Below are 72,089 nucleotides of genomic sequence, written 5' to 3'. Positions count from 1 at the left end.
AGGACAATTAAGATCTAGTCTCTTAGCAACTTTGAAGTTTATAATACAGTATTATTGACTGTAACTGCTATGATGTGCATTAGGACTCCAGGACTTACCTACTAGTGTCAAGTTTGTGCCCTTAAACAACATCTCCCCAAATTTTTAATGTAGTATCAGCAAAAGGGATGGAATAGATGGTGCCTATTTATGAGAGTAGCATCATAATAATTCAAGTTGTAAAAAGAAACAACGGCATAAGAAATACCTCTGTGGCTGTTTATAGTAAATATTTATTCTCAAAGGTGATAGGATAGAGACTTTACTTTCATGTTTTAAATATTTTATTATAAATTAAGCTTTTAGAATCAGGAAGTTTGTAAATTGTCCTTGAGCTTTTCTGTCTTTTTATTATCCTATATAATAAAACCTTAATATGTAAATCAACAGAACAGTGGAACAACCGGTAGCTATGATACACACTGACCACCAGGGGGCAGATGCTCAATGTAGGAGCTGCCCCCTGGTGGTCAGTGCACTCCCACAGGGGGAGCGCCACTCAGCCAGAAGCCGGACTCACGGCTGGAGAGTGCAGCAGCAGTGGCAGGAGCCTCTCCAACCTCCGCAGCAGCACTAAGGACTCCTTGGGTGATGGCCGACTGCGGCTTAGGCCCACTCCCAGAGAGGGGTCTTGGACATCCCTTAAGGGGTCCCAGACTGCAAGAGGGCACAGGCCGGGCTGAGGGACCCCCCCTCCAGTGCACAAATGTTGTGCACCAGGCCTCTAGTATGATACATATAATTTTAAAATATAAGAAAAGTAATCTAAGTCATTTTCCATATACTTTGTAGCCCCCTTTACAAGCCAAAGAATTATTGATCACAATTCCATTATTCAGCCCTTTTGTTATACAGTGGCTATTTATGGCTACTGGGTCTTGAAGTTTTGAATTGGGACACTGCTTTACTTGATATTTTGATCATGCCTAACTACACAAGGGGCCATAGTCAAGTTAGCTTCATAGTAGCCAGAAGAAATTCATCTAGTCTAATTGGTCATAAGGCAGCTATCACCAAAACCAATTTCTTTATAGTTTATAATTAAAAGGTGCTCTCAGGCACTATAAAATCTTGGAAGTTGCCCATGGGTTTTAGGGAAGATGGGGATTATTTTTTTCATAGCAACCACATGGAAGCAATTTCTGAAACAAACTAATGAACTTTGCTTTTGAATTTACATTGAAGAGCTCAATAGTTGCTACCTGTGAGAACAGCTCACACTTCTAAACGGACTCGTGTCTTGTAGAGCTTCAGGACAGAGGGCTCTAGAAGATTAGCATGTCACTTGGTCTAAGTGACACACAGTCCATTTTATTGACATGGACTCCATCCTGCAAAACAAGCACTTTCTGATGGAAACATAATGAAAATTTGGTGTGCCTATATAGACCCCATACTATATAGGTTTTTGCACATTAGTGTTAGCTAATGTAGGCAGTGTCTGTAAAGGAAACCAGCCGTCCTCATTATGGATGGTATGCAGGCACATGCCTCAGAATACCAATTTAGTGGAACATATCCAAGGAACTTTACATTTCTTTTTAATTTTACCCAAGTCTTGCTATGGTCCAAAGTTATTAAACCGTATTCATTGAATTCGGCAGGCTATTACTTTGCATTGTTACTATTCCTGTTGCATCGCAGCATTCAATTGTGAAGCCAAATAGGCTTTGATTTGATTTCTAGTTGTTTGTTTTCAGCAGCCTGAACCTGGGTTTGTTGCTGCTGTGTAGAGTACAAAGAACATCAGTAGATAGGTGAAGAGTGCTCTCATTTACTTTTAATGCCATTGTAACACAAAATGTGATATGGATTCCACTTTTGTTAGTATAGAGCTGCATTGCATAACAGAGATGTGAAACATAACTGAATTTAAACTGTGCAACTACATTGGGAGCTGACATTTTATTACGTTTCTGCTAGCTACCTGGACTCCATTATTATGAGGAAATAAGCCTGAGCTAATGTCTTGGAAAATATTCTACCATGCTTTCATTTTTGTTTCTGATCTGTACCATAAAAACACTGCATGTCTGAGGCTGAAACAGACCAGAAGGCTGGCCTGCCATGGCATTATGGGAAGATTTCATTAGGAAAAACATACACAGCCTATAAACCATCATTTCCACAAATTATATCAACTATTTTTAGAAGTTTGGAAATGTATTTATAGAGACAGAGGGTAAGAAAATAAATAAGTTGTACTAAAGAGTTAATCATTTTAAGTTAAATTACTGTAAGTTAAAATTTTAATTACAATAATGCATTATTAAAACTTAGTCATGCATCTGAATTGTGTTAGAAAGAGTTTTGAAGTACCCATTATTTTAATAATACAAAAATTATTTTCTTTTGGTATTTCCCATAATGAAACATAGGTTTTGTTAGTTGTTCAATTAAAATAAGCCCTTTATAGTTGACTAGAGGCCTGGTGCATGAATTCGTGCACAGGTGGGATCCCTCTGGGTGGCCTGCAGGCATTTGGCCGAAACCCACAGTCCAATGCTGCCTGCAGCTCCTACCTGCCGCTCCCGCTCATCCCGGCCCCTCTCTGCCTGCCATGGGCTTACACCCAATCAGTCCTGATTGGGAGAGGCTCTGCTGCTGCAGCAGCGTACACCAGCCATGAGCCCTTCACCTGGCACTCTCCCAAGGGGAGTGGCCTGTGGGATCTGGCTGAAACTGGCTCTCCGACATCTCTGAGGGGTTCCAGATTGCAAGAGGGCACAGACCAGGCTGAGGGATGCCACCAGTGCACGATCAGGCCGGGGAAGGACTGCAAGAGGGCTCCAGGGTGTGTCCGGCCCATCTCGCTCAGTCCCGATCAGCCAGACCCCAACAACAAGCTGACCTACCAGTCAGAGCATCTGCCCCCTGGTGGTCAGTGCATGTCATAGCGGTTGAGCAGCCTTAGCATATCATTAGCATATTACGCTTTGATTGGTAGTTCGGTTATTCTGCCCTTCTATTTGCATATTACCCTTTTATTTTATAGGATAAGCCTTTCAGTTTAATACCTGGGCAAAAATTTGTAGAGATCATGGATGGCTACCCTTCTTGGTCTTCTTAGTATTTATCCAGATTAAGCTCTATCATTGACTGTTGTTTAATACATCACACCATTTTATGGAATTTATCCCATGAGACACCTGGTCATTTGTGGATGCTCTAGTTCATTAGCACAATGAAGTCAGAAGAATCTGAGTGTTGCCATAAATTATATCTGTTATAGGACAAATGCTGCTTAACACATCTGAGACTCTTCCCCTGTATAGAAAATTAACAGACTTCATTATATGCCTACTTTCTTGTTAAAAAAAAAAAAATCCCATCATTAACCTTCACTTCCTGTCTCAAATGAAATCAGAGGTATCCTTGAATAAGTTAATATAGGTCAGTTTCCTGGCTGTCTGAAGATGAGAACCCTTTAAAGGTATTTATTTAGTTCACTCCAATAAGCTCATCGACCATGAATCAGTCATTTAGTAGGATGGGAGACCGCACAATGGAACAACCTCAGGCGTGTTTAGGTCTGAATTTTAGGGGATGTTTTATCTTGTCTTTTGGGGAAAGAAGGTATACTGTAGCAGAAGGAGCTCAAAGAGAGACTCTGGAGAAATTGCTTAAACTCTCTAAGCCTCAATCCCCCACCTGCAGTAATTAGTTGCACATATTTTTAGCTATACCATAGGGTATTGTAATGATTTAATAACATAATGTGTTCAAAATTTGGTAAACGCAGAACTCAATTTGTTCCTTCATCTTTTTTTTCCCCCCTCTTACTATCCAAATATTTTCTTTTCAATTAGCGGGGAATTGGGGGATATACTAGTAGTCTGGGATTCAAAAGTTGTATTGCTGGCCTTTCTGGAGAGGTGAGAGTAGGTTGTTCTGAGGAAAGGTAAGATTTTCAAAAAAAATTATCAGAACTTGCAATATTTCTCTCTTCATGGTCAGCAGTTACACCTGTAGATACTGTTTGTTGTTGTATTTGGAAAAAAAATCATTCTGATCCGGCGGCGATATCTTCCTCATACGGTCATCCCTTAATTGTCTCCACCACACACCCCAGAAAAAATCTCTCCAGGTGTTTATAGGATTTAGCCAAATGAGACACTAAAATGGAGAGAGCAGGGGTGGGGAAATAGTCTGGATGATGACAAACTTTTATTTCATTAAATGATGTAGTATTCTGTACCTGTTAAAAACAGATTATAAATGTTGATACAAATACATGTTCCAGGCAAATATTTGAAGAAAAACTTTGCGAAATGCTTTTTATATGCACTAAAAATGTATACAACAATCTTAAATAAGAAATTGTTACAGAACTAAACTCTGTTTAATAATAATGTGGTAGAGATAAAGAGGCTGAAGAGGAAAGCATTGAATTTTCACTTTGTATCCCTATAGATATATGTTAGAAGCTTAAGAGTAGCATTTTTATAATTGCTGCCAAGTAGAGAAATTTTTAACAAGAAAGAGAATTTCTCTTTACCTTTTCTTCATTGGGGCGGTGGGAGGGGGGTGTGGTAGGGGTGCTCTTGAAGTGATTGCAGGTAGAATGCAAACTTGGCTCCAGATAACTTCTCCATCCAAAACCTGGGCATGAGCAATTGGGGGATGTTGCTGTATGTGGCAAGAGGAGCAATTTTGTTCTTCACTCTTTCTACAGAGCGTAAACTCAAGGAAGAGAAATAGTAGCAGAATCTGTGAAGACCCAGTTAGATAGAAAAAGGCTTTGGGAATTTAGAGTAATGATGAAACCTGACAAACTAGAATAACCAACAGATATTTGAGAAAAATAAGTTTGAGTTGCTACAATACAAACCCTTTTCTGTCATCTCTAAATTTTTATTTAAAATTAAGTTGCTCAATCTCTCTATGTAGCAGTTCACACCAGTGAAAGGCATGATTTTTTCCCTCTGGGATGACAAAAGATAAAACAACATATATGATTAAGAGGCCTGAGGGCAGAGTGTACCATGGGAACATAATTTCCTATAAATCCAAAGAAATTTAGGCAATTCATAGAAATTCTCCAAAAGAGGCTTTTTAAGTCAGATCTATATAGGTTTCACAGGGTAGTGAGGACAACTATTATATTAGTCACATTAAACAGCTACTAAAATTTAAGTTTACTTTTTTTAAAAATAGAAATCTTGGGTATAATCACCATGAAAATGAAAAACAAATTGAACAATGATAAAATATATAAATATATTAAAAAAGAGGAGACCAGCCACTCTGGGATCAAAAGGTGGGAAAAAAAAGTCCTCTTCTTCTACCCTTTCTCCTGAGTAAAGGGAAAAAAAGTGTGGGGATCAGAGAGCATGGTAAGGAGAATGGAATAAAAGTACAAACTCTTCATTATGGATTTGGGTATTGGGGAAAACTGAACTTATGTTGGCTTTTTGGCTCCAAAAGGTTTAGTTAGTCATTTGATTATCTCCCAAGTTTTAGGGAGTAACTTGATTTCCTCTGGTAGAACAAATTTCTATTTTGCTTGAGAGGCGACATTAGTTCTTGAAAATGCAGATATGGAGAGGTATGGGCTCTGCCTATAAAAATTCTAATCTGAAATCATGGAAGAGAAGAAAATAGCGCTTTAAGTTTCCTTAAATGTGTATTAACTCACAATGTGCTTTCTTCAGGAAAGAAATGAGTAAACTCATTCAGATATCTAAGGATAATTTTTATATTAAAAAATATATATACTAGAGGTCCAGTGCACGAAATTCGTGCATGGGTATGGTCCCTAGGCCTGGCCGGTGATCAGGGCTTATCAGGGTCTTTTGGCTTCCTGCTGGAGCCTTCTTTCCCTGCTGGCCAGGGCCTTCCTTCGTTCCATGCTGTCCCCTGGTGGTCAGTGCACATCATAGGGAGCGTTCAAACTCCTGGTGGGTCGAACTCCCGAGGGGATAATTTGCATATTAGCCTTTTATTATATAGGATATTTAATAAATTTAACACTCTTTTTTAATTCTTAGTTCAAATACAACTGGAATATAGACTAAGGAGTTGAGTAATGGAGATAAAAATGTGACCTTTATTGCTGACAGTTAATTCTTTCAATGTGGACTTAGCATCCAATGAGTCCTGAGTTTTTACTAAAGTCGTATGACAATTAAAAAAACAGAATAGAAAATTTAAAATGAATAGTTTCTCTTGTGGAAAGTGTGTATTCCATTTCTATACTTTATTCTACTGCTCCTGGCATTGCTGTAATTCTTGAGTAACACTCATTTTTAAATCCACTTAGCTAATATTTATTAGGATTTAGAATGCTCATGTGGTGACCTAAGTGCTGTACTAATATATATTTATTAAATTTATATAAGAAGGCTATGATTTAGGTGCTACTATTATCTATAGCACTTTATAGAAGAAGAGACAAAGTCACAGGAAGGATATACCTTGGTCAAGTCATCCAGCTGCTACATGGCAGAGCTGGGATTTGCTCAAAGATGTCTAGCTTCAACCTCTGGATATTTAATTATGAAGCTATTTTTTCATTACTAGTGGCCCAGTGCACGAAATTCGTGCAGGGGGGGTGTCCCTCAGCCCAGCCTGCACCCTCTCCAATCTGGGACCCCTCAGGGGATGTCCGACTGCTGGTTTAGGCCTGATCCCATAAGACTGCTGGCTCCTAACCGCTCACCTGCCTGCCTGCCTGATTGCCCCCAACTACCCCCCCTGCCAGCCTGCTCACCCCCAAATTCTCCCCCCTCTGGCCTGCTCACCCCAACTGCCCCAGCCCGCCAGTTTGATCACCCCCAACTGCCCTCTCTTCCTGGCCAGATCACGGCAACCACCTCTGCCTCAGCCCCACCACCATGGCTTTGTCCGGAAGGTGTCCTGGTCTAATTAGCTTATTACCCTTTTATTAATATAATTATAAACCTAGAGTACATTTTATATATATTATCATTGGTGACAACTTTTTTTTGAGGATGCTTTTCTACTTGGAAAGAGCCAAATGTAATTTAAAATTACATCTGGTGAAAAACATGGGTATTCATGCTTGGCAGTAACTTAGCCATTTAAAAACTCAATTTTGAGGCATGAGATGAATTTTTATATAGCCTGTAAATGGCTCTTAAACAATTCTAAAAGAAGCAAACTCCAAAATAGTATTTAAGTATGGCCATTATACAAAAAATATGTTATAATATCACAAAGAAACTATTACTAAAGTTAAAACTCTCATATAGATTTGTAGTTGAAGTTCATTCTTTGTATACTTCTAACTAGCACAGTGCCTACAACATTTTTAGTTTTGAATGCTAAATTGTTTAATAAATTACTTGTATATGTCTTGCTAAGAACATTTCCTTGGCAAATTGTATTGTGAGAAAATATATAACTTGAAAATCTTTACATAATTTCAGCATAAAAAGTAATGTGAATTAATTTTCCGTATTTGAATATTATGGTAATAAAACATGTTTAGATAGCTAACCAAGTTATTATTTGTAAAAATTATCTTTGAATAAGAATAAGGAATAGTGAAATTATTTCAGTTAAGGTTCCCCCTGTAATAAAAAAATGACACAATCAAATAAAGCAGTTTAGGATATTTTAATATCCTAAGGAGAAGACCATTTTGCAAGAGATACAACCTTAGTTATGAATACAGACCCTTATAATTTAAAGCCTAGAAGGAGATGCTGAGCTGGTGAAATAACTTAATTCCTCTTCCTCCTCTCACCCTTATTTCCTGTTAGTGTTTTCCATTGACTAAACTCAATTTCATGAGGTCAGAGAGTAGCAGTGGTCGGCAAACTGCGGCTCATGAGCCACATGCGGCTCTTTGGCCCTTTGAGTGTGGCTCTTCCACAAAATACCATGTGCGGGCGCGCACCTACCATGCGATTGAAACTTCGTGGCCCATGCGCAGAAGTCGGTATTTTGTGGAAGAGCCACACTCAAGGGGCCAAAGAGCCGCATGTGGCTCGCGAGCCACAGTTTGCCGACCACTGGTAGGGGATACAGTACATAGAGATTTACATCCTAGGATACAGACCAAGTTGGACAAGGGTCGAAACTGGCAAGACAGGTCCCTGAAGTTGGGTTAAATGTAAACTCTGTGATATAAATGGGTTGCCTTAGAGTTTCAGTCAATCCGTGTTTTATCTTGGGCTACTATAAATATAATGCCATACTCATTCCTATAAAACAGGATTATTTCAATGTTACCTTATAGGAGAATAACTTGAAAAACAAACAACAGTTTATGTTTTTCATCTCTGATATAAAGGCAAAACAGGAAACTTTTTGTTGTTGTTGTTAATCCTCATCCAAGGAAATTTTTTTCCCATTGATTTTTAGAGAGAGTGGAAGGAAAGGGGAGAGCCAGAGAGAGGATAAACTGCACATGCCCTGACCTGGGCCAGGGATTGAGCCTGCAACTGAGGTGCAGCCCTTGATCGGAATGGAACCTGCAACCTTTAATCTGCAGGCTGATGCTATATGCAAAACCTGCCAGGGCAATACATGAAACATTTTATAAATAATATCACAGTCTAACTTTTCAGTTCTTTACAATTGAATAACTGAGAAAAATGAATAACAAAATGTACATATAAAGGGAGTTTCTAGCTCTCACTGGTAGACTTATTACATATAACTACTCCACTCTTAAATGGTCACATTGAAGTAATAGATAATGCATAAAGAAGTAAGTACATAAATTAATAAAACTGGGAAGCATAGAAAAATAAGAAAATAAAAAAGTTTGGAGAAATTCCCTGAAGAAAGCAGATGGTAGTTGATCCAATTACATTAATTAGTTTTTATAATGAATAATGTTTAGATAATCATGAAATTATAAATGCTGTTTATCTTAATTTAATTTTTAGAGGAAAGATGTAGAAAAATCCTGGGAGCTCCCTATGCTATTCTTTAGGGACATGTTTGCCAGTTCCTACCTTTTTCCAACTTGGTCTGTATCCTAGTATGTGAATCTCTGCATACTGCATCCCTTAGTCTCTGACTTCATGAGATGGAGTTTAGCCAATGGGAAACACCACAGGAAACGTAATAGCTAGGAAGAAAAATGTAAATGTTGTAACCTAAATTTAAAAGGTAAAGAAATAATAACTAACACATGTAAAGGGAAAAAAAGAATATTAATTATCCAAATGCCCTCCTATTATATATTTGAAGATCAATATACTCTTTAACATTTATATAAATAAAAAAATTGATGTAAACGTATTTAAACTATTTAAAAAACATTTAAAAAATGAGAATAAAAAAAGTGTGCAAAAGTAAAAATTTTAGTAGAAGTAATAATACGCTGAAAAATAAAATGAAGAAGTAAAGTATCATAAGAATTGTCATTTAAGTAAGAGGATGTGTGTAACCTGGAACAATTTGTCATCTCTTCTTTGACGTCTTGACCTTGATGTGTTTGAAGGATACAGCAGATTATTAAGAAAAAGGCCTCTCATTTGGTTTTGTTTGCTGTATCCTCATATTTATATTTAGGTTGCTTCTTTGGCAGGATTTTTGAGAAATGGTATTATCATCATTTCAGGGAGCACACAAATCAAATTTGTGCACAATTTATTGCAATATTAGTGATGTTAATTTTAATTACTTATTTAGGGTGGTTCACGTCAGGTTTCTCCACTGTTAAGTCATTCATTCCCCATTATAATTAATTAGTAATTTGTGGGAGACACTTCGAGAATTATAGATTGTAGATTAGATAATAATACTAGAGGCCCGGTGCACGAAATTCATGCACAGGTAGCATCCCTAGGCCTTGCCTTCGATCAGGGCCGATCGGGGCCTCCTGGCTACCAGGTGGGGGCTTCCTTCTGGCTACTGGCTGGGGACTTCCTTCCCCTGGCTGTCAGCTGGCGGCTGGGGCCTTCCTTTGTTCCGCACCACCCTCTGGTGGTCAGCACATGTCACAGCAGTCGAACTCACAGTAGGTCGAATTCCCGAGGGGACAATTTGCATATTAGCTTTTTATTATATAGGATTGTATCAATGGTAAATTTAGGGATATCGATAATTGTGTATTATCTATATATGAGAATATGCTTGCTCTTAGAAATTACACATGAAGTATTGAGGAGTACAGTATACCAAACTTTGTCTCAAATCCTTCAGAAAAAATATATATGCTCAAATATATACACAGAGACAGGAACAAAAGTAATATTGCCCAGTTGAAAACTAGTGAATCTGGGTGAAGGGTATATATCTGGGAGCTCCTTTTGATATTCTTGTATTTTCTTTGAAATAAAACAGAATATTTTCTTTTAATAAAAGGAAATTGTTTACTTGGAGGCTTGGATTACACATCGAGGATGGGAACAGGAAATTTAACCTTTTACCTTAATATATGTGTTAATTCTTTTACATAAGCAAAATCAATCTAACAATAAAAATTAAGCACTTAGCACTGTGAAGACTTAATGAGTGGTCTGAGTAGGGTGGTCATCATTAACAGGGAAACAAGAGGGAACACTTGTTTTCCAGGTTTGCAAATGGAGGCTCTAGGTTGGGATTTTTTGCAGCAATGGTGGAGTTGTCTTGGATAGAGCTGTTGCAAACCTTGTAGCTGATGTCATGCTCCAGGGTTGCAAGGTAGGAACCTGAAGACTCGGACTTTATCATATTATAGTGACTTATGGAGAAGTTAAAAGAGGTGCCCAGAAAGGTCCAAATCATTTGTTAAAGTGATGATATAAAATCAACTCCTTGCCCTAGCTGGTTTGGCTCAGTGGATAGAGCGTCAGCCTGGGGACTGAAAGGTCCCAGGTTCGATTCTGGTCAAGGGCACATGCCTAGGTTGCAGGCTTGATCCCCAATAGGAGATGTGCAGGAGGCAGCCAATCAATGATTCTCTCTCATCATTGATGTTTCTATCTCTCTTTCCCTCTCCCTTCCTCTCTGAAATCAATAAAGATTAAAAATAATAATAAAATCAACTCCTCTAGGTTTCCTTCAGGTAATTGAAAATGACATGCCAAAGAATTTTTGCACTCATTTATTCTTTGATGTGTGCTTAATGGATAAAGTTTGGGAAACATTTTACTTTTTAAATATAAAAAATGTTTATTTTTCTTATATCAATCACAGGTTGTTGGGAGTTCATATTTAATAAGGGTAACTATATAAAGGGGGTTCAATTAAGGTGATTGTAAAATTGTCCAGACAGTGTGGCTCAGTGGTTGAGCAAGGACCTCTGAACCAGGAGGTCACGGTTTGATTCCTGGTCAGGACACATACCCGGGCTGCGGGCTCGATCCCCAGGGTGGGGATGTGCAGGAGGCAGCTGATCAGTGATTTTCTCTCATCATTTATGTTTCTGTCTTTCTCGCTCTCCCTTCCTCTCTGAATTCAATACAGATATTTTTTAAATGTTTGTAAAATTATTTAAAAGGCAATATTTAATGATGCTTTTTTCAAAATGTTTATATTATGGAGATTTTTTCAAACATTAATTTTTCAGTGACAATATTTAATTGACAGTATTATCTAAATATTTTGAGAGAAAGTTGGCTTCAAATAAGATATTAATCAGTTTAAAGACTTTAAAACCAGTTACTAAAATTTCCATTGAAGAGGGCATAGATACAAATATTTCAGTCTTGGAAAAAAAACCCGTCAAATATCAAATTGAATTGTTAATTTTTTAAGTGAGATTGACAACACATTCTACTTTGAACTTCATTTTGTAGTTAACCTTAAAGTTTCATAACAAACAGGTGGGAAATAGCTATGGTACAAAAAAAAAGAAACATGGGCATCCTGGGTCTATTTTTTTTTTTTTTATCCTAGTTCTACAAAAATCTTACTAAGTGATGTGATGTAAGCTATAAATATCTGTGGGTTCAATTTTTTTATAATTTTGTTTTGTTTTAAGTTAAATAAAAATAATAAGTTGAAGACAATCTCTAAGGCCCCTTCCAGGTCCAATACTTGTGTTGACACATGTATCTTGATCATTGTTATTATAAAAAAACAGTACTTGTTTATGTCTTAATATTTTCCCAAGAATTAAGAAATGTAAAAAATAAAACTGCGTTTTTTTTTCTACACCACCATTCTCAGAATTATATACATAGATTTATACCAACTCTCCCATACCTGGTATTACAGTAGAGATGTAGATCTGTAGTGCACTTAAAAGATCCATATTTTCTCTTTGCCTATTATAAGTATAATATAAAATACAGAGCATCATGCATTCAAACATCCTTTTATTTATAGACTAGAGGCCCAGTGCATGAAATTTGTGCACGGGGGAGCGGGGGGGAGGGGAGGTCCCTCAGCCTGTCAGCCTGGCCTGCACCCTCTTGCAACCCAGGACCCCTCAGGGGATGTCCGACTGCTGGTTTAGGCCTGATCCTGCAGGGATCCATGCGAGATCGGGCCTAAACTGGCAGTTGGACATCCCTCCCACAATCTGGGACCACTGGTGCCTAACTGCTCACCTGCCTGCCTGATCACCCCTAACCCCTCTGCCTTGGCTCCTGCTGCTGCGGCTTTGTCTGGAAGGACGTCCGGAATGATGTCTAGAAGGTCGTTTGGCTATCCAGCCTAATTAGCATATTATGCTTTTTTTATTATAGATATCTTAGTTATTTTCAATTTTTTAATATTATAAATTAAGTAAAAATGGACATTCTTATAGTTTTTGCTACATCTTGAGAAATTATTCTTCTAGGAAATTTATAATTCAGCCATTAATATACGTAACTACTCAGTTGTCATACTCTTAACCACTACTGGGAAAGATTGGATTTTTCAAAGCTGTGCATATCTTTTGAGGAGAAATAGTGTTATTGTGCAGTTATCAATGTACCCAAGGGGGATTTGTTCCAGGATACCTCATGGATACCAAAATCTGCAGATGGGCAAAACACATATAAAATGGCAGAATATTTGTATAGAGCCTATATGCACATTTCTGCATATTTTAAATCACCTATTGATTACTATATGGTAAATGTTATGTAAATATTTGTTATACTGTATTGTTTAAAGAATAATAATTTTAAAATGCTTGTACATGTTTAGTATAGACACAGCTATTGTGACCTACTACACAGAACATGTCATCAATGGCATAACATTAAAAAAATATCTTTGATAGATGGTTAACTGAATCTGTGAATTTGGAACCCATAGACACGGAGGGTCAACTGTAGCTTGTTCTCCACTTTTTATTGGGAAAAAGTTTAAGCATATATGAAAGTAATTAGATACTACAATGAACATCCATATAACCATCACCTACATTTAAGAGTTATTTTGACTGATTTTTTTCTAACCATTTGAAAGCTATTATTAAACATGAAACTTTGTCCACAAATACTTCAATATGTGCCTCTTTTAATAAATAGGGCATTTACCTACCTGATCAAAATATCATTATATAAAAATATGAATAATAAACCATAACATCATTAATATGAAATCTATATTCAAATTTCAGTTGTCTTCAAAATGATGTTTTGTAGCTATATAACTCTAATGATCTGATCAAGGTTCACATAACATATTCAGATGTCTATTTCCTTTCTTTTAATGTGGAAAGATCCTATTTCTTCTTCTTTTAATGGCAACTCTTTTAAAACACCAGGCCGCCACCAATTTTCTTATAAAATGCTCCACACAGAGGATTTATCTAAGTGTTCTCTTGTGGATATCATAAAATGTTCTTCTAAATCTTTATTACTGTAAACTAAAAGTTAAGTCTCAAGGCTTTATTGGATCAGGTTAAGCATTTTGCACATGAATATTTCATGGGTGATGATCTCTCTTCATTCTGCAGCACAACCTGAGAAACATAATGTCATCTGTTGTCCCCTATCAGTGTTGTGAGGATTAATCACGCTAACCTTCAGAACTCTCCAACATAAAGTGTTTCATTTGGAATTTAGTAAGGCATCGTGAGGTCATACTTTAACACTGAGTACATGTTACTTCCTAACAACTTGACCTAATCATTTTAGCATTAATTACTAATCTTTCTCTGAATTGGTTGTTTAAAAGCATGTATTTCTTCTATATTTAGTAACAATCTTTTTTCTGTAAAGGAGTTTTCCCTCATCAGTGAAGATAATTTAGTTTCTAAAAGAAAATGTCTTGATATCTTTTTTTACCAAACTTAAAAAATAATTAAATTTTCCACTTGTTGCAAGTGAATTACATTTTTTTTCTGATTTGTTTGTTTATATATTGTGGTGGATTTTATTTCTGTTAACTAAAGTTATTTCCTATCCCTGCCGGACGATTATTCCCAGCCTGTGGAACTCATATGGGGTTATATTACCTGCTTTGGTCAATGGAGTATGAGCAACATGCCATATTTTCCCTCAGCATAAGTAATTGGCAATTGTCCATGGAGAACCTACTCTATAAGCTTGGCCTGAGAACAAAGATAATGTGAGACAGATTATTTACAATGGATATTTTGGGTCATTTCTTACTGCAGAATAATATGGTTTATTCTAAATTATGTAAATATGGCATCATGGAATTTAATTGTTTTAGTTTCACTTTTAATTTTATTTAATATAGATTTATCATTTCATACTAAATAAATAAATATATTGAATGCTTTGTATATGCCAAGCATATTGTATAAGTTAGAAACTGCTGGTAACTCAACTTACTAATTTAAAAAAGTCTGAGTCTCACCCAGCAGGCATGGTTCAGTGGTTGAGTGTCAACCTATGAACCAGGAGGTCACAGTTCGATTCCTGGTCAGGGCTGGATCTACAGTGTGGGGTGTGCAGAGGCAGCCAATCAATGATTGATTCTCTCTAGTCATTGATGTTTCTGTCTCTCTCTTCGTCTGCCTTCCTCTCTGAAATAAATAAAAATATATTTTTTTTAAAAGTGAGTCTCAAAGAAGTAAAGTGGCCTGCTTGTGGTTACATAGCTACTAAGCTGAGTTCCAAACTAAGGTCTTATGGGGCTCTGAGGCCCTTGTCTTCTGAAATGAACTACAGAAATACCATGTGTAGCTTTTCTTATCCTACCAAAAAAATCTACTTATTATCACAAAAGCATGTTTCAAATCATGAATCGATTTTTTTTTCCTTTCTGATAAGAGATGAAAGTTAAATTAGTTGCTATATGGGAATCAGCAGTTGAGAAAAAATGGAATTAATCTACTCATTCCTGATGTTCCAGGGATATTTTCACGCCTGTCTTTTAGAACCAACACTTTGTCATTTAGGAAGAAAACATTTTAATTAAATTGTTTGGGAAGTCACAGATTTTAATTGCTACAGTTTTATCACCCCTCAAATAAATTATTTATAACTTTTTATATTTTAGTCAATCTTTGGGACCTTTAACCTTCTCACTAAATAAATATCAGATGGTGAAGAAAAGATCATTTCAGCAGCATGGATTGGGAAGGGTACTGGAGAATAATAAATTTCCATGGCAGTCAAAAAATGATTTTGACTTGGGATTTATTGTTTTTTTCTCAGCCAATGTTAAGGTCTATAAGTCTATAAGCCAAATGCATTTATATATCTTTGCTACAGGTAAGACACTTCCACTTCTTATTCTGTGTAAAACAAACTATTCATAATTCCTTTCAACAAATAAAATGCTGTGGCTTATGGGACTAATTTAGTATTTCAGAGCAAATATTCTTACATGGGAAATCTAAGTACCGTACTTCACAAACCTGTTCTTTCCAACAGATTTGTCGTACATTAACCAATCAAAACTATGTCCTGATTTACTTTGATTGACTGATACTGTTTATTAGCTTTGCTACATACAAAGATATTGATTGCATCAGTAAGTTAGCCGTTCATTTTGTCAATGATATTTTTGAGACGATTACTTTACCAAGATCACTCAATTGAGCACTGGGTGTTATTACAATAGATGAAAACAAGTGGAAGTATCTACTACTATTTGGAAATGGGTAAACAATACTACTATTAATAAATATATGAATATATTATTGTAACTCATTTTTTTTATATATTTTCTTCTTTCTACTATGCTGTAGGCACCTATAGATAAGAACTGTATCTGGCATCACTTTCCCCCCAGCATTTAGTACAATACTTGGCAAGTACAAACAATGTTTGTAGAAAGCATGTCTGAGCTGATTAAAACCTCTTTACATGTGTATTAAATATCACCTGAAATAGCACATCCTCAAATACAGGAGGATTTGACATTCAGGTACACTTTTACATTTACTATTTTTACTCTCCTTAGTATAAAACAATACACAAACATATAGCAATTACAGCACATAGACATCTGTGCTTAAAAATATATGCATATGCATTTGTAAATAATTTTACTCTTGTAAACACCGAGTCTATACTTGAGAGCAGAATTATAGTAATTGTCCTTGTTAAAATCAAGAATATTTACTCAAGTAATCTGAAGCTATTTAAGTGAAGGTTCTGGAAATCATAGATATTGGCATTCCTCCCTTGTAAATGTAAAAGTGAAGAAAACTGTGTAAATATAATCTGTTGCCATATTTTTATTTTAATGATAGGTATTAATTCTATTGCTTTTTATCAGTATTCAAATAAGATATTCCTATAAATATGCATCTGTAGTTCATTTTTACAGAAAGAACTAAAAACGTATTATGGAATTAACAACAAACAATATGTACTGATTACCTAACACTCTGTTAAAAATAACTGCCTACTGTAACTGTTCCAAGCACCCAATATAAATAAAACATTTGGTATATACTTTAGTTAAATTTTTTATATATTTGGAGCACTGATTCTAATATTTTTATGTGTTGGCTCCATAAATTTATAAAATATACCACAAATAATAAAGTAAAAATAAATCTCAAAGACCATCTATTCTAGCCTTTGTAAAGAAATTCCTCTCGTCATACTTCTCCTGTATGTTTGTACAGCTTCTGCTTGAATACTTGTTACCACTAAACCAACCAATTTTTATTTTTAAACTTCTCTAACTTTTAGTGACTCCTCAAATTATGCTAAAATGCTTCTTACATGCTTTTACTACTCCTGCCATTTAAGACAAAGAGATTAAGTTAAAACTCACCCTCACAAAACAGTTATAAGATTTCTATTTTACAAGCTAAAATTCCTTGTTCCTCCAAATATGTGTCTTATGAGGAGTTCTGTTTTTAGCTTATTCTAAAATAGGTTAGTAAATATTTTTAAGCAAAATAAAAACAATTTTACCACTATTTAATGCTAAAGAAAGAGCAAATATCAACTACAGTAAGGAGACTGTGATTTTCAAAATAATGCTTTTCTGCAGCATTTGTGAGCTTTATGAGTCATATGAGTTGTTATTGCAGAAAACACTTATATTACTTAGATAAGACATAAAATATGGTTCACAGACAGAGGAAGGAGAGGCAATGTTAAGATTATTAGTAAAGGAGATCTATGATGGGAGCCACTGGATAATTTGTCTTTGGGAGTTAAATTATTGAAAGAGATTTCCATCTTAACCACAAATAGAACTGCAACATACCTGATCAGGTAAATCTATGATCAAGAAATGCATTGTGTGTATGTGTGTATTTGTGTGTGTGTGAAGTGAATGGAAATTAAACCTATTGAAATGAATACTCTAATGGCCATAAGAGAATTAAATTATCAATAAAACACAAAATACCAACTAATAATCAATAGAGGATGAGAAGATAAATTATGGTTCACTGAAGAAAACATAAGAAGTAGAAGTGTTTTTAAAGACAAATTATATTAGTAAAAGAATAGGTAGAGGGTTGTTGAGGACTTTTTAAAATGCACATGACATTTAAAAAATCAATAAAAAACTCCAGTTCAGTAAACGGTTGTCACAGCCTGCCAACAGAAGTTGTGTATCTAAATCTTCTAGCTATCCAGTGACCCTGCACTGTAAGAGGGGCTGAATGTCTTCCCTGGCCTAATTTGCATTTTGTATATGGGGCAGGGGTGAGGATTATGTTGGTAAAATTAAAACTAAGGACATGATGAGCAAAGTATATTGGGCTAGAGAGAGTGAAATGGGCAGAGGTTGTGGGGTTTGAAGGACTTCTGAGTCTTCAGGGCAAGAGGAAGTCTTCAGTGACTTACTAGTGTTTGGAGAAGACCCAATTCAAGCAATGGGGGCCAGCGGATTAAAGAACCACAGAGAGTAAAGTTAGTGGATGTCTGAGTCAGAGCTTGTTCATTAATATTAACTATCATGTACAGGAGAGCTGCCAGGGAAAACCAGCAATAGAGAGGACACCATCACCATTACCTTTCCAGAAACAACTTTAAGAATGTCCATTCAGCATTGTCTGAAGTGGTTTACTCCTATAACATTTATTACCAATGAATAAAAGATAAAACAGAGTCAGGCCCTCTAGAGTTGTATCCATATGACCTTCAGCAAGTTATGTAAACACTTTGTGCCTCACCTCTTCATCTGTGATTGAAGTTAAAAATTTCATCTACCACATACTATTTTATACAAATTAAATGAGGTAACTCATGAAATGTGCTTGTAAGAGAATGTGACTCATAGTAAGCAGTCTGCAATTGTTGGCTTTCATTACTATCTATATATATAAAAGCCCAGTGACCGAATGGCAGAACAACCAGAACAACCGGTCAACCAGTCTTTGTGATGTGCACTGACCACCAGGGGGCAGATGCTCAATGCAGGAGCTGCCCCCTGGTGGACAGTGCACTCCCGCAGTGGTAGCAGCCACTTGGCTAACCGGGATGAGCAGTGTTCCCACAGCTGGCCAATCTGCACAGGCCACGCCCCCCCCCACCAGTGCACGAATCCATGCACCGGGCCTCTAGTATCAGATAATTTTGCATTCATACATGTGTCACAATTTCCCCTTCACAAATGGAAAAGTTAATCCCAAAAAATTTTAGAAAGGTGATTCCCCTTACATCACCAGAGAAACAGCCTTTTTCTGCAGGTTAATCTAACATGATTCCAGGTCCATTTGTTATATTTCTGGTATATAGCCTTTTGTTGTTTTTTGTTTGTTTGGTTGGTTGGTTGGTTGGTTTTTTGCAAAATCATCTATCCCTCTGGACCATCTCCTCTAGAATTTTCCTGAGTAAAAGAGTTTTTGTGGTTCATCTATAATTGGCCTATATCTTTTCTGGGAACAGAACAGCTGGAGAAGATTTCAACCATGTCAGTGTAAAATTTCAGGGGGTCATGGAGGTCCCTGAGGGCTTTAGATCAAAGTCCCTGTCCATCAAAGTGGCACAAATTCCCAGAATCCCCCACGCTGCAATCATGACCTGTTGATACATTTGTCTCCAGTGTCACCTTGATACACTGTCTATTGGGAATGCACACAAATTTTAAGGGGAAGATAAATTAGAGAAAAACTAGGAATAAAGGCACAGATAATAAAGATAGGATATTGTAAATGGCTACAGAATTGAATTAACAAGTGGGAATACAAACTTGAGTCATGACTCAAGTTTGAAAGTTTCTTGAAGCTTTTTTTTTATTAGCTTTTGTGGTCAAAATGTCTGCTAGCATTGATTTTTGTTAAAAAAAAATAGAGATGCACAGCATAGAGATTATAGTCAATAAATGTACTATATGAAAAACTTCAAAGTTGCTAAGAGACTAGATCTTAATTATTTTTACCACAGAAGAAAAAAAATGATAATTATGTGACTTGATAGAGGTGTTAGCTAACTCTAGAGCGGTAATAATATCACAACATATAAATGTATAGTGTTAATATATTATTTACCTTAAATTTATACAATGTTATATGTCAATTGTGTCTCAATTTAAAAAATTAGAAAGTCACTTCACATTTACAGAGATATAAAAAGTTATATTTAAAGTTAATGCAGTATATTAGTAGAGTACATTAGGAAAATAAATTCAGATTGCATACCAGATTGACCTCCTGCATATATAACACTTCTAAACTGTTTTAACCCCCAGTGCCACTATGGTAATTTAGGTCCTCCTCAGTAATCATCCAATGACTGTTCTGGTTCAGCTTCTCTGTTTCATTAGGTCCTTGTTCCTCCCCTCCTCTGGTGGAGCAGGGTCTTTAAAAATGAAAATACATTAAGTTACTTGAAAAAATATTATGACATCAAGAAGTAACCAATATCAACATGAAAAAGGTGTTTTGTTTTACATGTGCTTTTCTTGGAAGAATATTAGAATCCAATGTTAACAGGTTTTGCTGGCCTTAACAACAAGAAGTGATACAGGATAAATCAGATCCAGAGGATATAGAGCTAAATATGGAATATGAAAACCATATTGTCCTGGTCATTCTGGCTCAGTTGGTTGGTCATCGTCCTATGCACTTTGCCAGTTCAATTCTTGGTCAGGGCACGTGCCTGGGTTTTGGGGTCGATTGCCGGGAGGGGGCATGCAGAAGGCAGCCAGTCATGTTTCAAATTCACATCGATGTTTCTCTCTTCCTCTCCCTTCCTCTCTCTCTAAAAATCAATTATAAATTTTGAAAAAAAAGAAAGAGATATCAGTGAAAAAGGACTTGTGGTTTGTCATTTGAGACTGACTCAATGTGTTTGAAAGTGATTATGGCTGGCTGTAGACAAAGCTGAGTTCTTCCTGGAGAATGCACGGAGCTTGCACACAGATCCAGACTTTCCATAGAACATAATGGCAGGCTTGCATCGGTGGGATCTCTTTCTCCATATTGTTGAAATCTGTAACTGATTACCTTGAATCAAATTACTGTTGTTAGAAACCATTAGAAGAGGGGTACATAGGATTAATTGTAGATACAGCCTGAGAAGTTATGATCCTCTTTGGGAAAGAAGAATCCAAAGGAGACACATATCTTATCACTAAGACAGCTATAGCAGTGTAGTTTTTAAAAAGAGATTTTCTAACAAGAAAACCAGCCAAGTCTATGCTTTTTTTTATATAAGTTGATTGAAATGATTCATGCAGAGAATTTTCTGCATGAAATATTAGGAGGCCCATGGTGAGTAATGGTAAGACTCCAGACATTAAAGATAATTGGATGACTCATTTCTGAAGATGTAAGTGGCATGCAGGCCATGGTAGAGTTAATTGAAGGATCCCAGTCAATTCTGGATTGTCCCCTGCCCACCAAGGGACCATGGCCTTTCAGTCAGAAAAATAATAGTACAAGCAACCCAAACTCTCTTCAGCATCCTCAGGTTGCACACGTCCAGGATTTTTATAGGACACATGCAGGAGGTGCTTGGCTTCAGAGACCAAAATGAAATATTCTAGAGACTGAAGTATAAGATAATGGAGAAACTAGAGGCTTTCTCACAGGTTGTGGTAGATGGGCTAAAAGTTCTCTAAAGTAAGTGTTTGATGGAGTAGAAAATGCCAAAAATGTGCTGTAAACCCAAGTTGTTTTCATTTTTGTTGTGAGGCTAATGTTAATTTTGCTAAGACCATTTGGAACAAATGGGGCTAAGGAAACCCAGTGAAACTTGCAAAATAAATAATTTCCAAAAGGACAAGGGACTAACAGCTGCACACTAAGCAGCTTCCCATCTCACTAAGGCCAGTGGAGATGGAGAAGTAGTGCTGAGTACAGTATGAGGATGCAGAGATATACCAGTAATGGAGGCAAAAAACAGGGGGGGCGGGGGGGGAGGAATGTCAGTGAGGAAGAGTGCTCTTCCTCCAGCTCTGCTCCATCCATGACAGAGCTTATCCATCTCACTCATTTTATCATTTTTGTTGTTGTGACTCCTCACCCAAGGATATGTTTCTATCGATTTTTAGAGAGAACGGAAGGGAGAGGGAGAGGGAGGGAGGGAGAGAGAGAGAGAGAGAGAGAGATCAATGTGAGAGAGACACATGGATTGGTTCATCCTGCACATCTCCCAAACCAGGGCCAGGGATCGAGCCTGCAAATGAGGTATGTGCCCTTGTACCCAGAACCTGTTAGTTCGAGGGCTGATGCTCGATCCATTGAGCCAAACCAGCTCGGCCATAATTCATTCGTTTTCATTTGTTCAATGGCAAGGACTGTAAAGGCTTTGATATTTTACCCTACTTGCAAGATACCCTAATACCAAGTTAACATCTCAGTTTCATGGATACTGGCAGAAGACAAAGGACTTTATCACTCATGGCAATAGCAGCATCCAGAGTATAAATATTTTCATTGGCCAGTTCCTAAGCACAAAGCCCAGAGGGTCATATAAAGATATGATGTAAGGCCTAAATTTTAAGGAAGCTGAAAAGAAGAAGAAAACCTGAGCTTAGGGAACGAAGGTCTTTTTATATGGGATAGCAAGATACTTGCTTTTTGCTTTGGATAGAGACACTATCACTATCTTCCAAGCTTTTCACTATGTAGATATCCTAGAAAAGAGTCTGAAAATAAATGGCAGGCAGTGCCTCTCCTCACAATTCCTACAGAAAAACAACCATGGAGAGCTGATTTCTATCAATATCCACCTCTTGGTTCTATACCATCTCATCTTCAGCAAACTTACCCATGCATATGCCACTTTGTTGGCCATTGTAACCAACAGAGGCTGGGAGCAGATTCACTCAATTATGTGCCATATTTCTCATTGATATTAAGGCTACTACCAATAGGCATTCAAATAACAGGTAGATATAAACCTAGAGTATTACTCTCAACCACGTACATCAGGGTTCTAGGCCCAACCAACTGAACAACTCCTATAAACCATCATGCTCTACCTTAGATAGAAAATGACTTTCTTCTTATTTTTCTTTATTCACCTTCCCACCTGACCTGAGGTAGTTAATCTAGGTATGGTAGGTTATATTTGTGATTGTACAGAAACTTCCTTGTTTTGCAAGGACAAAGTCTGGGTCATTCTGTTATCAGTAACAAACTTGGACACTGAGTTGGAACTGACCTGAACGTCTTCCAGGACCAAGGTAATGTTATTGGTCACCTTAGGTAAAGTGAGGAACTAGTTTTGTACCATCTTTTCTAATGGATGATTCACATTATAGGGATAACTGTCCACAGGCTGAACATAAATAACAAGTCAGTTACCTCTCTCATCCATGAGTTGCCTCATTTTGGAGAAATCTCCACAGTCATTTGACAGCTACATGACACACTGGTGGTGTTTCCTTAAACATTTGAAGGTCTCTTATGGCCATTCCTTAGGTTCAGATTACCATGATTTTAGGTGCCAGACAAGTTAATGCTTGGCTTCTAAACAAAAGCACATCCTACAGACCCACATAGCATCCCTAGAAAGAAAGTGTAATTACAATTTTTTTGCACCCCATATGGAACCTGCCTTAGTTAGGGCCACAGGTTGATAGTGCTTTTGATGTGACCTCCTATCTTCTTGGTACATTTTAGTATTCCTGGTTCACATCGAGTTCAGTTTAAATAAGATTGTTTTTTGAGGAACAACCTGATAGAGATCAGTCAAACTTATTTTTTTCATCTGTTCCAACAGCTGGGTGGCATTCATCTACTGCATGGAATGCCTGAATAACAACTATAGAAAAGGGGTAGTGGGAAAAATATCTGAGGTGCTGACAGTTGTGTTGCATGGAAAGTACAGAAGCCAAGTCCATCACCTGCTGTTTTCAATAGACAGTGAGCTTAAAGAAAATGGTATTTGAATCATGGTCAGAGCCATGTGGTGGAGAATGGAAGATAAAACAGTCAAATTTAAAATGCTCTCTACAGTTTGGGAGCAGCACACCAAGGTGTTTTTCTTAATGAGCAAGACTGCAATAATTATAAAAAAAGATTATCAATGTTCCTTCACCATACCTCCTAGACTCTGAGACCTTCCTTCGCTACTAGGTTGTTACTATCCCTTTTTGCCACAAAATTGCTGTGTCCCATTTCAGGAGTTATAACTTCACCCTTTTCCTAATTATCTCCTGCTCACACCCAGACCTTCCATCCATAAGTGCCAGGTACATAAAAGACAAGGACATTTTTTTATTAAACTTTCAGTATCCATATTACCCCACTTTAATGGCATGGTCCAAAAGAGAGGAACTTGGCAAGTAGTGTACTACTTAAAACTAATAATATTAGTAGTGTATTACTGACAAATGGTCATTTTTCTTATATCCAGGAACATGTTCAGATCATAAGGTTATCCAGGTGGCTCAATTAGAATAGAATTTTAGTCTCTGGGCCCCCTTTGGCCAGGCTACTACTTGTTGGATATTTGAACCAGTCCAGTGTGGTTATGATGTTGAGGGAAAGAAAAAGCAGCATGGTCAGGAACGAACAGGGTAGAATGCCACCTATTCATAGCTCCCTCCCTCGATCATCTTGATCATTATCCAGGAAGCAGTCAAATGAGGTGAGCACTTGCTGGGGACAGCCACCTGCAGTGATTAAAATCTCTGCCTAAATGTGTGGACCAGGAGGATCATTTTGAGTTCTGATCCTCTGTTATACCAGATGTCTGTGGATAGCGCAGAATATGGAAAATCCATTGAACACCTTGATTATCAGCCCATTGTTGAGTGACTTTTGTGATAAATGGTATTGCATTTTCATACTATAAATATTCCTGGCAGAAAAAGTAAAAACTCTGACAGTTTATCTTTAAAGGCCACAATGGTCCAGTCACAGTGGAGCTGACTGAACTTGACAGAGCAACACTGTAACCGGACCATGTGTCAATGGTGGTTTGGTTGGGATGATTGCTCCAAGATGGGTTAACTCCAGCAGAGGTTGCCAGGAATGGGCAGGACTCAATACAAGATGATCTTTCTCTCCTCAGAAACATAGTCATGAAATGTAAAGATATGATGATGGACTTAGGTAGCAGCAGTGGTAGTCTGAGTGTTGTCAATCTCATGAGGGATTGACTCTTAACAATGGAATTTACATGAGGGACCCAGATGATTTGATAAAGAGCAGCTATTTATGTTCGTGTCCCTAAAGAAGGTTGTCTTTAATCTGCCAAATTGTAGGAATATGCAAGCACCTAGCATATAAATTCCTAATATAAATTCAGTTGTGAGATCAACCAAAACAGTATATTAATTTGGCTCAAAGGACCCACCCACATGGTCCTTTTAGCTGTGCTTCCCTACTGTAAACTCGATCAGTTGGAACTGCACACTCCCCTCCTTCCAAGGGACCAGGTAGGATTGTGTCTTGGGCATCAGTATCCAACAAAGCTATCGAAGTGTGGTTCTCGCCCTCCCCTAAAATGCCCTCACATGCTGGAATGTGTCCATTTGACATCTGATTTCCCTATGGGAACATGGAAGCCTTGGTCTAATCATTAATTTTCTTTCTCATTAAAGTGACTTAAGTGAAAGTAGAGGTGGGAAAAGGGATCAGGAGATGCACATAAAGAAAGCTGCTTCTTAGCGATCCTGAGAAAGAACAAAGTAGGTGGGATCTCAATGCCAGATATCAAACTGTATTACAAAGCCACTGTTCTCAAAACTGCCTGGTACTGGCACAAGAACAGACATATAGACCAGTGGAATAGAATAGAGAGTCCAGAAATTAGCCCGAACCAATATGCTCAATTAATTTTTGACAAAGGAGGCATAAACATACAATGGAGCCAAGATAGTCTCTTCAATAAATGGTGTTGGGAAAATTGGACAGATATATGCAAGAAAATGAAACTAGACCACCAACTTACACCATACACAAGAATAAACTCAAAATGGATAAAGGACTTAAATGTGCGACAGGAAACCATAAAAATTCTAGAAGAATACAAAGGCAACAAAATCTCAGACTTATGCCAAAACAATTTCTTCACTGATACAGCTCCTAGGGCAGTTGAAACTAAAGAGAAAATGAACAAATGGGACTACATCAAAATAAAAAGCTTCTGCACAGCAAAAGAAACCATCAACAAAACAACAAGAAAACCCACCTCCTGGGAAAACATATTTGCCAACGTCATATCTGATAAGGGCTTAATCTCCAAAATTTATAGGGAACTCATACAACTTAACAAGAAGAAGATAAACAATCCAATCAAAAAATGGGCAAAGGATCTAAATAGACACCTTTCAAAAGAGGACATTCAGAAAGCCAAGAGACATATGAAAACATGCTCAAAGTCACTAATCATCCGAGAGATGCAAATCAAAACAACAATGAGGTACCATCTCACACCTGTCAGAATGGCCATCATCAACAAATCAACAAACGACAAGTGCTGGAGAGGATGTGGAGAAAAAGGAACACTTGTGCACTGCTGGTGGGAATGCAGACTGGTGCAGCCACTATGGAAGGCAGTATGGAGGTTCCTCAAAAAATTGGAAATGGAACTCCCATTTGACCCTGTGATCCCACTACTAGGAATATATCCCAAGAAACCAGAAACACCTATCAGAAAGGATATATGTAACCAGATGTTCATAGCAGCACAATTCACCATAGCTAAGATCTGGAAACAGCCTAAGTGCCCATCAGTAGATGAATGGATTAGAAAACTGTGGTACATCTACACGATGGAATACTATGCTGCTGTTAAAAAGAAGGAACTCCTACCATTTGCAACATCATGGATGGAACTGGAGAGCATTATGCTAAGTGAAACAAGCCAGTCAATGAAGGGAAAATACCACATGATCTCACTCATTCATGGATAATAAAGACCATTACAAACTTTTGAACAATAATAGATACAGAGGCAGAGCTGCCTCAAACTGATTGTCAAACTGCAGTGGGAAGGCCAGAGAGAGTTGGGGGGCAGGAGGGAGGGGAGTAAGAGATCAACCGAAGGACTTGTATGCATGCATATAAGCATAACTAATGGACATAAGACACTGGGGGGTAAGGGAGGGTAGGGGTTTGTCAAGGGCGGGGGGGAAAAAAGGACACTTATGTAATACCCTTTGTAATACTTTAAGCGAAAAAAAAATAAAATAAAAAAAAGAAAGCTGCTTCTTGCCATAAAATAGTCTTCAATTTATTATCAGGTTCAAGTTTGTGATGATAGCTTGGGACTTAACTAACTGAGTTTCCAATAGTTTCAGCCTGCTTAAGGTCTTTACCAGGTGGTGTGTTCCTAATGACTGACACCATCTCTTTCAGCTTTGGAGGACACTTACCCAGTGGTCACAGCCAAGTTACTTGCTACAGAGCTTCTGTGTTCATGTGCCGTAGCCAACTTAAGCTTTAATCATAGAGCAGTAACTTTTTTAACACAATTCACCTTAATCTGAGGCGCTTGCTGCTCTATTGTCATAATAATATCGCGTAAGTTTTCATCTTGCTCTAATATAGGCATTTTCGAGGGTAGTGGGAATTACAAAAATTTCTTTGACTCTGTGATTTATTCCCCAGTGGCTCACCATCCTCAAATTTAATCAAGATAGTAAAGCGTGAATGCTGGTCAGTTACTCACCTGTAGTTTCCCATGAGAGGTCTTCTGTCTCAGGAAAATCTCCCTAAGTGGACCAAAGTTGCTTTTCAGTGAAAATGAACTAACAAAAACTCTGGACAGCCTTTATTCTTGTCTTCAAATGATTCTAAGGTTGGTGTGATAGACTGGAGAGCAGCTGTATGAGGAGCCTGGAGATGTCACAACTGTTGGCCATTCTTCCTTACCAAGCCTCGCATACTCAATCCCAGCTTTATCTACCATGAGAACCAGCCAGAGGTCTTTTGATTTGTCTCGTATTGCCTATAGTGGTCATGAATTTCCTTCTTTTCACAGGGTACAAGTCTCTGTAACTGTTCTCTGAAAGTGTGAGCATAGCCTGCCAACCCCTTTTTAATCTTAGTATTAGTTGTTTCGGTGGGATGGGCATGAGGCTGACTACTATATTAGGGAGGAAATTGCCTGCCCCAGAGGACAGATAACAATGGCCAGGGCACCGTTTGGGCAGCTAACCTTGTATCTATTTCCTCATTCTTAACCTGACAACATCTCTCCAGTTCCTCCTGATTAACAGGCTATAAAACTGAAGAGCCATTTTTCCCCATAGATGATATTATTTGTTCAACAGTTTTTGCTAATGAACCCCATAAACGTCTTTCAAATCTCATTAATCTGCCTATGAGATCTTTAATGTTCTGTTCCAGAAAGCTGTGTCTGTATCAGGGTATCGTTCTCCTCACCAAAACTCTCAAGGCCCATGAAGACTCTCAAAGTGTACCTTACTTTTAAGCTAAGTTGTTAGCTTGCCACTGTTTTATGGTGAAATAGACAGTGCTCCTGGGTTATAAACAAAGACTTTATTACTCACGTTAATAACAATATCCAGAATATTAGCACTTTTGTGACAGTTCCCCAAGCCCAGATTGCCACAGGGTGCTGAATGGATGTTCAGGTAACACCTGTACCCACAGTGGGTTGCATAAGAGGAGAGTAACCCAGCGCTTGGAAAACCTGAATGTTTTATGACATACAGGAAGCATGCCTGCTCTGTGCCCCAAAGAGAGGCAGCATCTCTATCTTGCAAGGCTGTGAGCAAACCTGCACTTTGCTCCAGAGAGAAGTGCTATTTCCATCTTCCAAATCTGTTTGCTATATAAACACCATTTAAACCAGGGGCGGGGAACCTATTTTCTGCCAAGGGCATTTGGCTATTTAGAACGTCACTTGTGGGCCATACAAAATTTTCAACTTAAAAATTAGCCTCTATATTTGGTCAGACATTTAACTCAACCCTAATGCTTTGGCAGGGCCAGACCCAATGATTTTGTAAGCCTTATAGAGCCCTCAGGCTGGACGTTCCACACCCCTAATTTAAACCATAATCCTGAACAGAGGCATTGAGTGGCTTTATTTATAAGATGTGCAGAAATGTGATATCTCTTTCAATAATTGTCTTCCCGCACTTTAACATATACTTTTAGAAACTACTCTATGATAATTCTTATTCTAGGCACTGAGAATATGGCAGTGACTAAATGAGACACAAATTTTGCCTTAATGGAATTTATTTTAGAGATGGTGGTATTGGTGAGTGTGTGTATGTGTGTGTGTGTGTGTGTGTGTGTGTGTGTGTGTTGGAGGAGTGACTGATAAAAATAATTATATATATGGTAATGGGATTGGTAGAGAGGCTATCACATAGCAAGTAGCTAAACGGAAAGATAGCTCCTAAACCATAATTGACCAGTTGTTCTGGCAGCTTGGCATAATAGCAAGCATCAGAAAATGCAATTACACACCAAGGTCAGATCTCAGCAATTGCTACCTGAGGTAAAGATGTTGCTTTGAAGACAGCAGTTAGCTAACTGCAGGAGAGGGACTTTATATCTATATTTAGAAGACCTTTCAGGGTATTTAGAGTTTGCCAGATGCAACCAGGAGCAAGAAACAGGCAGAAAAGTTGTTGAGTCATAAAACATTTTTACCCAGTTATAGAAATGTACCTGGTATAGGACAAGAAGGAGGTAATTACCTACTCTATGCTGGTAACAGTTTGCTTGCATTACTTTATAAGACTCCTCTTCAAGGATATACATGAAGGTTAAAGAGAATGAGAAGGAGAAACGTTACCTAAAAGATCAATTTTCTATAACCCTGTCAGTCTTGTACCACTTTCTCTACTGCATTGACTGCCATAGATCTTAATGCAAAGACTTTTGAGGTTATGCCTATGGAACCGGGCATACTGTTTTCTTAGTAGGTATTTGGCTGACTAATGCTAAGGGCTGCAGTGTAGACTGGTAAATACTAAAATGATGAGCAGGAAAAAATCTCTTTGATCAGTAAGTGGTTGGTCAAATCTGAAAATTTGGAACCTGTGAATAGGGAGGGCCAACTGTAGTTTGTTCTCCACTTTTTATTGGGAAAAATTTAAACATATATAAAAGTAATAAAATAATTCAGTGAACACCTACATATACTCACCACCTAAGTTTAAGGGTCATTTTGCCTTAGTTTTTATTTTTAGCCCTTTGAAAGATTTCTGTTTGAAGTAGAAAACATTTCCCCATAGTGGGTGTCAGAAAATCGCCCCTGTCTGAATGACTAGTCATGAGATGAACCTCTCTATAGAAGATGCTAGATCTTTCTTGGTATGAAAAGTAGGATGATAGTCCTCAATTCCTCTCTCTTCATCAAGTTTAGAGCAAATAGGACTCTTTTGAATGGCACATCAATAAAGAATGCTCTCCAAGAAAAGGGATTCTCTGAGACTTTCACTGCTTCTGTTCTTTACTTGTGGTGAGGTTAAAGAGATTTTGGCACAGTAATACAGTGGATTTGTTAGAACTGATCAACACTGGATATAGAGAGTCTGATTGCTTTGTAGATACTAACTCAGAAGAATCTGAGAAAACAGGGTGAACAGTTGTGCTGGCTTTGATAATATGGGACAGACAGTAAGATGAGTCTGAATTCTGGAGCAAGGACAGAGAAGGGGACAAGCCAGGTAGGAAGGGCAAAGAGATAAAATGAAGGTTCTTTGGGCACTCATCTGAGGACAATCAGATTGGATCTCTAAATGTTTCCCACCACCACTTGTGTCTTAGTAACCACTATAGTCTTATTGCCTAGCACAATTTCACAGATAGTTGACTACATCACAGCAATGATTTAAGTAGACTTCAGAAACTACTTTGGTCTAATTAGTACAATAGATTTCTATTTTCAAAAGCATTTCTATACTCAAAGTAACTATTTACTCATTTCATTGACATCAATATGAGTAAATAGAGTTCTCAGTCCTTTAAGCAAAACAGCATCTTATTCCCTCTTAAATCTGTAAACCACCCTTTCAAACTTTTAAATTGAAAGGCAATTGAGCTAAAAATATGAGGTGGACAAAATTATAACTTATTTCAAAATGAGGCAAAATATTGGCAATTAATTGAAATACTTTTGGAATACTTCAAGAATTAAAAAGACATGCAAGTCAGCAATATACAAAGCTACAATTTAAGTGAAGGGTTATCAAAGCCTTGAACTCAACACAAAATTAGCTACAGGCTTCCCCATTGGCGAAAGCCAAAATGACATAAAGTGAAGAGCAATTACTTTAGGACACATCTTGCTAATGAATGATGCACAAAATAAGCCAAGGTAGAGCACCGATGCTCACACACACAGTCCATAGCTGTGGGGCTTGATGCTGAGATGCTGAGTTTAGTTCCTGGGGAAAGAGTGTGGTGCTGCCCTGGTAACATCTCACTGCAAATCAAAGCTAATGGCTATTTCCACTTTTTGCCCTTTTTTTCCATAAAAGCAAATATCTTCTTGGGATTTCTTTGGGTTAATGAAAACGGGTACTAATGTAGGTCTTTCCCAAAAGCTAAGTGGCATAAAGTGAACTTTTGAAAAGTTAGGGAATAACTGTACATATGAATATGTTAAATAGTTTGAGAAAAGGAAAAGTTAGTATGTCAGAATTACTGAGAGAGAAAATAAACATTGGAGAAAAGCGGGCTGAAGGGTGATAGAATTTGATAATCAGGGAAAGGATGTTTTTTAAAAAGAAATAATTGCATGTACATTTAGAACAAATGAAGGATTAGTTTGACAGAAATATATATAGTTAGGATAGGAGTGACTTTTGCAAAAATTTGAAAGTCAGTTGTTACTTTTAAATCAAATACTATGAAAGAAATGTTAGTAAAATTATTCAGGCAGCAAAATGCAGGAGGGTCTGGCATGTAGATAAAAAAGATGAATAAATAAAACTCATGTGGTAATAGGCAAGGAAATGAGCCCAAGGCAGTGGCATGGGAAGGAGGGGGGCAGGGAGGCAAATGTAAAAGCATCCCACATTCAGAAATTACTGAATGAACACAAATGACAAAAAGATGAGATTTAGAGATTTAAAGAGAGGGTAGAATCATGGATGTTTAAAAATGCTTACATTGTTAAAATATAAAAACAAAGACAGTATGCTGAGTAAAGAGGAGCACAGCATGAGTGGTGGTCGTTTAACAAATTCAGGTTTATACCCGCTGCACATAAATTGATTAGAGACAGAATATAAGACTGAATTCTGAATTTGGAACCTCTCTCACTTTTCACAAAATGTTGAGTGAACATCACACTAAAGTAAAATGAAAAGCCTAAGAGTTCTTGAAATACGTTTGTATCTGGCTATGGCTGAAGTATTGTACAAAGAACTACTGTGCTCTTAGGCGTTTTTCTTAGAAATCAAGTCTTGAGATAATGTTCTCAGGACATACACACTTAGGAACTTTCTTTTTTAAAAATCGTATATAACATTGACTATGGTGATTACTTTTATGTGTTTTAAATAATGCCGAATAGTGTCTGGATTTTTAAAGTATGTGTTGGAATGTTGCTAATATGCACCATGTCAGTGGTCCTTCTTCCTTTTAAAAATTGTAGCCCAGAAGACATGGTTGGAGAAAAGATTACTCAATTTATTTATTTGAACAAATGATCCTGCAAGAGCAACACATATCAGAATAGATTTCACAAACATGAAAGCATTATGATTAATTTGGGAAGAATCATAGACCCATTATTCAATTTTAGATAGGTTAAAAGCAATGTGGATTTTATAGTGAAAATCATGCATGTTTAGTGGGGTTTTGTTTCGTGTATTACTAAGAATGCATTTTACTAGAGTATCCTTATTTCTCAAAGAGAAATATTTTTTTTTCTAGCCTTACATTAGAAAAGATGCCACTGTGAGGGGCTCACTCATTCAGCTTTGAGGTCTTGATACTCAGGGTAGTTCAGAGGACAAGAGAATTCGTTCTCAGGAGCTTTTTAGAAATGTAGAATTTCCAAGATACAGAATCTGTTTTCAAACAAGATTCCCAGATAATTCCTATGTTGAATGAAAATTGAAAAACACTAGATTAGCCTTATATAAACCAATCTGCCCAATTCAGTTTTGCAGGTAACATTTTAAAAGATGCATTATCATTACAAATGTAAGGTTTTGTGTGAATGATGTTAAGGAAGTTATTTAATGCTAAAAGAAATAAAACCAATGTTAGTATGTCCCATATATTGTGTTAAACATTTCCAAATCTATTAACTCATTTAACCCTTATAATGCTTTCTGGGATGAGGTACACTATCTCCATTCCTCTGGGCATGAAAACCAGCCTCAGATTAAATACCTCATCTATTTCACATAGTCCATTCATTCAATAAATGTTGAGCATCCCATTGCTAAACGTCCCTGGCCAGGCCTGGAAATAAAATGAACATGGTCCCTACTGTCACAGAAGGTACAATAGACTAGGTTGTAATTAGACAAACACTACGGTGGTATATGTTTCTAAGAGGGAAGCCTAAACTTTCAGAAGTTGTTTAGGGAAAACTGATATTTGGAAAAAAAGGATCCAAATGATTTCAGAGGAACATATTTTTGCTGCATTGGCTATGGGAGAAAAAAAAAAAAAAGGTGAGTGTCTCATGGAGTTCAGTAAGGGGAACCCAGCAGCAGTTGAGGCTGGAACATGACAGCAAGCCTGAAGAATTGTGTAGAACAAGGTGCAAATGTTGGAATTTCGCCTGTAAAGGAAGGAAGCCAATGGAGGGTTTTCAGCTTGTAAGTGACAGGCCCTGCTCCGCGTTTGGAAAAGCTCTGCAGTCAGACCCTGCACAGAGCTGCGGGCGGGTGGGTGCGGGCGGGTGGGTGATGAGGGCCCCTCCCCTGGCTGCCTCTCTCCACCCCAGTCACCGCCTCCTGCTTCTCAGCCTGTCTGGTGGGGGTGGGAAATGAGTGAGAGGGCGGGCAAGAAGAAAAACACACGCAAAATATATTAAAAAGAAAACAGCCCCCTTGGCAGCGAGTGCGCGGGAAGTTCAGCGCGCGAGTTCCGGGTTTCCCGCCCGCCCCGCCGGCCGCACACGGGTGAGCCCCCCGACCCTGTTCCGCTGCCTGCCGGGCCGCGTCCGTCCCTGCGTCCGGCGTTCTGTCCGCCTCCCCACTCCCCATCCGCCCTCGCCGGGGGGGCCGCGCGGGGTCTGCGGATCCTGGGCTGGCGGGCCCGCGTCCTCCCTGCCGCAGCGCGGCCGCGGCGCCTGCAGAACCTGGTCCCGGCGGCTTGGGCTCTGGCCTGGCCCCGCGCCGCGCGTCCCGGACCGCGGCCTCCTAGGCCACTTGTGGAGCTCCTCTCCCCGCGGCTGTAACTCTAAACCAGCCTGAGCGAGGCCTGTTTTGATTCGGAAACCAGCCACCAGCGTGTCTGTGCGGAACGCAGGAACTGAGGGCCAGCCCGCCACCTGAAGCTTTTGCGCACATTGGCTGGGAAGGGACGTCTCCTCCTGCCAGCCTTCTCTGAGATTTGAAAGTTCTGTCGCAGCTTTCCACGGAGGGGCCTGGTGGGCTGCCGGGGGCCTTTTGATGAGCCTGCTGCCTTAGCCCCATCAGGGAAGCTGTCCCTGAGCCCCATCTCTCCAGCTCTAAGTGGCGATCCAGAGGCCACCGCGCGAGAGCCCAGCCAGCTGTGGCCTAGACACCCTCCTGCAGCAATCATCTGTGAGAGCTCCTAGGGACCAGCGCTCCCGATCAGGGCCCAGCAACATGGATGTAGATGCCAAGTACCGCCAGGCCTCCCTCTATGTGGGTGACCTCCCTCCAGATGTCACCGAGAACATGCTGTTCCTGAAGTTCAGCACCGTGGGAACTGTGCTGTCCATCCGCATCTGCAGGGACCTGGTCACCCGCTGCTCCCTGGGCTATGCCTATGTGAACTTCCTGCACGTGGCTGATGCCCAGAAAGCCCTGGACACCATGAACTTCGACGTGATACAAGGCCAACCCATCAGGCTCATGTGGTCTCAACGCGACGCCTACTTAAGGAAATCTGGAATCGGGAACGTGTTCATCAAGAATCTGGACAAATCCATTGATAACAAAACGCTTTATGAGCATTTTTCAGTTTTTGGGAAGATCCTGTCCTCTAAGGTGATGTATGATGATCAGGGCTCCAGGGGCTATGGATTTGTGCACTTTCAGAACCAGGCTGCCGCCGACAGGGCCATTGAGGAGATGAATGGGATGCTGCTTAAGGACTTTAGGCTCTTCGTTGGCCCATTTAAAAACCGCAAAGATCGGGAAGCTGAGCTCCAAAATAAAGCCAATGAATTCACCAATATTTACATCAAGAACTTTGGAGATGAGATGGATGATGAGAAACTGAAGGAATTTTTCAGCCATTATGGCAAAATCGTGAGTGTTAAGGTGATGACAGATTCCAGTGGGAAATCCAAAGGCTTTGGCTTTGTGAGTTTTGATACCCATGAGGCTGCCAAAAGGGCTGTTGATATAGTGAATGGGAGGGAAATATTCGGACAGCAGGTATTTGTAGGCCGGGCACAAAAGAAAGCTGAGCGACAAGCTGAGTTAAAGCAATTGTTTGAGCAGCGGAAACAGGAAAGATCTTGGCGGGTCAGGGGAACGAAAATCTATGTTAAGAACCTCGATGAGACCATTGATGAAGAAAAACTACGAAAAGAATTTTCTTCATTTGGATCAATTATCAGAGTGAAGGTAATGCAGGAAGAAGGACGAAGCAGAGGATTTGGCTTGATCTGCTTCTCCTCTCCAGAGGAGGCTGCTAGAGCAATGGCTGAGATGAATGGCCGCATGTTGGGCTCCAAGCCAATTAACATCGCCCTGGCCCAAAGGGCCTAGGAGAGAAAGGTTTATTCCATCTGCCAGTGAATGCAACAGGTGCGGGAGTGATGGTGATCTCTGAATTGTCCTCAGTCAAGTTTAATTCCCATGTGATGGCAGCTTAGTTTAGTAAACTATGTGGTAAAAGGTTCTATCTACAAAGTTTGTTTTGTTTTCAGAAAAATTAATGAATCTTAGAAGGTTGCTTCATTTTACAGAGGCATACCTTTTCATGACATTCTTGGGTTTTTTTTTCCTGATTTTGATGTATTCTAAGCAATGGATATAATTAGATAATTTTTTATTTTACATTTTGAACCAGCTGAAGTGAGGTAATTGAGTATATTGCATATTTTTTTCTTATTTTAATAAAATCACTAGCTTTAATTTATTCTAATAAACATGCTCAAAATAGTTATTTTGCCTAAGGATGGCAAAGTAATTTACTTTACAAGGAGAATTTTTTTTTTAAGAAACCGAAATTTTAAAAATGACTAGTACAAATTCATTATCTTATTTCATTTTGAATTAATGTTTAAAGTACTAGTAAGAGCTGAAATTCTTTTAAATTTATATCCTGGCATGATTTCTTTTCTGATGGCTGAAATTAATGATGGAAGATTTTAGTGTTGCTTACAAAACTACTTTATAGGATATATTGCTATTCTTTCCATTGGTTAACTAATTCAGTTGCTTGCTAGCTATCAAAATTGTGACTTGAATAGTAAAACCTTAACTGTAACATTCCTTAATTTATAAAGCTGTATCAATGTAGGTGACAAAAATCTGGCTAGTCTTAATTCTTTTCATACCTATGTAGCTTAATATTATGCCTTCAGTGTTTATCAAATATGCTATATTATAGAAGTCACATATATATACATATATATAGAGAGAGAGAACATAGAAATTATGCTTAACAACTATGCTTTAGTGTCTGTTTTCTATGGTTCTGTGTAGTGACAATGTCTCAGGGTTGAGAAAAGTAAAAGTTGCTTTATTCTTATGAACTCTTATCTCCCTTTATAAGACCATGAGAGCTATGTAACCCATTCAGGTTCACTTTTAGCCTTGATTGATCAGAAACTCACTAATTGATTTTCTGATAAATTGAAGTTATATCTCAGCCTGTTGTCTAGCATACTTTTTATTTTAGTCCAATTTCCAGACCTTTCCTCTCTCCCACCTTCCATTTATATCACTTAGCTCCTTTTTATCCTTTTTAAAGGGCTATTAAAAAAAAATCCCTGGCTAGTGGCTCAGTTGGTTGGAGCATCGTCCCATATACCAAAAGAAAGGTTGCAGGTTCTGTTCCCACTGAGGCACATACCTCTAGGTTTCTGGTTCAAAACCCGTCTGGGAGTGTACAGAAGGCAACTGATCAATGTTTCTCTCATATTGATTTCTCTCTCTCAAAATTAATTAAGAAATACATACCCTTGAGTGAGGATTTTTTTTAAAAAGGGCTTAGTCACTTCTTGGCCTTTTGGCTAAGATCAAGTGTGAAAGGGCTTTATTATATTGATTATTACTACTTGCTGTTTGAAATCCACTTTGAAAATAGAGGCAAGAGTTATTTATTTACACTTAAAAATTACTTTTAAAATTCTGACTTATTCATACCAAAGGTGACTAGAAAATAGTTTTATTGTTCTTGTTGCTGTTCTGTTTTTAATCTGCTTAGTTATTTTCTGTAACCATATAGTCAAATCTTCTGTTTCATATATTAATAGTACAAAATAAATATATAGAGTATCTTATCTGCAAACTATAGTAAATCTTTTCAAAATGTCTTGCTTTTCAATATCTACTAACATGTTTCAGTAAATACTGATCTATTGTAAGAATCTCTGTGAAACTCATATGCCAGCTCTAATTCATTGTATCTCTGAATCACTGTGTTGAGAAGTATTTACCTCAAAAACAGAGTTTTTAAGAAAGGGTACCAGGCAACAGAATGGGAAGTGTAGTGGGTGTGTCAAGCCTTGACATCTCTTCCTAGATAATCTAGTCTATCAAAATGTTCAAATATTTGAACAATATTTCATAAGGCTTATATATGGATTACCAAAATAATATCAGGGAACTGTGTTCTCTCTTATGTGCACAAGGAGATAATAGGATGTAATATAAGATGTCTAGATGAATTATAACCATAATTTCATGGCACAATAATCTTCCATGTAGTAGAACTTGCTTATTTTTAATTATTTACCATAGGAAATAATTAAGTCAGCTTACAAAAATATATATATATATAATCCTGTGGAATTTCTTGATGGATTTAAATTTTGCTCATTCTAAATTTTGTGTGATATTATCAAGTTTTCCTAGTTGATAGTAGAGGTTCATTCTTTCAAGAAAATGTAATCTTGTATGTGTTAGTGCCTTGATTAAATAAGAAGAGTCTTCACTTTTCTGATAAGCATTCTAGTAAAAGCTAATTTACATAGAGATGCCTTGAGCTGCTGCTTCTACTCTTGCCTCCCTTCCGCACACGTTGCCAACTTTGTTGTGTAGATGCCTGTTTGCATGTACAGCCAATTCAATAAATGTGCCTTTTAACATTTTATTTTTCAATGGAAATTTATCGTTGCTAAAAGTAAACTTTATTTAAAGTGGCTTAGAATTGGTATTTTTGTGCTGTTAATATTTTTGTAAGTCCATGTTGAAAACATCAAATAAAGTCTAATATTTCAGTGGTAAAGACATGTCTGAAAATTATTCCTATTTATTGAATTTTTAAGGTTTATAATTTTTCAAAGACCACTTTTCTTTCTGAAAAGAACTTGCATTTTGTTATTATAAAGTCAATGGTTATTAACATACAGTTCATTTTTAACATTTAAAGGAATCTACATAAATGAATCATTTTTAGTGAATGCCTGTTTTTATTTAAGTCTTTATTGTTCAAAGTGTTATATATGTCCCTTTTCCCCCCCATTGACCCCTTTTAGCCCACCCCTACCCTTTTAAATAAAGTTACACATATTGCATGTTTTAAAGACCAACTCTCATATGAACTGGCATTTCTTTTCTAAGTTATTCATAATTGTAGAACCATTATTGAGAAGAGCCACTAATATAGATCAGGTTTTCAAATTATATTTTAAAGACTTCTAAATTAATTGTTGAAGTAAAATTATTAAGAATTTAGAATTAGCTTACTTGTGTTATATTTGGAAAATATGGTTCCTAATGACATTTTTTAAAAGTAGATAAAAAACAATAGTTTGAAAAGAGAGTATTTTAAAACTACATTTTAAAAGGTAGAACAAATTAAATATACTCAGGATATCTTTGGCTTCAAGTAACAGAAATTCCCAACTTACACTAGAAAAGGACATTTTACCTAACAAAATATTCAGACTTTTATCTTAAGGCATAATATGTCAGAACTTCAATGCCATTTCTCTTGGAGTCTCTCAACTCTTCCCCCTCCATATCTTAGCCTCATCCTTAGACAGATGGCAAGATGGTTACAGGAAGTTGTCCTCATACTAACACACAGCAACATTTAGGCATACCTTTCCTGGAAACCATTTAAAAACCTTCCCCCTCAGTTTTCATTGTTCATTTTTGGTATACAGGTACAACAAGCTCTGTCACTAAAGTTGAGAAAGGAGTCAACTTTCCAACTTCTATGCAGAATGGGCTTCTGATAGGAAGAAATGAGTATAAATGGATGTAAAAGTATGCATCCATTAAATTATGGATTTTTTTATTTTTTATTGTATAATTTTTTTAGTATTTAATATTTACTTTAGCTTTTACTTACAAATAGGTTTTAAAATAAATTTCCTCTCTATAAATAATTTTCAACCCTGAGTCAACCTGGTGATTTTCCTCTATCTCAAGTTGTACAAATTGTAGGCAATAAATTATACAATATCTATACTAACAAAAGGGTAGTATGCTAATTGGACTGGACATCTTCCGGATGTCCTTCTGGACAAAGCCACGGTGGCGAGGCAGAGGGTTAGGGGCAATCAGACCCGCAGTGGAGGGCAGTTAGGGGAGATCAGGCTCACAGGGGAGGGCAGTTAGGGGCGATCGGGCTGGCAGGCAGAGGTGGTTAGGGGCAATCAGGCAGGCAGGCAGGTGAACGGTTAGGAGCCAGCAGTCCCGGATTGCGAGAGAGATGTCTGACTGCCGGTTTAGGCCCGATCCCTGCAGCAGTTGGACCTCCCCCGAGGTGTCCCGGATTGGAGAGGGTGCAGGCCGTGCTGAGAGCCCCCCCCTCCTGTGCACAATTTTCGTGCACCAGGCCTTTAGTATTTTATATAAAATTCACTTCATTTTTGTTTGGTAATGGGACTTGTGTTTTTATATAATTACACACTATTAGTTCTAAATTAGGCATCTCCAGAAAATTATACCTGAAAACGTCAGATTCAATTTCATTACCCAAATGGAATTCCACCAAAAATTATGAACAGATTACAAATGGTCAAGAAAGATTCAAATAAATCCACATATAGTAAAAAGTTAAATGCCTACAAAATGGCCCAATATATTTAAAAAAATAACCATAAAGTTAAATTAATGGGTGTTCATTTTTTTTACCAAAGGATTTGTTATTACATCCTTTAATACATTTAAATTATAAGAATTAACAAAACTGGTTTTACCCAAAGCCTTTCAATATGTATTTTCTGTACTACATAAATGTGTTATAATTCTCACATATTTTAACCATGTAACGTATATTTTTTCAAAAATCCAGATATAGGAAAGTATGAGTAAAACACACTAGGATTTGAATTTGTTAAGATCAGATTATTTGCAAGTTTGCTAAGAGGAAATATTTATAGTTGTGGGTTGGTTTTGTCTCATGCTCATGTCTTACCTTAGAGTTCACAGAATACTCAACTTCATTGAAGTTCCCCTGAATGAAACAATTGAATACATCAAGCAAGGGAAGAAAAATGATCCTCTTAGTGGCATTCTTTGCCATAGTAGAGAAAATACTTAGCTTCTCAGAGATATTGGAAGTCTTTACAATGATATTGCATCAGATTTTGTTAACCGTTTATATTTACATCACCTTAAATATTACATATACCCCCAGTTTGAAGTTTTGCCAAATACTGAGCCCATTTGAGTTCTAAAGGCAACGTCACTGAAATGGTGGGTGATATATATATATATATATATATATATATATATATATATATATATATTCTAATAAAAGGTATGCAAATTAACCGTCAGTCCATCACTCTGCAACAAAGATGGCGGCACCCATAGCAGCCAGAGCAGAACACTGGAGGCGTCACCCCGGCAACATGAGCCCAGCAGGAAAGTGCGCCCGCAGGCAGCACCCAGCAGGGCCTGATTGGCCGTCGCCGTGGTGTGGAGCAGGCAGGCCCCGCAGAGAGCAGAGAAACACGGGGAGCGGGCCCAAGCCATCAGTAGGACATCCCCTGAGGGCTCCCGGATTGAAGAGGGTGCAGGTTGGGCTGAGGGCCCCCCCATGCATGAATTTCATGCACCAGGCCTCTAGTACACACACACACACACACACACACACACACACACACACACACTAGAGGCCCGGTGCACAAAATTCATTCACAGGAGGTAGGATCCCTAGGCCTGGCCAGTGATTAGGGTTGATCAGGTTTCCCGCTTCCTTGCCTCATCCTTCCCTCGCTGCCCACACGCCACCACCACATGATTCCCTGCATCCTGGCCTCCCCGCCTCCTCCTTCCCTCGCTCCCTCAACACCCCACCACCACTGCTGGTCGCCCACCATGTTTCACGCAGCCCCCTGGTGGTCACCATATGTCATAGTGAGCGATCAAACTCCTGGTCTCCCGGTTGAACTCCCAAAGGTACAAGTTGCATATTAGCCTTTTATTATATAGGATTAGTCAGCTCAGACAGCCATAACAAAATATCATAAATTTGTGTGGCTTAAACAACAGAAATGTATTTTTTTCACAGTTCTGGAGGCTGGAATTTGGGGTCAGGGTACCAGCATAGCATTGTCCCATATAAATGATGGATCGATTGCTAGTCAGGGCACATGCCCAGGTTGCAGATTCAATACCCAGTCCAGTGAATGCAGGAAACAATGGAACAATGTTTCTCTCTCGCTCCCTTCTTCTGAGATCAATTAAAATGAATGATACATAAATAAATAATGTTCTCTAAGTATGGTTTTAACAGGAAAGACATTAGTGATCCATGAAGTGAAAAACTCATTATAACACATATATGTAGCATGACCTCATTTAAAAAAAATATATATTTATTGATTTCAGAGGAAGGGAGAGGGAGAGATAGATAGAAACATCAGTGATGAAAAAGAATCATTGATCAGCTGCCTCTCGCACTCCCTACTGAGGATCAAGCCTGAAACCTGACTGGGAATCAAATCATGACCTCCTGGTTCATAGATCAATACTCAACCACTGAGGCCCACCAGCCGGGCCCCATTTTTATTAATACCAGGCACATGAGGTACATTGGCAAGATCTCACTCCTAAACGAAAGTCTGAAATTGCCCAAATCCCTTTGCAGCTAGGTTTCTGGATATGAATTCATTTCTGCCGATTGGATGCTCTTGCACAATATTTTGAAGGCAGAAGTGGGGCAGAGGCATCTTCTCGCAGTTTGAGCTGTTTGCTGCTGGTGATCATATTTGCAGAGATATGGAGGTTTTCTGCAGCGGGATCCAGGCTGTGCACAGGCAGTTGTGGCAGAGGCAGTGCCCAGTGACCTGTTTTGTGGGAGGTGGAAGGCACTTGCAGGGACAGCAGTTTCCGGATCCCCAGGTCACAACTGTGCCAGCGTGTCCTAGAATTCAGTTGTGGCTGAGGGTGCAGCTCCTCCCGCTGGCCAGGGAGTCTTTCCTGGAGGCCCAGCCTAATACCCACTCCTCCAGCTCTCCGATGATTTCCCAAGCACCAATTCCCTGTGCTAAATTCTTTCCTGCCTAAAATATCCAAGATCTAAAAACATTTTGGATTCTCTACTTTCAACGGAAACAATGCTGCACAGGGTCAGGTATGAAAAGTGGGTGAGGTGTTGCAGAAGGCTCCCTTCTTTGAGTCTGAGCTTCCTCTTCTGTAGAATAGAGACCAAAGATTATTATCTGTTCATAGTTACTGAAGACCATGCAGCTGTGTTTCCCAAAGATGGCCACAACATATCCCATCCCTCCTGTGGCTTTGCCACTTTCTACCACGTCTCTCTCTTGAAGTGGAGCTGACCTCTGATGCGCTGGTAGACAGTACACTGGTCGTCTGCAGAATTCCAAGGCCAAGGCTGAAAAGGCATGGGTCTGCAGCCCCGCCCACTCTGCCAGGGTTTCCAGCTCCCACCCTGCTCACCCTGCATGAGTTCTGGACTCCATTGAGTCGGTGGGCATGGCCAATGAGGGTGTATGAATTCCAGCCCTGCCCAAGCTACTCAGTTCTCCAGCTCGTGCAGGGTCTCACCCTCCTGGCTCGCTTCCCCACTGGTCAGTTGTGCTACCCGAGCGCCTTGCTGTGCACCATAGCCCACCAGCTAGTGCTGCTAGGCCCAGCAGCCAGGGTAAGTGCCCGGGTCAGGCCTGTGCCTCCGGATTCCTGGGCGCCTCCACCCCCTGTGCCCCGCCACCCCTATACCTGCCGCTGCTCCGACCAGTGCCAGACACCTGGCTGCTGTGTGTGGCCTTGCGAGTACTGCGGCAGCTACCAGGTAAGCCTCCCCAACCCATCCCTGACTCTGGCACCCTGATCCCAGGTCCACTTCTGCCACAGGAGAGCTTTGCCCATGCAGCTGCCTGAGACCAAGCACCTCCAAGGTCCCCAGACCCCAAATTTCTGCCAGCCAAGGTGGTTGGCCCCACCCCCTATTGGGGTGGGGGTGCCGATCGGGGCCCTGATCAAGCTAGCTGGCTGACACAGTGCATGTTATAGTCACCAGTTCTGTTTGTTTCACCATTCCAGTCTCTGGGCATGTGTATGTGTGTGTATATATATGTGTGTGTATATATATATATACACACACACACACATACACACACACACAAACACACACATACTAGAGGCCCAGTGTACAGATACGTACACCAGTGGGGTTCCTTGGCCTGACTTGTGGGGATCCGGCCAAAACCGACTCTCCAACATCTCCTGAGGGGTCCCAGATTGTGAAGGCACAGGCCAGGCCGACGGACCCCTACCAGTACACAATCAGGGTCCAAGAGGGACCATGGGAGGGGTCCAGGGCGTGTCTGGCTCATTTCACCCAGTCCCAATAGGGCCGAACGGGGCCAGCTGGCCAGGGAGGGACCGAGGGAGGGCTCCAGTTTGTGTCTGGCCGTTGTGCCCAATCAGCTGGACTCCAGAAGCAAACTAACCTACCGGTCAGAGCATCTGCCCCCTGGTGGTCAATGCACATCATAACTACTGGTCGAATGGTCACTTAGGTTTTTTATATATATAGATATACCAGAGGCCCAGTGCAGAAAATTCGTGCACTTGTGGGGGTCTCTTAGTCTGGCCTGTGCCCTCTCACAGTCCAGGAGCCCTCAGGGGGTGTCTGACTGCCAGGGAGGCAGGAGAGGCTCCCACCACTGCCGCTGCACTCGCCAGCGGTGGAAACCCCCCCCCCCCACCACCCCGTGGTCATTGCACGTCATAGTGACTGATCATTCCTCCATTCTGTCGATTTGCATATTAGCCGTTTATTATATAGGATTTGCATAGAGTGAATATTGGCCATGATTCATCATGTTGTGTGTTTTTGTGTGTGTGTTTTTATTTTTAAATTATTTTAAATGTATTTTATTGATTTTTTACAAAAAGGAAGGGAGAGGGATAGAGAGTTAGAAACATCAATGAGAGAGAAACACCGATCAGCCGCCTCCTGCACATCCCACACTGGGGATGTGCCCGCAACCAAGGTACATGCCCTTGACTGGAATTGAACCTGGGACCTTTCAGTCCGCAAGCTGACGCTCTATCCATTGAGCAAAACCAGTCAGGGCTGTGTGTGTGTTTTTAAATTGGTATTTAATGAGATTTGTTTATCTCAGGAAACCATATCTGACAGTCTGTAGTGAATCACAATTTTGATTACATCCCATTTTATCTTTGTAAATATGCCAGTGGCGTACCAGTGCACCACGGTTTTGACATATTGCCAATCCTAGTTCCTTGAAGTTAAAGTCAGCCTTTATAAAAGTAATTCCAGTAAATCTTTGTTAATCAAAAAGTTCCTCATTTTGAATGCAAGCCAGATAATAGAAATATAATTACATTATTTTACTGAATTACCAAGGGAGGTAATTCAGTAAATGATAATTTAGTAGTATTTACCACTCTATTCACTAATAATGAAAATTTAGTAGTATTCACCACTCTATTCACTAATAATTAATAAGTAGTACTTATGAAAGTGTCATTTATATTGTATAGATTATAATCAGTAATAAGTGATTGTTGCTGAGGTTATATGGTAATCATATTTTTTGTTTACCAAAAATAATTTTGGAAAATGCAAATTTGATTATGTCTTTAGTTTAAAAACTTCTCATGGCCTTCCTTTGCTCTTAAAGTCAGGTAGTTAGATGTAAATCTTTACCATGATCTAGGGGACTTTGAATTTTTTGGTTCCTGTCTATCTTTACATTTTTTTCTTATGCTACTATTTCCCTTGCTCAACATGCTGTAAATAAACTATTCTTATTTTAGCTCCTTTTCATCAGATATGTTGTGTGTTACAAGGAGTAAAAAAATATTCCCATTGGTTTATGAAAAAATAAAAGGGAATTTATTAATTGATCAAAGTAGGAGGTCTTCTTTTCATAATGGAAGGGTTTTGTTTTTGTTTCTGTTTTCTCCTCACAAGTGTCAAGAAAGGTTCCCTGTAGGATGCTACTCTACAGAGGCAGCAGTGCTTTTGTTTGTTAGTTAGTTAGTTTGTTTTCGTTTTTGTGTGCTTTTTTTTATTAGATCACATGGCATAGTGTTGTAAAAATGCAAGTGTTTTGCAAAGGTCAGGGAGGCTCACCTTCAAATATTTAGAATGCAATTTTTTGATATTTCATTATTATTTTAAGTAACGACTCTTCTTCCTACTTATGCTTTTTCATGTCTTAGAATGTAGTACAGACATATTACTTTTTGGAGAGCTTATCTTATTCTAACAAAACATGCTGAGCACTGTGCTGCCATTGTAAGAGAAAATGTAAAGCTATTCCTAAGTCATTTCTCTGTGGGGTAGAGAAAGAACATTTATAGCAAATCATAGCATTTTACCAAATCTATCATGAGGTATCAGGTTGGGAATGCACACATAGCCACAGCATAGGTCTAAGAAAGTATGGGCAAAAATGTTTGAGGGAAATCTACATATTGATGAGGGGTATTTATTTACTTAGTTTTTTAATTTAAATTTATTTTATTAAATATAATATACACATAGAAAAACATAAACATATTTAAGCATATAACTTGCAATACAAAAATAAGTCTTTTTATAAGAAACAAAATTAGATACGTCTCTCTTGATCAAAGCCAGGCAGATCAAATGAGCAAACAGTTTTGTAGATATTGAAGTACTAAAGATTTGTCTTCAATAATTTAGACCTTATATATTAAAACCTTAACCCAGATAAAGATACTACATTTTTTAAGTTAACAAATAATGTTCATGAAAATTGACCATTTTCATGTTACAAAGATAATCTTAATACATTCAAAACATAAAACTAAAAAAAGGGAATTTTCTGAACTCTTTTGAACACAACTAGAAATTTATAACAAAATTTAAAAACATAAGAGAAACAAAAAGTTCTACTTAGAAATAAAACAGTGATAATTCTTGGATAAAACTGGAAATATCCATTGAACTGCAACATAGCTCATAATTTTAACATGACATACCAGATCTGAGATACAACTAAAGTAATTATCAGAGGAAATTTGATTGCATTAAACATAGATCCATATTAATTACAAAAATAATATAGAATAATTAAATATCAAATCTTGAAACTTAGTGAAAATCAACAATAAATTAAACTAAAATAAGACAAAGAATAACTTGAAGGAATTGCCACCTCAATTAAAGTGGCACTAAAACTGTTGAAGAGAATTCCTACCCTCATGGAGCTTTCTGATGATTTAGATAAAAATGATCAATTTAAGGAGGCAAGTTATTTCTTCCCCCTCCCCTCAAAAGCTGCAGCATTAAGGTAAAAATTACTAACACAATATGGCCACTATTTGACTATACAGATACAAATATTTAATATTGAAATATTTAAGATTGTTAATTGACATAGTGCTTATGAATAACCACAAAATAAATGAGCCATTCTTACATAATTTTATATTGATAATTTACAGTATATTTACAGGCATACCTCAAAGATTTTGTGGGTTCAGTTCCAGACAACTGCAGTAAAATGAGTCATAATCATTTTGCTAGTGGAGCTCTTGCCTCCAATTTGTAAAAAATGCAATATTGGTGAGGTGCAGTAAAGTGAAGTGTAATAAAATGAATGTGCCTGTACATTCTATTTCAAGAGAGTGTTTTTCTTTCCAGAACCTATTGAAATATTATTATTTTCCTGTGTATACACATTTGTAAGAACATTTTGATGGATATGATGGTTTCTGTTTGATCAATATTAATTTAAAGCTCCTGGATATCCTTGGAGAGCTAATCAAGAAGGTAGAAAATTTTCCACATTAATGTTGTCAAGTGACAGTAGATTTAAGAGGTAATGAACATTATTTACTTAAAAAGAAAATGTTTTCCCTTATGCAATTACAGTTAGAAGAATCATTAGCCACAACAAAAGCTCTATGAGTCAGTTAAACATATGTCTCATTCTATAATTTATACTTCTTAACAGTCTGTGATCCCTTGGGTCAAGATTACTTTAGAAATACAAAGAGAACCCTAAAACTGAATAATTTCATTTATAAAATGAACATGTAAATTATCTGCTAAATTACTTGTACTTAATTAGTAATTTTGCATAATGACACACATTCTCTTTGGGTCTCTTCAAACTCTGACAGATAACACTTTACAAATGTTACTTAAGTTCCAATTACACACAAACCTTGTAGAAATGCACTATTAGTCTAAATATGCAAACATGAGCAATCCTGGTATTCCTTAGGCAAAACTGTAATTCAGCATTTCTGCTAAAGGGTTCCTTGGCTCATTCTGAATGTGGCGTTTCTTACATGAGACACTAAAGATGACAATCTTTTGAAGTTTGTAAGTGGATAACACAATATACAATTATTAGAATCAGTTCACTTCACTTTTAGTTTAGAAATTCAAATTATAAAAATATATATCTTCTGGTTTAAAAGCTGTCTTTTGTTGTTGTTGTTGTTGTTGTTGTTGTTGTTAGTTAACATTAAAATAACTGTAAAACACAACTACTACTAATCACACCAGGGCAGTGTTCCACCTAACTTGTTTTAATCTTGTCATAGTTACTTTGCTTCTTAAGCTATGATGGGAACCAGAGTTTGCCACATCAAAATATTCCTTTTGAGATACTAAATTTAAACTAGTTATTTTTAAGAAACAAAAGACTCAGAAAGAACCTTTGACCCTTTACCTGTCTAAAGGGATTAGGTACAAAATTCTGCTTTGGAAGGGAACCTTAGTATGTTCACCTTAGCACATTTACCTTGATATACATGAATTAAGTGTGGCAGACAGGGATGATCAAAGCGAGTCTGTTTGTTAGATTCCCCTCAGTGTCTGCTTGTTTCTGGGTGGCCAAGCAAAAATTTGTATACCACATGCTTGCTCTTTCTCATCTACCTGTGAATTGCTTATTTTCCCTCTTGTTCTCCTTTGTCCAGAATGGCATCTAAGCCTCAACTGCCCAATGAGTCCTGGGGTCTCATATTCTTCTGAAGTCCCTGTATACACATAGATAATAAATTCAATAAATTTCATTTTCTCCTATTAATCTGCATCATGTTAATTTGATTATTAGTCCAGCCAGAAGAAATTAGAATGTGGAAGGAAAACTATTTTTTTTACCCCCATACAGTAAAATATGTAAAATCAACAAAACCAAAAGTTGGTTCTTTGAAATTATATATGATTAATACAGCCTTGATAAGACTTATCAAGAAAGAAAACACAGACTGAAAATATCAGGAATAAGAAAAGGGGCCATCACTTAGGTCTTACAGTAAATAATAAGCAAGTGATAGATATTAGACCTCTTGGCTGATATTCTGAAGTCATCTTGCCAGTTCTCATGCTAACAACAAGGTGACCGTGCAGAAGATTGTATTCCTTCCCGTTGGTGCAATAAACTTCAGGGAAGCCATGTGCATTGGAAAGGAGATTTTTCACAATCTGAAAATTGTCAGCAAGAAGAAATATATGAAAGATGCCACCAATATGGGAGATGAAGGCAGATTTGCTCCTGGAGAATAAAGAAGCCCTGGAGCTGCTGAAAAAATGTGACGGGAATAGCCAGCTACATGGAGAACATTGCCCCTGGCATGTATGTGGCTGCCTATGACTTCTTCAGTTGGGGTAAGTCTGACCTAAACTTCAGGTCACCCAGTGACTCCAGCAGATACGTCACCTGACAAGCTAGCCGATCTGAATAAGCCCTTCATCAGGGACTACCAGTGGTGTTTATTGAAGATTCTTTTGACCAAGATAACTGGGAAACTCAGCAGAAATGCACTGCCGGTACAGGAATCCAGGTGGTGGTGGTGGGTGGGGGGTGATGTCACAGTGACAAATCCTAAATATATTTTCAAGGCCATGGGAGAGAAATTGTTGAACTTCTTCCCACTCAATGTGAACCACACTGGCCCCATGAACAAGTCTCTCCAGTTGTATAAGCTGGCCTTGTCCAGTGGGTGAGGCATCATGGTGTCTCATTCATCATTCTGGGGAGACTGCTGCTCTTCCCTGGTCAGATCCACACTGATGCACCTTGACAATCTGAGCATTGGCCAATGAAACCAGCTCCTCAGAATTGAAGAGGAACTGGACAGAAAGGCTAAATTTGTCGACAGGTACTTTAGAAATCCCATAGTCACGTAAGCTATGGTCAGGTGAGCCCTGAGTCACCTCTGCTTCTGATGTTCACCAGGACAGTTCAAGGGCCAGTTGATATTAGAAGGGACTTCTGGTAGTTAACTCCTCTGACTCATCCCTGTGATGTTCTCTCACTGCTTTTTTAAAGCTGCCACAGAAGCCAGCTTTGACCATCCAGAGCCCTGTTGGACACCCTAGTTTTGTAATCGTTGGGTTGACCCAAATCATTTTTCGTCTCACTTGGCTTGTCAACAAGTGTCTGCAGCTAAGTGTATCCACATTGTAACCTCCCATGCATCCTCAGGCAATAACTGCAGTGGTTTTGTGTGCAAAATAAAAAGGCCTCAGTGACAGGAAAAATGTAATTATCAGAAAGAATATTTAATTAATAGAAGTTAATAACAGAAGACACTTTCTACATTTGTTTATTTTATTCTTATTATAATGTTCTTTTTGGTGAACAACAAAAAAATTTAAGTGAAACAATTTGTATGAAGTACTAGGCAAAGTCTAACCGTGTTTTGGGAAATAATCATTTCTATACACAACTGTGAGATCTTAGATTTTTATTGTGAGTCATAATACACATTAAAGTATATGGAACACCACTGTACAGCTTCATGATTTTCACACAGATGCCTTATAATCACAAACACGTCAAGAATAGAACTTCGTCAGCATTTTAGAGTCCCTTGCATGTCCCTTCTAATCCAGGCCCCTCTTCCTTTCCCCAAAGTAAACACTATCCTGAATTTCAACATAATACAGTAGTTTGAGCTGTTTTTAACTTATCTAAATGGAATCAAATGGTATGTGTTTATTTGGGTCTGACTTCAGTTACTTAACATGATGTTTGTGTATCCATCCCCATTTTCATGGCTATATAATGTCTCATGTATTAATATACTAACATTTATCACTTCAGCTGCTTAAGGACATTTGGGTTATTTTTGAGTTTAGACTATTATGAAGAATGTTACAAAACATCAAAAAAACATTCTTGAATGTGAATCTACATTCATGTGCATGTATTGCTGTTGTGTTAAGATTTAATTAATTAATTAAACCCTATTGCTATCTCTAACAGAAATCCCAGGTGTCCACAAATTCCAGGGGTCAGAAGGTTCTGAACACTTGGTTGGAACTTGGAAGATCTATGGGCCAGGAGTCAATGTGAACAGAAAAAAACCATGACCATCAATAGGACTGTAGCTAGCCCAGCTTTGAAGCATCACCATCCCTGAAATTTGATTAATTAAATTAATTGATCAAAATTATCTAGAAAAATATCAATACAAGCATAATTGACTACACAACTCAAGCAAAATTAATCCTACAGATAGGCCTGCATAAGTGAACAATGGTATAGTACATGTTTATTAATTGTAGCATGCTAAAATACCAAATTATAAAACAAAAAATGGAAAACAGCAATAATATTCTGTCTTTTGCCACCAGAATGCTTACACTTTGTCCAAATGAAAAGAATAGCCACACGAACAGGCTTGATAATATGCCTGGGCCCAACAATTTGGACTCCCTCTCACTGAGCCTGTAGTAGATATTGCTCATGCTGAATGCTCAACCAAATTAGTAGTAGAGACTGAAGTTAAGTTATTGGTTTGGCTCTAGCTTTGAGGAGTTCAGCTAGCAACCATATGATAGATGGATCCCATTGAGTTCTTTCCACCCTTGAATGATAAATAATTCATCCATACTGGATTTGTACATTCTGGGTGACTAAGATGACCTTAAAGATCCCCTCAGCTACACTAAACTTTAGACAAGTTTCTTCCTGACTACAGGTTTCTGATCTGCCTTTTCTTTGAGCATTTACCTCAGAAAATTTTCAATTGTAAATTCTTTTTCCGTCCCTTTGAAATGTATGTAAATCTTCTCAGAACCTATGGCCAGTTTTATAACTCAGGGAATGTCTTTCTCAAGGACCTAAAAGCTATCTCTTTGAAATGTAGACATCAAAGGAAATAACACCCTACTTCCCACTCTTTCTCAGAAGGGTGGGAACTTAACTTCAATGGGCAAGAATTAACAAATCACCTAATTACTTAGAAAAAAAATTTGCAAACTCAGAAATAACTCAGTGTGCTAGACACATACCAATAATCAACCTCACTTCCATAGTCCTCTAATATTTTTCCACTAGCTCACTCCAGTGCTTAAAATCTCTCCCACCTTTTGTTCAAGTGGAGTAGAATTCAATTTGCTTCCCTATTGCAATAATCTTAAATAAGGTATTTCTTGCCTTTTAACTTTGGTGCAATTTTTCCTTTGTCCTGGGTGTGGCTCTGGTTTTCCTTCTCTGTCTGCAGTGTCTGGACTACCAAGTCTACTCAAGGGCTAAGAAATTGGCTGATTTATTATAATGGGGTCATGATCAGTGCCTTAGAAAAGTAACCCCCAATGTGGCAAAGTTGGTGCAGCATTGTTAGGTAGGAAGTTAGACATGAGAGGCTGGGGTGGAGCCTGCCCTAGGGCCCTGAACAGAGGTTGGACCAACATTGCCTTCAGACCTCCTCTGTGGGCAGCCAAGCAGCCAGCAGACTGCCAGGGGCGGTGGGCAGGTTCAGAACCAGCCCATTCTTGGCACAAGCTCAGAAGAAAGTGACATGACCTCAGTGTGACCTTACGAGGGCCCTGGACTAATTATAATAACATTTGGATTGCAGTTTTGACCTCCACCCCACTAGTAGGTTTTTCTGTATGAATTATGGGTATCGGCATTTACAGAAGAAATATAGTTATGTTCCCCTTTTCTGTCAGTCAGCCCTGAATGCAAAAGAAAATCTCCACCCAGAAAATCCTGCATTTAAACCATATAACCCAGGAGTTCTGGGCCATTGTCTCTTGCCTGGCCCACTCCTAGCTTGGAGTGTATCTTCAATAAATCCTACTTTGCTTTACTTCCATTTTCATTGACCTTAAAATCTTTTCTGTGTCTATGAGAAGAACCCATGTTCCAGCTGGTAACCCCAATCGGTAACAACATGATTACAATGTTCATGGAATCGTTTGACCCTAATACCTGTAATATCCTCAGTAGATAGAATATCTTTTTCTTAGTACCTTCTCACCATTGTTCGCAGTGACACATCTGAGTAATTTTTGCCTCAGTGTGCAACTTTTGGCCTTCTGAACCAGAAGTCCTGGTTCTGAGGGGAGGGACATATTTACTCAAAACCATATTAAGGAGCCCCCTAAACTTAACATTATTGACTCAACTTAGGTATTTTGAGCCCCCAACCCCTCATTCCAGTAAAACAATAATAAAATAAAAAAAGAATTACTATACTGGCAAAATAAATGACCATGATTATCATGAGGAGGTAGGATTATTGTTGTGCACTGGGGGCAGGGAAAAGTATGTTTGGAACTAAAGAGATTCCTTAGGGTACTTCCTAGTGCTGCCAGTGGCAATAGGGCTCTTTCACAGGGACGTAAGGAAAGCATTTTGGGGACCCATGCATGGGAGGATGAGAGGTAGGTGCTAAGATGTGTTGGAGTAGAAACAAAGGACTGTCCCCAGGTGCCCAGCTCTGTCTCATCCAAAACCAGGTGGCCCAGCTCAAGTCCAGCCTTGACTTTAACCAAGCCCAGAAGAAGGGCCAGGGCTCAGAGATGTCCTGCCATTACCTGGAATCAACAGGGCATCTGAAGCTGCCATCATTCAGCTTAGTCCAGGCCAAAGCTCAGTCTCTGTCCACATCCAGCTAGCCTAGTGTCTGTTCATGGCTGCGTTTGGGCGGCACTTGGTGAACAAACACACACAGGTGCTACTGAGACAGGCCTATGTTAAGCTTCAATTATGTTACCTCAGTCTTGGGAAGGGGTAAGCTTTCTTTCAAACTAACCAATCTCTTTCCTGGATTTTCATGGGTTTGTTGTGTTCTATCTTCCCTCTACCCAAACCCTTTCCTAGATCTTCCAGGGTTTTATGCCCTCATCTAATCTGATCCTTTTCCCAGGCTAGATACCTCCAATTTATGGTCACCATCATGGCTCCTACTGCACATGCCTCATAGTAGAAAGACCTTCCCCTAAACCAGCGGTTCTCAACCTGTGGGTCGCGACCCCTTTGGGGGTCGAACGACCCTTTCACAGGGGTCGCCTAAGACCATCAGAAAATACATATATAATTACATATTGTTTTTGTGATTAATCACTATGCTTTAATTATATTCAATTTGTAACAATGAAATTGGGGGTCACCACAACATGAGGAACTGTATTAAAGGGTCGCGGCATTAGGAAGGTTGAGAACCACTGCAACCATCTGAGCTTCTACTCCACATGTGCCAAAATTCTGTTTCCTCATCTGGTTTCTACTGCACAGCAGCTGCTTACCTCCCGCTGTGCCATCTTAGCTTCTACTCCACACACGCCCAGCCAAGGAATTTCCCCTTTTTTGTTTATCGCTCCCCAACATGGTCCGGGTGAGTGAATTAGTTGTATACCAGGGGAGATTAGAAAGCTGGTCCTTCCTCCCTAACAGGGGATGGAGAGGTGTTTATCCTTTGGTGGGGAATTCAACTATCCCCTGGGGTGTCTGAGGCTGTGATTTTCAAATGAAGAAACAAGAATAGATCCAGAGTCAAGTGGTAGGGGAGGGGCGGGGGTTAGAGAGCAACCAAAGGACTTGTTTGCATACATATTAGCATAACCAATGGACACAGGCACTGGGGCGGTGGGGGCTTGCCTGGGGTGGGAATGGCAGGGGGGTGGGAGGGTCAATTGGGGAAAAAGAAGACATATGTAAAACTTCAGACAATAAAAAAAAAATTAAGTCTGATTAAGTGTAACTTCCAGATTCAATAGGTCCCAGCTAGTCTAGCTCCCTCCTCTTTTGCTAACATCTAGCCGCCTATGTGAACATTAGTGCTTTTTTTAAGACAAAATCTTTTTTTTTTATCTTCACCTGAGGATATTTTTTCACTGATTTTAGGGAGAGTGGAAGAAAGAGGGAGAGACAGAGAAAAACATTGATGCCAAACAAACACATCCAATTGGTTGCCGCCTACACACACCCTGACCAGTGCCAAGGGCTGGGGAGAATCCTGTAACTGAGGTACCTGCCTTTGATCGGAATCGAACCCAGGACCCTTTGTTCTGCAGGCCAACACTCTTATCTACTGAGCCAAACCAGCTAGGGCAAGACAAAATCTTAAGTACCAATTGCAGGAAACACAATCTGAATAAGACATTGAAACCAAAAGATTGGAACCCTCAGGCATGAAGGTATGATTTATCACACTGAGCAAAGTTGGCTGAAGTGCTGATTCAAGTAGAGGAAAATCTGGTATGAACAGAAGGGAAATATAAAGAATATCAGCTTTGGCTAGCTTCTGGACCATTTAACTGCAGCAGCAGGCGTGCTTATGAACCATCATTTTGTAATTAGTTGGTTTTGTTAAATATATGTGTATGTGTGTGTATCTATCTATCTATCTATCTATCTCTATCTATTCCCCCAAAAATGTATACACACTTTAACAGCAGGTAGCTCAATTAATGTTTCTTTCTTTTCAGATTTAACCCATTGGAATTAATAGTTATTCAAACTGCGTATATATTTCTTTGGGACACTGTGTGTGTGTGTGTGTGTGTGTGCGTGTGTGTGTGTGTGTGTGTATAAACTGTGACCAGCCTTTAAGAAGCAGTAACATTAAGGAACATTCATACCACTCTGGGAGTTGACGAAAAAATATGCAACTCTCTCACCTCTCAAGTGAGAGAATTTTGAGGTGTGATTTTTCACCATTTTCTTGTGCTTCTCCAGTAGATTACATTCTAGTTGCCCACTGTGATAGCTGATTGTAATATACTCTTTACGACTGCTTTTTCTTCCCTATTGTTTTCTCACATCTCCACCCGTGACATTTATACTCCAGAATAGTTATTTGCACTCATTTTTATCTCAGGAAGCCCCCCCCCCCCACACACACACATACACACATTATGATATCTGACCAATGGGTGCCATAGAGTGGGATTCTTTCTAAATCCCCATGTTATATACAATGGTGGTCATCTGTATAAATTTTTAAGATCATGAAGATCATGATATAATGTTCAAATTTCTAGGTCAAATTGAATTACCTTGTCTCTTAGTTTATGATTATGTATACAATAAATGTATTTTTACATAAATCCATACAAATATTACCAATATAATATAACAAACTTTTGTGATAAGATAAGGTTATCTTGATTACTTACATTACCTTAGTTTTCCAGATAAATTTGTCAGATTTCATTTCTGAAAAATAAATATTAATGAAATAGTTAAATCCTGGGTAAATTGTATAGATTCAGAAGTATGTTTTAGGATGAAGTTAAAAGAAATTTAATTTAAACACCTGGTATATTTGGTGATGGACATTGCCTTTACTTTAAATATAAAGTAGGAATAATTCTTAAATAAGAATATTTACTACTTATTTCATATTATTTTTAAAATTAAACTGAAAAAGTATGTTAATATATTTAGATTGGGTCAGCATGTGATTAAAAATATGGAGTTATGACTTGTTGCTTTCTGTCTGACACAATCTGGGATTTGTAATTCAAATGAACGAAATAAATAGCATAATTGTTTATGTGAGAAACACTGATGAGTGGAATAAAACTGTATTATCTTGTAATGACAATGTTTTTGTGCTCATTATCAAGGTGAAATGAAAGTATAGCATACTTCACTACTTTGATTATTAAGTTCCTGAGTTTCATTTAGTTTTTATAATGCATTTCTTATGTAGAAGAAATATGCTCATTTGTTCTTTTAACTGTATTGCATTTTAATTGAAATTACATATAATTTTACATGAGTAATATTATGGTCATTAGACATGAGAATGTCTTAACCTATATTAAAATGCATTTACCCTGATTATATTATCTATGCAGTTAATCTGCTTTAATCATTTAGGAATCTCAAAAGAATTCATCAGCTATTTTTTATTTAGTAATTTGTATTTTCTGAATATAACCTTTGGAGTTTTATAGTTGTTGTCAAGTTAAGAAATGATACAAGAAGCCAAGATAAACCCAAAATAAAAACTATCAGAATTTCGACTGACATAACCGAATAAAATGTGTCTATCTCTATGTGTACATTTTACTAAGTTTATTATCCAAATAAAAAGCATTTCCCAATACAAAATAAATCTGCAACTATGTTATGTCTTAGATAGTTTTAGATATTGACTAACCCATGATTGGATATGTAAAAATCCCATAATTACTGCCATATTCAACATATTGTGAAATGGTTGTTATTTTAGAACCACCTTTCTAATAATTTCTTCACTCAAGTTTAAATTTTCAAAACTAAATGTTTGCAAATGTCTAATAGCAGGAATATGTATGTTTGATCTAATCGACATATGAATACTTATTATAGGACTAAAGAATTATACTGTTTGTGAAATGCTATTCTAGAAAAACGTGTTCATCACTGCATAGAAAAAGACATTTTAAAAAGTACTAACAGTCTGTTTTGCTTAATCTATATATATAAAAACCTAAGTGACCAGATGACTGGCTGGTGGCTATGACACACACTGACCACCAGGGGGCAGATGCTCAACACAGGAGCTGCCTCCTGGTGGTCAGTGCGCTCCCACAGCAGGAGCGCCACTCAGCTGACATATGGACTCTCGGCTGGTGAGCGCAGCTGAGGGGACACCAGCCTCTCCCGTGGACACTCCTCCTGCGTGCCCCAGGGGCAGCCCTGGCAGGTGCAGTGGAGGTTGGGATGAGCGGGAACAGCATGGCGCCGGGCTCCTCCCCAGCCACCTGCTGCTTCCTGCACTACTTCGTGCTGTGCAGGATCTACATGGACAGCAGGCTGGAGCCTAATGATCTAGTGGGTAAGGCTAGGCTACAGTAGCATGGAGGTCCACTGATCCCTGCAGGCCAGGCTGAGGGACCCACCAGTGCATGAATCCATGCACTGGGCCTCTAGTTTTAGTACAATGTCTATCAAGTCTCAGGAATAAAATGGATAATTCTGTGTTAAATCTTATGTACTTTTTTTCCTCAGGACCTTCAGAGACCTCTTTGTATATTAGCATAACATTTTTATCACCTCTTAGGTCTCCATTTATGCTTCAACAGCCTCATTTACATTTGGCTTACTCACTCAGCAATACTGCCGAGCTTCTAAGGCAGAAACAAGCTATATATGGACAGGAAAATTAAGCAATAGCTCTACATTTACATTTTTTAAATGTCTATTTTCATTCCTATCAACTTCCTTTGGGACTTAGTTATTTTTCATTTTTTATTGTTTATGTTAGCCTGCATTTCTTCTGTTATTTTTATTCCTTTTTATTTTTTAAATAGAAATAATGTCTGCAATTTGTTTTATCCCGGTTCCTTTCTTTTAAAGTCCTTTGTTCCATCTAAACAATACTTATTTATAGATAGCCTATCTTTGGAATTATTTTGCCAACATTGCAGAATGGCTTTGTGTCAGATAGGCTCATCAAGACACCAGAGTATAATAAAACTGAGTACTGATTATACCTGGGAAAGATCATGCAATTTGTTTACCTGGATCCGCAAACACTTGAGGATGCCATGAAAAGTTAGAGCATTGATGTTCAAATCTTTTCAAATAACTTCAGACGGTCTCCTGGCAGTGAGTTTATGTTTTGTCCTTCACAGAAGTTTTAATTAGATGGATTAAAGGTGGTTCTTAAATCATAAACAAGAAAGAAATAAAATAATACAGCAAAAATTTTATAAAAATAAATACAGAATTACTCAGATTAGAGGGGGGAAATAAAAGAAAATATGCAGTGTAAATTAAAAATAATTTTAATGTAATTGAATTGAGATATGCAAATATAGTTTGAAAACTATCTGATGAAAGTGCATCGAAAAGCACATCCTGAATCACTGTAGGGTTTTTAGTATAATAGAGCACAGTCAATGAGAAAAATAACTATAACTGTTAATCCAGAGTTTATAGTGGGTCTAAGGAAGTATTTCTTTCATGTAAACAAGGCTAAACTGCTTTTTAAAGCTGGTGGGCAATGGCTTAGAGAAGGCTCTGTAAGCTATTTCTTTTTTTCTGTGTCCCCGCCTCAGATGACAATTTAATCATTAATACAATGATTTATAAAATCAACAGATAAGTATTAAAAGTAAATTTGCATCTTTAAAATAGTTTGTATAACCAGTTGGATAGATGGTGATAAATACACAGAGAATATTTAATAGATGTTTCTACCTCTGGGAAATTCAAAGGGGCTGCAATTTTATGTGCTAGAAAATACGGAAGTGTAGGGATAATGATAAGGAAGTTACTATTTTTCCTACTACAATTGTTCAATCTAACCCAATTCTCTTCACTTTTTTTTTTATGAAGTTGTTGCTAACCCACGTGAAATGAATTCTGATTAAATGTAAATACTTGCAGGGGAATTTCACAATGATTTTGAATACCACAAAGACAATGAAAATGTAACATTTTAAAAAAATATGTTGGATCCTATACAACATGGAATCCAAAACTTGTACTACTTTGGCCTTTGACTGAGAGATTAGGGGTTAAACCATGATATCTAATCTAATAAAAGAGAAACATGCAAATTGACCACACCTCTGCTATGCCCCAAGCCACACCCACCAACCAATCAGAGTGACATTATGCAAATTAACCCAACCAAGATGGCAGCCGGCAGCCACAGAACTGGAGCAAGCAGGAGGCTTGGTTGCCCCGGCGATGGAGGAAGCCAAGCTTCCCGCCTGCCCTGGCCGGCTGTGGCCTCTGCTCAAGGCTACAAAGTTTCAATTATAGAAGATAAATAAATCCTAGATATCTGCTTCCAGCCAGCCTCCACTGGGAGCTTGGGTGGCTGGGGGCCGTGGCCAGCCTGCAAACAGCCATCAGCCCCTCACACAGACTGGCCAGGCACCTCAGCAGTACCCCCCATCCTGATCTGGGACACCCTTCAGGGCAAACCAGCCAGCCCCCACATATGCACCAGGCCTCTATCCTATATAATAAAAGGGTAATATGCAAATTGACCCTAACAGCAGAACGACTGGGAATGGCTGGTCACTATGACACATACTGACCACCAGGGGGCAGATGCTCAATGCAGGAGCTGCCCCCTGGTGGTCAGTGCGCTCCCACAGGGGGAGCTCTGCTCAGCCACAAGACAGGCTGATGGCTGCCAGTACAGCGTTAAGGATGTCCGACTGCAGCTTAGGCCTGCTCCCCGCTCGCAAGTGGACATCCCCCAAGGGCTCCCAGACTGCCAGAGGGATGTCTGACTGCCAGCTTGGGCCCAATCCCCCAGGGAGCAGGCCTAAGCCTGCAGGTGGTCATCCCCCGAGAGGTCCCAGACTGCGAGAGGGCACAGGCCAGGCTGAGGGACCCCCTCAAGTGCACAAATTTTTGTGCACCGGGCCTATAGTTTTAAAATAAAATCAGTTGCTCTCGGAAGACCTATTTTACATATTTTGTTTTTAATATTTCAGTTGTCATGAGCAAAATAAGCAGATACAATATAAAAATATTAAAACTGGAGACATTTGTATTTGTATAGGAATAGAAAACATGAATCACTATTGAAAAGAAATTTCAGCCATGTCTGTAAAATTCCAGAAAAGCAATTAAAGAGACTTTTGAAAAAATAGAAGTTTCATATATGTAATTATAATGATCTAATATTAAAAACACCTATAATTCCCCTTGTATTTACTTGATTGATACATCTTTGTAGTTTACTTATGAATTCTGATTAATTCAAGAGTGACTTGTAGTGCTGGCTTATTTTCTTATAATTTATTTTATTTGTATTATTTTGTTTTATCTCACTTGAAATAATAGAGGATAAAGCAACAATGAAATTATGACTGTGGATGTACATTTTTTTGAAACAAAACATAATCAATACATCTTTTCATTTTCTGATAGGATGATAAATTAATTATGAAAATATAGACATAAAAAGGCATTAAGAGCAATTCTTTCAAAAGCAGCTTTCACTATGATATCTCGGTAAAAATAAAATCTTGCTGTATGTGCCTCCTGACTTTAATTATTACCAAGCACCACTGACAATATTTTGTATTAGAACATAAATCAGGGAATAACTACATTTCATCATTAGAAATTTATTGATATTGAGAAGCTCTAATCAATTGAGAATGAACATAAAATGAAGGGAAAGAAAATTATTCCTTTTGCTACAACTACATATTTTCATTTAAAATCAAATTAATGGGACATTTAAGTACCATATCCCAGGGAACACTTCCTCTGACCCGTTTCTCCCACTTTGATGAGTATCAAATTACTTTTATGTACCAGTAAAATAGGGCCGTTTTAATTCTAGTTTTTTAAAGTATGGTTGAAACATTTCAGAACTTTTTTTTAACCTAACTTAAGTTAAATTTAATATAAATTATTTTTCACTATGGTAGAGAATTGAGAATCCATGCTTTAGAGTTGTATGTGTTTTTCAGTAGCCCAATGCAGTTTGATTTTATTATACATTTTAATTTTTTTTCTTTTGAAATTTTAAAGCTCCAAGTCAGTCAGAGTTGGTTCCCATATAGCATAACCTCTTGCCCTGGCCAGTGTGGTACGATGGTTGGAGGGTCAGCCTACACACCTGGCCAAGGACTCCTGCATAGGTTGCACATTCGATGTTTCTCTCTCTTCCTTTCCTTTACTCCCTTCCACTCTCTCTAAAAATCAATGGAAAAAAATATCCTCAGGTGAGGATTTTTTTAAGGGTATAACCTGCCTTCTTGTCTTTTGAAGAGCTCTGATTTTCTTTGAAGGCAGGTAGATATTATGATAAACTTATAAATCAACTTTTTTGTCATATAAACTAACTTTGCTGTAGATAGTGAATTTTCTATCATTAAATACTAATTGACCATTATTAGATAACTGTGGAAGGAAAATAAGTGTTTACAAAAAAAATCAGTTTTACTGAAAAGTCAATGTATGGCAAACAATATGGTAGCCATTTTACACTTGCAATCTCATTTGATCCTAAAAAAGAAAAAAACCCTTGTAGTCACATTGTATTCCAACTTCATAGATGTGCCTGCAGGAGCTCATAAAGCATATTAGAAAGTAATGCAGCTACTACATGGTGGAGCGAGTATCACAGCTGAGCTCTGAAAGGCCCCAAAGTACATATTATCTCCATGACTCACTCCCACATTCTACGGCATAAACAAGCCTCCATCCACCCACTAGACAGTTATCACTCATAGATGTACAGGAATTCTGCTGCACACTAGAGTTTAGCAGAAGCACACAAGGAAAGTACAAAACACAAAGACAAAACGTTCTTCTCAGAATAAGCTGCATTCATTTAAAAAGGTTTTGCTACTTCCAAATTCAGAGCTTTGAAAGTTTGAGTAATTGTTCCTTACATTTAGAACAGTGCCAGCCACTTGACCTTGAGGTGATATTTACTGTATCCCAGATATACTGAGTCCCATAATGGGTGGTTTATGATAACAGGATTTCCAAGCAGCTGCTTTATGGTGGGTGGAAGAAATCAAATAAATGTATAGTGATTCATGACATGAAGCAATGAAGCATTGCTGTTGAATGCTAGAAATTGACAGCAATCAATCAGTTTGACATGCAGCAATTAAAAACGAGGTAGCTGTAATTGAGCAAATGTGTCAACCAGCTTGTAAGTGAAAGGGCAGACAGAGGTACAGATAGGAACAAGATCTAAAAACCGTGGCTCCTTCATTCATCGAAGGGCCAACTTCATAACTATACTCAGTAATGAGCTTTTCAGGTAATGTCTTTTTTTATTGTTCAAGTATCATCTAAGTAAAGAAGTATGGATATAGTAGAGTCAAACATAAATAGATAGCAAAACTATGCTTTACAAGTAATGTTTTGTGGACTTAACCTTTATTATTTTAAAAACAATACTAAACACAGGGTGTTATAGTGTGAAGAGGCTCAAACAATTTTCTGTAGCATCTACGCAGCATGAAAATTGGATCTCTCAAGAATGCAGGATGCTTCTTATAAGACAAAGTGCATTTTCAATCAGAGTAATATGACAGTTGTGAGCTGTGTATGGTGATGCATTTAAACATAAAGCTAATAACTTGTTTTTGCACTGTCCATTTTATCCTTTAGTTTATAGAAAAGCCAAAAAGGAGGTAAGGATAATTTTAGTATCACAAGTAAGTATATATTATGTTAGTGCTTTTTCTAAATTTTAAATAACTTTTAGAGACTGATATCCAAGGTGAAATTAAAATATTCATAATAGTTTTTTAGTGGCATGTCTCTTTAACCATTAGTAAATCAGGATGGTGTGAAGCACACTATATTGGCTTTCAGCCTCACTGACTTGACTGTTTTTACTACTGTATTGCATAATGATGAGGGGCAGAGTTAATGTTCATCACTTGTCAATTAGTTGCTTCATAAAAGAGCAGATACATGTAGGAACTTTTAATCAAGCAGAATATTATCACACCCAGATCCATGTTGCTGGTATATAATTTAGAGCATAAACACACTAACAATATTTATGTGCTTTCATCTATTTGCAAAGATAATTATACACTGATTCAATATGCAGATGTTTGGAGTAGTTTGCTTGTATTGAACATTGTTTCAGACAATAGAATGCACTTGCAAGCTGACTGAATGGTATCGGCCGGTTATCTGTGGCTATCAATCATTAGAAATAAATAAGTTTTTAGAAAGAATTAGGTTAAGATGTGACCCAGATTTTATGAATTTATCTAGAGTTTTCTCTGCTTTGTTGTATAATAATTGTTTCCATCATAAATATTAAAAGAAAAAATGTATGTAGCAAAACAAATAAGCATAGATTTGAAATTAAGATGTATGTATTTTATTTTTAAGAAGAGAGTAAGAATGGAGGATTAACTTCATCCTTCATGGAAGCAGGAAATGAGCCAATGGAAAACCAAATTGTACCATTAGGGCCAAGTATCCCTTTGAATTACATAATTTTCCTGAAAAAGGGACATAATTGAAACCACTCAAAATATAGATGGTCCAAGACAGGCGGCCTCAAAAGAATAAGTACCCCTAAGTCATGAGCAGATGATACAAACTGTTCCCTATGGCTTTTTTATTTTTTTAAGAATAATGGGTTGAAATAGAGCTGGTAACCAAAGTTATTCCCAGTAATAAAACTACCAAAATTTAAGAGGCTAAACCAAGAGGAAAAGTTAAAAATAAAAAGTCTTATGCTTCCCCTTCCCCCACCCATTTATCTTAATGATAAATGATAATTTTCGAGGATGAGAAAATTATTATTTCCTACTTGGCACTCCTACCATAAGAGAAAAATATGTTATTAATTAAGTAAAAGGCAGTGACATTAAATTTTATCATATATATATATATATATATATATACACACACACATATCTACACTAATAAAAGAGAAACATGGTAATTAGCTACCCTTTTCATTAGCTGATCAGTGAGTATATGCAAATTAACTGACAACCAAGATGGCGGCCAGCAGCCATGTACTGAAGCAAACAGGGAGGCTTGCTTGCTCCAGTGACTGGCGGACTCCAACCTTCCCCGCCTGCCGCTGCCGGCCTCTGACCTGGCAGTTTGAAACATTGTAACAAATATAGAAGCTAAACAAAACCCCAGAAACCAGCTTTCAGCCGCCGGGATCTCAGAGCTGGAGTTATACATTCTTTCGATTATAGAACCCAAACAAACCAGATACCTGTTTTCAGCAGCGGAAGCCTCAGAGCTAGAGCCAGAGCTAAAGCTGGCCCAGAATAAAAAAAAAAAAAAGAAGAAAAAAAGGAGCAGTTGGGAGCTTCAGTCAATCACCAGCCTGAAAGCAGCCCTCAGCCCCTCACCCAGACTGGCCAGGCACCCCAGTGGGGACCCCCACCCTGAAGGATATGTGACCAGCTGCAAACAGCCATCATCCCCTCATCCAGGCTGGCCAGGCACCCCAGTGGGGACCCCCACCCTGATCCAGGACACCCTTCAGGGCAAACCAGCTGGCCCCCTATATAGTAAAAGGGTAATATGCCTCCCAGCACTGGGATCAGCGGTGCCGCAAGACCTCCTGGCACCGGATCAGCATGACAGGGGGCAGCACCCAAACCCCCTGATCGCCCTGCAGCTCTGTGTGTGACAGGGTGCGGCGTCCCAACCCCCTGATCGGCCCTGTTCTGTGTGTGACAGGGTGCGGTCCCCCAACTCCCCCCCCCCCCACAGGCCCTACTCTGTGTGTGATGGGGTAGAGCCATAACCTCCCCATTGGCCCTGCCCTGAGTGTGACAGTGGCGGCACCCCAACCCCCTGATCCGCCCTGCTCTGTGTGTGACAAGGGGCGGTGCCCTAACTCCCCTATCGGCCCTACTCTGTGAGTGACAGGGGGGAGCTCCTCAACCCCCTGATTGGCCCTGCTCTGTGCGTGACAGGGGGGAGCTCTCCAACCCCCTGATGGGCCCTGCTCTGTGCATGACAGGGGGGAGCTCCCCAACCCCCGATGGGCCCTGCTCTGTGCATGACAGGGGGCAGTGCCCAACCCCCTGATTGGCCCTGCTGTGTGCGTGACAGGGTACGGAGCCCCAACCCCCCTGATGGGCCCTGCTCTGTGCGTGACAGGGGGCAGCGCCCCAACCCCCTGATTGGCCCTGCTCTGTGCGTGACGGGGTGGCACCGCAACCTCCCATCAACCCTGCCTTGAGTGTGACAGGGGGTTGTGCCCCAACCCCCCAATCGGCCCTACCCTGAGCGTGACTGAGGGTGGCATCGCAACCTCCCAATTCGCCCTGCTCTGTGCATGATAGGGGGCGGCGCCCCAACTCCCCAATCAGCCCTGCTCTGAGCCCGACCAGGGGATGCACCTAGGGATTGGGCCTGCCCTCTGCCACCCAGGAGCAGGCCTAAGCCAGCAGGTCGATATCTCCCGAGGGGTCCCAGACTGCGAGAGGGCACAGGCCGGGCTGAGGGACCCCCCCTCCCCCCCCTGACTGCACAAATTTTTGTGCACCGGGCCTCTAGTATATATATATATATCTTGTATACAGTCAAAGGCTTAAATAACTGGTGAATTTAGAGCTGCATGATTCAAGCAATTGTTAAATTTTTACAAATTGTCTAATCAATATTTAAACTCTGATTAAAAACATGTGAGCCTTATTGACTATTATCTTTCTCTTCCTAAATTCACTGTACAAATGCTTGACTTTCACTTTTATTTTTCCCATGTTTACATAGTTTTATAAATACCAGACCTTAGGGTGATGGAATGGTTGAGAGCCCTTCCTTTAAACCACATAAAGGCAATGTCAAAAGGTCATCAGAGATGATAAATACAGGCACATTCTGAAATATTGAACTCTGTACTGCTCACCAACTCTGAAAGACACATTAGAAAATATCTCATAAATGCAAATGGCATTCCAGAACAAAAGACTGTCACTTCTTTCTTTGAAATACAGCTGTCTAACTTATCTGTCTCTCCTCACCCTCACAACTGCCTTCATAAAAGGAGAAGATACACAATGTGGATTAAAAGGCACATTTCATATTTCTGCAGAAGAAAAAGTGAATTTATAAAAATGAATATAGTGAGGTAAATGAGTAAAACTATATCCCTATATGCAACAGGAACTCTCAGATATATTAAGTGATCTAAATAGTCCCAAGTCTTCCAGTTGTTTTTAGTTCTTATCCAATAGCAAAAACAGGCAATTTATTTTGAAAACAACATGACCTTTTTAAGCAGAACACAAAAGCCAGATTTACTGATTTTTCAAAAAAAATTCTCTTTTGGCTAGTCATCTGTTGAGGTGAAATTATGAGAAAAAAGAAGTCATCAGCATGAGATAATGAAAGGGGATGAAGCATATATTTTTCCAGGGAAGAGATGGTCTATGCACCATAATCCATGTGAGCAGTGGGGATTATTTTTTAAAATATCAATTATTTGGCAAGATGCTTAATTTTGTGTCAACTTGACTGGGCCAAAGGGTGTCCACATTTTTGGTCAAACATTCTATGAGGGGTGGTTTAGACAAATGTAAGCTTTGAATAGGTACTCTAAGTGAAGTAGATTGCTCTGCCTAATGTGGGTGTGGGCTTCATCCAATCAGTTAAAGGTCTAAATAGAACCAATGAGTGGCCCTACTGTGAGTAATAGGGAACTCCTACTAATTAACTGCCCTGAGTAGGAAGATTGTGGGTTTTTTTTTCCTGTTTCAAACTGTAACATCAGCTCTGGGTCTCAAGACAACCAGCTTTTGGACCTGAACTACACTACTGGTTCTCCTGAGTTTCCAACTACTGACTGACCTTGGGCCTTTTCAACCTCCATAATTGCATGAGCAAATTCCTTATAAGAAATACAACCTATTGGTTCTGTTTCTTTGGAGAATCCCAACTTAGCACTTGTCAAAACTGGCAAATCCATCTGGTGCCATTAAGATTTCTATATAAGAATGGCCCAAATATGTAACTTACATAATTGTCTAACCTCTACACTGCACATCTATAACTAATTTAAAATAGTATTTAATATTAACTGTAATAGAAAAAAAAAAGAATGATCTAACTAAACATTTACTGGTCATCCTATATAATAAAAGCATAATATGCAAAACGGCAGAACATCCGGTCAGGAGGGGGTGGGGCTGGCAAGCAGGCGGTGCCAGGCCAGCCAAAGCACGTGTCAGCGGGCAAAGGGAGGGGATGGCAATGGGGGGTGGTGGGGGAGTGGGGCCTGCTGCTCGCCCGTCCCCTGATCGGGCCACCGGTTGGTTGCCTCCTGCAGAGGGAGACCAGATTGCAGCTTAGGCCACTCCCCGCAGGGAGCAGTCAGTTGGATATCCCCTGAGGGCTCCCAGACTGTGAGACTCCTGAATTGAGGGACCCCCCCAAACCGAGTGCACGAATTTTCATGCACCGAGCCTCTAGTGTATTATATGTAAGAAAATCTTTGATGTACTGTTTAAAGTAAATAATAATAGTATTACATGCTCTCTATTGTCAAGAAATTACAATATAATGAAAGATACAGGACATGTACACAGCTAACAATAATGTACGCCAAGCAATCATTAGTATAATTAAGAAATACATAATCTGCTAATATTGCTTAGGAAAAGTGATATAGTCTCTTTAATATGTATATTCAAACATACTTTTTACTGCATTAGTAAGAATTCCTTCAGCAGGAGGTTTTGATTCAGTTATGAAAAACTTACCAATGAAGAGACAGTAATACTTTAAAAATGGCATGTTAGCACAAAGCCTTTGCAATAGTTCTTCCCTTCACATAATTATTTGTAGCTGGTTCAACTTCTCTCATCCCAACACTGTGGAGCCTTGGGTGTGTGGCATTGTCTAGTGTAGGCAAATCCATTTGCAAATCTAAGACAGATTTTATTGGCACAGCTCACTGAGCTCCTTGCATTGAGTTGGAGTCAGGCTAACCATAAAAGACCACAGAACCCTTAGTCCCTCAAAAACTACTTACATAAATGAATGAGATTCATTAAGCCTATTTCCTTCCTAAAGACAGAATATAAAACTTCACAGTGTGTATGACAAATTATATTGTACTAAAGCATATATAACACTCAGAGAAACGAGCATAGCCCATTTATTCTTAAATAAATAAACTTCAACTTTATGTCTACTTAGCTGCGGTTTCCACGTCCTCTGACCATCCACTCAGGCCATGCTTAGCCCTCAAACTATAGCTCAGAGGGGCAAACAAACTGTCCTCAGATATAGTGGGAAGAATGACAAGAATTCACACACAGTCATCAAAGCAAATTTCAGTGTTGGACAGAACTAGACCAGAATAAGTAAGCCTACATACATAATAGCAGGTAATGAAGGAAATATCTATGCCAATAAATGAAAAAAAAATTAAAACAGATAAGATATTAGAAATGTAGTATCCCCAAGTCTAAGAAGTCAGTTCAAAATTTTTTTCTCTCAATTGCTTCTTGCTATGTAAATCAGTATATTAGGAATATAATTTAGTAAAATAAGAGCTCAAACACTAAATGATTAAACATCAGAATGAGATGAAAAGGGAATTTCAGACTTAAGAATATTCAAAATCAACACACACCGATTTGGACTTGAAGTTTGAAAGAACGAGAAAGAGAAGATATACCACCAGTAATCAAATTGCTGTCCTAGTGGAAAGGCTTGAAATCCTAATTATTGCAAGAAAAATTAAAAACAAAACACTTAAACAATGGGATATCATAATGTATTTCTAGAGTGCAGCAATACAGAATGAAAAACAAAATGCATTTTCTTAAAATGACGAAACAACTGAATATCAAAAAAGGACCTATGTTCTAAAGAATTCAATAAAAATGAGACATATATCAATATAGCAATTATATATCAGATGAAAAAAAAGAAAAAAGGTAAGCAGGAAAAGCAAATTATTACAGAGGTGATAATAATCAGCTCGTCTCAGTTCTCTTTTCTTTGTTTAAAGGTAAGCAAATGTAGTGAATGTCAAAGGTAATGTAGGAAGACCTACAAAATCTGAGGGTGAGAATGCCTTGAAAAAATGTATCACCAGCATGTAGGCCATTCAGGAATAGCAGACAGACTTCTTAAATATTAACCAACTCAATAAATATAGCAAAGCTGTTGAGTTCTTCTTGGGGGTGAAATGGGAAATTGCCTACTTGACCACTACATTTAATAAATAAAAAATGAATTTAAATATCGAACTTGGTAAAGGAGTGGCTGTGTCTAAGAACTGGTGGTAAAGTTTGAATCAATAGAAGTTCTCTGCCTTGATATTCACATAATGTTCCTAATCTGAGTCATGTTTATAAATGGCGCAGTCTGGGTTCAGGTATCTCTTCATGCTTTTTCTGATAATGTTTGAATGTTTTATAATAATATACCATTTGTACAGAACAAGTAATTTTGTTTAAAAAGAGAAAAACTAGTAGCTACTACACCACGGTATTAGTACAGATTGAATCGGATGGTGGGAAAATGGATATTGTTCTTTGCTTTCCAGTATTTTTATTTTTAAGAATATCTAGAACGTTTTTGAAAAGTTAGAAAACTTAGTAAAGGATATGTTAAGTTGAGATATCTTTACGATAACTTAGGGGAGACACTTAGGCATCTTGGAATAAGAACTGAAGGTCAAGTTTTGAGATACCGATTTGATAAGGATTTGACTGGAATGATAAATGAAACCTACAGAGTGGATATTGTTTTAGGAAATTGCCAGCAGAGTATCTGAGGACAGAGACCTGAGGCCATGCCTGCATTTAAGAAGCAAATGGTAGAATAAAATCAGAAAATACCAGAATCTTTGCCCACTTACCCCTTTAAATTGGTGAGTAGGCTGAATATCACTAGCAAAAAAGTGATAAAAAGTGATAGAACATTGGTGTGTATACTAACCTTGGTGTATTTCCCACTTATAGGAAATGTATTTAATTTTTTTTCTATTGAAATGTATTTCTACTTAGCTAATTCATTGTTTCTTGCCAGTGCTTAGCCTAATCTATTAAGGTCCTACATGTCTACTTCCATTGCTGCAAATGTTTTATTCAGTAACTGTACTAATTTTCTAGATCCCATTTCTTTCTGGATGCCATTCAAGCCACATCTTCTTTTCTTGTTCCCCTACCTGGGATTCAAGGATCTGTCTTTGAATTTAATACCACCCTTTCATACTGGGTCCTCTGCACAGTTATCCAAATACCTCTTAAATCAGTTCCCAGTTGGGAATTGAAGCAGAAGGAAGAAACACTTTTTCAGTTTCTTTTCCCAAAGGAAAATGCAATTGCTATTTTTGTTGACTAGATTATTACATATATATTTAGTTCTCTTTCTACAGTGCATTTAAACTTTAGTCAACATCCTTCTGTTTAGTTATCTACACATTATGACATGCCACAATTTCATTTATAGTTTTAAAAAAGAAAACTTAGTACCTTTAAATATTACTTTAGTTTATTCAGGTAAAAAAAGTGCCTTATTAGGTCTAAAATTATATATCAGGTATGTTATCCTAGTTTTGAAATAATCTGTTATTCAAGTTCTTATATAACAAAAAAAATGTTTGTAATTGCCCTCCATGTTAGGATCAATTTGTATTAATGTTTTGAAAATCAGATTAATGTACTTAAAATAGTTTTTATAAAATATATAACACTAGGCTACATGCTTTACGTGTTAAGAATGAGATTTAGCCAAAACCGGTTTGGCTCAGTGGATAGAGCGTCGGCCTGTGGACTGAAAGGTCCCAGGTTCAATTCCGGTCAAGGGCATGTACCTGGGTTGCGGGCACATCCCCAGTAGGAGATGTGCAGGAGGCAGCTGATCGATGTCTCTCTCTCATCGATGTTTCTAACTCTCTATCTCTCTCCCTTCCTCTCTGTGAAAAATCAATAAAATACATTAAAAAAAAAATTTTTTTTAAAGAATGAGATTTAAATTCACAGTTCTACCTAGGTAGTTAGCATTAAAATCAGATAATTACAAAAAAGGAAAAATAAATATGTCTTATTTTAATATAGGAAAAACAAAATTACAACTAGAGCCCTATATTTAAATTTCCAATAGCATTTATATTGTTAAAATTGTTTATCAATGACATATGCATAATGGCTCAAATAGGCAACATAGTATTTTTCTTTCAGTGTAGCATTTACATTAAAATTTGAGAATAGCATCTTTTTTATATTAAGACCATACTGTTTTTTAAAATCTATTTGACAACCTTAATAAAATTACATTTGACAGCTAATAATTACACTGAGAGCTCTGAATTAACAATGGCTTTGTCCCAATCAAAAGAAATTCTAATAGTCTTAAGGGAAAAAAAGTATTGCAAATTGGAATTTTCATATGAAACTAAACAGAGGTAGAATCGGTACTGCCTGGAATTCAGTAAAAGCATCTGAATGCATCAGGTAACAAAGTATCACTCCATTCCTACTTAATTGGCATAGAAAACAGCAAGAACCTTGAAGAGGACAGCATTTCTTGGTGTTAGACACAGGTCCTTACTCTGGTAGTAAAGAATCAAGGCATATTTCAAAGGAGTGTGATAGGTGAGAATGCAATGGTAAGACTAGACCTGCACTTCATTTCATGGTTTGGTTTTATGTTTTCCTGGTTGTTGGATCAGTGTGGCTCTGTGTAGCTCAGTGTAAGTAGCCCCCAAGGGGTTGGGGAGAACCCTAAAGAGACTGCTAAGTCACAGGAGCACTGTGCATGGTCTCGTTCCATGGTCTGCCATTGTGGTGGTTCCAGATTTGAGAAGCATCTCCCATTAAAAGTCAATGATGTCACTCATTTGTGGAATCTAATGAACAAAATAAACTGATGAACGAACTAGATCCAGACATAGATACATGGACCAAACTGTTGAATCTCAGAGGGAAGGTAGGAGTGGGTGAGTGGGTGGGTGGGGAGAGACGGACTAAAGAATTTATATGCATATACCCATAATCCATGGACACAGACAATAGTTTGGTG

The 72,089-nt window shown here is 38.4% G+C and overlaps 1 protein-coding gene and 2 pseudogenes across 1 annotated transcript; all 3 read left to right on the top strand.

Moving 5' to 3' along the window:
- The first annotated feature begins 33,996 nt into the window (after nucleotides 1–33,996).
- On the top strand, nucleotides 33,997–35,982 carry PABPC4L (poly(A) binding protein cytoplasmic 4 like). Its single transcript, XM_070415179.1, has one exon. The coding sequence runs from the start codon at nucleotides 34,420–34,422 to the stop codon at nucleotides 35,530–35,532; it is 1,113 nt and encodes a 370-aa protein (XP_070271280.1). The 5' UTR covers nucleotides 33,997–34,419; the 3' UTR covers nucleotides 35,533–35,982.
- A 1,002-nt stretch (nucleotides 35,983–36,984) lies between these two features.
- LOC139011971 (U2 spliceosomal RNA) lies at nucleotides 36,985–37,124 on the top strand (annotated as a pseudogene).
- Nucleotides 37,125–46,620: 9,496 nt separating this feature from the next.
- LOC139011348 (alpha-enolase pseudogene) lies at nucleotides 46,621–49,381 on the top strand (annotated as a pseudogene).
- Nucleotides 49,382–72,089: the final 22,708 nt, after the last annotated feature.

This window comes from Myotis yumanensis, unplaced genomic scaffold (assembly GCF_028538775.1).
Source record: "Myotis yumanensis isolate MYYU_CA2020_CCGP unplaced genomic scaffold, mMyoYum1.0.hap1 SCAF_5, whole genome shotgun sequence".
Classification (NCBI taxonomy): Eukaryota; Metazoa; Chordata; class Mammalia; order Chiroptera; family Vespertilionidae; genus Myotis; species Myotis yumanensis.
This window is presented reverse-complemented; position numbering and strand designations above follow the sequence as displayed.

Excerpts from the sequence above, each read along its gene's own strand:
- PABPC4L (XM_070415179.1), top strand. The coding sequence starts at position 34,420 with ATGGATGTAGATGCCAAGTACCGCCAGGCCTCCCTCTATGTGGGTGAC.